Source organism: Lygodium microphyllum, chromosome 15, assembly GCF_053477565.2.
Source record: "Lygodium microphyllum isolate KBCC chromosome 15, Lygodium_microphyllum_v1.1.10, whole genome shotgun sequence".
In the NCBI taxonomy this organism is placed as follows: domain Eukaryota; kingdom Viridiplantae; phylum Streptophyta; class Polypodiopsida; order Schizaeales; family Lygodiaceae; genus Lygodium; species Lygodium microphyllum.
Window position 1 is genome coordinate 6,306,441 of NC_141149.1, and position 72,089 is coordinate 6,378,529.

The 72,089-nt window shown below is 39.1% G+C and overlaps 2 long non-coding RNA genes and 1 pseudogene across 2 annotated transcripts; all 3 read left to right on the plus strand.

Annotated features, from left to right (window-relative positions):
- Positions 1 to 17,842: 17,842 nt before the first annotated feature.
- LOC148024234 (trans-cinnamate 4-monooxygenase-like) lies at positions 17,843 to 21,749 on the plus strand (annotated as a pseudogene).
- Positions 21,750 to 22,283: 534 nt separating this feature from the next.
- LOC148024235 (uncharacterized) lies at positions 22,284 to 26,576 on the plus strand. The gene is made up of 4 exons (XR_015693238.1): positions 22,284 to 22,426; positions 23,173 to 23,406; positions 26,256 to 26,380; positions 26,483 to 26,576. It is a non-coding gene; the product is annotated as an uncharacterized LOC148024235 (long non-coding RNA).
- A 176-nt stretch (positions 26,577 to 26,752) lies between these two features.
- LOC148024236 (uncharacterized) lies at positions 26,753 to 27,597 on the plus strand. The gene is made up of 3 exons (XR_015693239.1): positions 26,753 to 26,852; positions 26,995 to 27,087; positions 27,176 to 27,597. It is a non-coding gene; the product is annotated as an uncharacterized LOC148024236 (long non-coding RNA).
- The last annotated feature ends 44,492 nt before the right edge of the window (positions 27,598 to 72,089 follow it).

Consider the following 72,089-nt stretch of genomic DNA (forward strand, 5'->3'; position numbering starts at 1 on the left):
TTAGATTCGCGTGTAAATTTACAGCAAAACTGCGCAGAACGCGTGTATGGGGTCGTGTATTCGCGCGACTGGCTTCACTGTACACGCGCTTTTACACGCATGTCTCTGGCCGCGATGATACACGCGCTATTACACGGGCCCGGCACTTTTTTTCCCAAGTCATTTTGTGCGGCTAGGAGCGCGGGTATGAGCCCGATCCCTTGTAGTGTTTGTTAATCGCTGGTCTTCGTTAATAATGTTGATTATGACAAGCGAACATCTTGCTATTTTTAGCGATGTTTTATTATCGTTCACGTTCTTTGCTCGACCGAAATAGCACTTTTCTTATATGCGTCAACTCGCCTTGCACGTTACGCCTCTCTATTTTGGGTTTTCTTTTTAGTCACTCAATACTTTTTGTCGTTCTTACGTGCATCTCCCTATTTTGATTGTCATGCGTCTCAACTACGCTGGTCTTGATCATGGTTTGCAGATTCTGCGATCTCATCTTATTTGTTTTCTCTCGACATACAGGCATGGCCAATTGCGTAATTGTTAGCAGATATCCGACTGGCCAACATTCGGTTTTCTTCTTCCAAGGAGAAGGCTTTCCTAGTTGGAAAGCAAAGATGATGCTTATTCTTGAAGCTGACAAATTATATTTGATATTTCATAGCTCTCGTCGTGCTCTCGAATCCTGTCAAAACAGCTTGTCAATCGGAGTTCTGGATCAAAAGTTATGATAGTTCAGGATTCAAGACAGCAATTCTGCTCGAATCTGCGATTTTTTAATTAAAACTGTAATTCTAATTGCAGTTCGTTACTCCCTAATTACAGTTTGTTAATCGCTCGTCTTCGTTAATGATGTTGATTACGACAAGCGAACATCTTGCTATTTTTAGCGATGTTTTATTATCGTTCACGTGCTTTGCTCGATCGAAATAGCACTTTTCTTATATGTGTCATCTCGCCTTGCATGTTACGCCTCTCTATTTTGGGCTTTCTTTTTAGTCACTCAATACTTTTCGTCGTTCTTACGTGCATCTCCCTATTTTGATTGTCATGCGTCTCAACTACGCTCGTCTTCATCATGGTTTGCAGATTCTGCGATCTCATCTTATTTGTTTTCTCTCGACATACAGGCATGGCCAATTGCGTAATTGTTAGCAGATATCCGTCTGGCCAACGTTCGGTTCCCTTCTTCCAAGGACAAGGCTTTCCTGGGTGGAAAGCAAGGATGATGCTAATTCTTGAAGGTGACGAATTATTTGATATTTCATATTTGATAGCTCTCGACGTGCTCTCCAATCCTGTCGAAACCCTTGTCAATCGGAGTTCTAGATCAAAAGTTATGACAGTTCAGGATTCAAGACAGCAATTCTGCTCGAATTTGCGATTTTTTTTTAAAACTGTAATTTGTCATTCTTACATGCATCTCTCTATTTTGATTGTCATGCGTCTCAACTACGCTCGTCTTGATCATGGTTTGCAGATTCTGCGATCTCATCTTATTTGTTTTCTCTCGACATACACGCATGGCCAATTGCGTAATTGTTAGCGGATATCCGTCTGGCCAACGTTCGGTTCCCTTCTTGCAAGGACAAGGCTTTCCTAGGTGGAAAGCAAAGATGATGGTAATCTTTAAGGTGACGAATTATTTGATATTTGATATTTGATAGCTCTCGTCGTGCTCTCGAATCGTGTCGAAACCGCTTGTCAATCGGAGTTCTGGATCAAAAGTTATGACAGTTCAGGATTAAAGATAGCAATTCTGCTCGAATCTGCGATTTTTTAATTAAAACTGTAATTCTAATTGTAGTTCGTTAATCCCTAATTACAGTTTATTAAGCGCTCATCTTCGTTAATGATGTTGATTATGACAAGCGAACATCTTGCTATTTTTAGCATTGTTTTATTATCGTTCACGTTCTTTGCTCCACCAAAATAGCACTTCTCTTATATGTGTCATCTCGCCTTGCACGTTACGCCTCTGTATTTTGGGCTTTCTTTTTAGTCACTCAATACTTTTCGTCGTTCTTACGTGCATCTCCCTATTTTGATTGTCATGCGTCTCAACTACGCTCGTCTTGATCATGGTTTGCAGATTCTGTGATCTCATCTTATTTGTTTTCTCTCGACATACAAGCATGCCCAATTGCGTAATTGTTAGCGGATATCCGTCTGGCCAACATTCGGTTCCCTTCTTCCAAGGACAAGGCTTTCCTAGGTGGAAAGCAAAGATGATGGTAATCTTGAAGGTGAGGAATTATTCGATATTTCATATTTGATAGCTCTCGTCGTGCTCTCGAATCCTGTCAAAACCGCTTGTCAATCGGAGTTCTGGATCAAAAGTTGTGACAGTTCAGGATTCAAGACACCAATTCTGCTCGAATCTGCGATTTATTTTTTAAAACTGTAATTCGTCATTCTTTCGTGCATCTCTCTATTTTGATTGTCATGCGTCTCAACTACGCTCGTCTTGATCATGGTTTGCAGATTCTGCGATCTCATCTTATTTGTTTTCTCTCGACATACAGGCATGGCCAATTGCGTAATTGTTAGCGGATATTTGTCTGCCCAACGTTCGGTTCCCTTCTTCCAAGGACAAGGCTTTCCTGGGTGGAAAGTAAAGATGATGCTAATTCTTGAAGGTGACAAATTATTTGATATTTGATATTTGATAGCTCTCGTCGTGCTCTGGAATCCTGTCGAAACCGCTTGTCAATCGGAGTTCTGGATCAAAAGTTATAACAGTTCAGGATTCAAGACAGCAATTCTGCTCGAATCTGCGATTTTCTCTTTAAAACTGTAATTCTAATTGCAGTTCATTTATCCCTAATTACAGTTTGTTAAACGCTCATCTTCGTTAATAATATTGATTACGACAAGCGAACATCTTGCTATTTTTAGCGATGTTTTATTATCGTTCACGTTCTTTGCTCGACCGAAATAGCACTTTTCTTATATACGTCATCTCGCCTTGCACGTTACGCCTCTCTATTTTGGGTTTTCTTTTTAGTCACTCAATACTTTTTGTCGTTCTTACGTGCATCTCCCTATTTTGATTGTCATGCGTCTCAACTACGCTCGTCTTGATCATGGTTTGCAGATTCTGCGATCTCATCTTATTTGTTTTCTCTCGACATACAGGCATGGCCAATTGCGTAATTGTTAGCAGATATCCGACAAGCCAAGGTTCGGTTCCCTTCTTCCAAGGAGAAGGCTTTCCTAGTTGGAAAGCAAAGATGATGCTTATTCTTGAAGCTGACAGATTATATTTGATATTTCATAGCTCTCGTCGTGCTCTCGAATCCTGTCAAAACCGCTTGTCAATCGCAGTTCTGGATCAAAAGTTATGATAGTTCAGGATTCAAGACAGCAATTCTGCTCGAATCTGCGATTTTTTAATTAAAACTGTAATTCTAATTGCAGTTCGTTACTCCCTAATTACAGTTTGTTAATCGCTCGTCTTCGTTAATGATGTTGATTACGACAAGCGAACATCTTGCTATTTTTAGCGATGTTTTATTATCGTTCACGTGCTTTGCTCGATCGAAATAGCACTTTTCTTATATGTGTCATCTCGCCTTGCACGTTACGCCTCTCTATTTTGGGCTTTCTTTTTAGTCACTCAATACTTTTCGTCGTTCTTACGTGCATCTCCCTATTTTGATTGTCATGCGTCTCAACTATGCTCGTCTTGATCATGGTTTGCAGATTCTGCGATCTCATCTAATTTGTTTTCTCTCGACATACAGGCATGGCCAATTGCGTAATTGTTAGCAGATATCCGTCTGGCCAACGTTCGGTTCCCTTCTTCCAAGGACAAGGCTTTCCTGGGTGGAAAGCAAAGATGATGCTAATTCTTGAAGGTGACGAATTATTTGATATTTCATATTTGATATCTCTCGTCGTGCTCTCCAATCCTGTCGAAACCGCTTGTCAATCGGAGTTCTAGATCAAAAGTTATGACAGTTCAGGATTCAAGACAGCAATTTTGCTCGAATCTGCGATTTTTTTTTAAAAACTGTAATTCGTCATTCTTACTTGCATCTCCCTATTTTGATTGTCATGCGTCTCAACTACGCTCGTCTTGATCATGGTTTGCAGATTCTGCGATCTCATCTTATTTGTTTTCTCTCGATATACACGCATGGCCAATTGCGTAATTGTTAGCGGATATCCGTCTGGCCAACGTTCGGTTCCCTTCTTCCAAGGACAAGGCTTTCCTGGGTGGAAAGCAAAGATGATGGTAATCTTTAAGGTGACGAATTATTTGGTATTTGATATTTGATAGCTCTCGTCGTGCTCTCGAATCGTGTCGAAACCGCTTGTCAATCGGAGGTCTGGATCAAAAGTTATGACAGTTCAGGATTAAAGACAGCAATTCTGCTCGAATCTACGATTTTTTAATTAAAACTGTAATTCTAATTGTAGTTCGTTAATCTCTAATTACAGTTTATTAATCGCTCATCTTCGTTAATGATGTTGATTATGACAAGCGAACATCTTACTATTTTTAGCGATGTTTTATTATCGTTCACGTTCTTTGCTTGACCGAAATAGCACTTTTCTTATATGTGTCATCTCGCCTTGCACGTTACGCCTCTCTATTTTGGGCTTTCTTTTTAGTCACTCAATACTTTTATCATTCTTACGTGCATCTCCCTATTTTGATTGTCATGCGTCTCAACTACGGTCGTCTTGATCATGATTTGCAGATTCTGCGATCTCATCTTACTTGTTTTCTCTCGACATACACGCATGGCCAATTGCGTAATTGTTAGCGGATATCCGTCTGGCCAACGTTCGGTTCCCTTCTTCCAAGTACAAGGCTTTCGTGGGTGGAAGGCAAAGATGATGCTAATTCTTGAAGGTGAGGAATTATTTGATATTTGATATTTGATAGCTCTCGTCGTGCTCTCGAATCCTGTCAAAACCGCTTGTCAATCGGAGTTCTGGATCAAAAGTTATGACAGTTCAGGATTCAAGTCAGCAATTCTGCTCAAATATCCGATTTTCTAATTAAAACTGTAATTCTAATTGCAGTTCGTTAATCCCTAAATACAGTTTGTTAATCGCTCGTCTTCGTTAATTATGTTGATTACGACAAGCGAACATCTTGCTATTTTTAGCGATGTTTTATTATCGTTCACGTTCTTTGCTCGACCGAAATAGCACTTTTCTTATATGCGTCATCTCGCCTTGCACGCTACGCCTCTCTATTTTGGACTTTCTTTTTAGTCACTCAATACTTTTCGTCGTTCTTACGTGCATCTCCCTATTTTCATTGTCATGCATCTCAACTACGCTCGTCTTGATCATGGTTTGCAGATTCTGTGATCTCATCTTATTTGTTTTCTCTCGACATACAGGCATGGCCAATTGCGTAGATGTTAGCAGATATCCGTCTGGCCAACGTTCGGTTCCCTTCTTCCAAGGACAAGGCTTTCCTGGGTTGAAAGCAAAGATGATGCTTGTTCTTGAAGGTGACAAATTATATTCGATATTTGATAGCTCTTGTCGTGCTCTCGAATCCTGTCAAAACCGCTTGTCAATCGGAGTTCTGGATCAAAAGTTATGATAGTTCAAGATTCAAGACAGCAATTCTGCTCGAATCTGCGATTTTTTAATTAAAACTATAATTCTAATTGCAGTTCCTTAGTCCCTAATTACAGTTTTGTTAATCGCTCGTCTTCGTTAATGATGTTGATTACGACAAGCGAACATCTTGCTATTTTTAGCGATGTTTTATTATCGTTCACGTTCTTTGCTCGACCGAAATAGCACTTTTCTTATATGCGTCCACTACAAGGGAATGGGGCAATAGCGACGGCCATTTGCAATGCAAAAAGGCGGTGTCGCTAAAAGCGTCGCTATATGCGTTGCTATATGTGTCGCTATTTGCGTCGCTAATATTAGCGACGCATATAGCGACGCAAATAGTGACGCTAATAGAGACGCATATAGAGACGCAAATAGCGGCGCATATAGCGACGCAAATAGAGATGCAAATAGCGATGCATATAGCGACGCTTTTAGCGACGCCGATCTGGGGAAAATTTTTTGAAAACCCGAGCGTAACATTCGTCGAGAGAACATTTGCGAGAAAGAATGAAAGAGAGAGCGAGAGAGCTTAAAGCTTTGCGAGCGAGAGAGAGAGAGAGAGAGAGAGAGAGAGAGAGCTCATCACCATGCCGCTGCCACTATATATGAAGAAGAAAGGGAAGTGTGCAATGGAGAAGGGAGGGAAGGTGCAAAGAGAAGGTACAAAGGGTTTCATCTTCAAGCCTTTGAGGTAGGTACATTGCCTCTTCTTGCTTTATTTTTGTGTTATCTTGTTTTCTTTTTTTGTTTTTCTTTGCAAAGAGATACATGGAAAGAGAGGGAGGGAGGAAAGAAGGGAGAAGAATGAAGGGAGAGAAAGAGAGAAAAAGGTAGAGAAAGGAAATAAAGAGAAAGAGGAAGAGAGAAATGAGAGATGAAGGGAGGGATAGAGGATGAGTGAGAGAAACAACGAGAGAGAAAAGGGGAAAAAACAAAGAGAGAGGAAACAAAGAAAGGGAAATAGAGAGAGGGGGAGAGAAATAGAGAGAGGGAGAGGGAAGGAAGAGAGGAGGAGAACGTAGAAAAGAAGGGTGAGGTAAAGAGAGGAAGGAGAGTGAAAAGAAGAGAGAAAGAGAGGGAGAAAGAGAGATAGAGAGAAAAAATAGAGAGCGAGAGAGAGGAAGAGAGAAATAGGAAAACAATGAGAGAATGAGAGAGAAGGTTAATAAAGAAAAGTAAAGGGAGAGAGGGGAGAGAGAGATAAAGATAGATGGGGTGACATTTCTTTCAATATCTTTGTTTCTTAAGCTTTTTATTTTCTATCTTTGATTGTCTTTGCAATGAGATGAGTTGAGTGAGAGTGGGGAGGGAAGGAGGGAGAGAAATAGAGAGAAGAAGGGAGGGGAAGGAAGAGAGAGATGGAGAGAAATAAAAAATAGGAGAGAGAGGGGCTTCATAAAAATTTGTCAAAACCCGAGCATGGCATTTTACAGGTTTGTAAACAAGCAAGAGAGAGAGAGAGAGAGGCCATTCCCATTGCCACCATCCATGAAGAGGGAGGAGACAAGTGTAAAGGAGAAGGAAGGAACTCCCGAATAAGAAAAAAATGAGAGAAGTACGAAGGGATTCTTCTTCAAGCTTTGAGGTAAGTGCATTATCTATCCTCTCTTTGTTTTTCTCTTTTCTTTACTTCTCTCTTTCTTTTTGTTGATGAGTGTATTGAGAGAAGAAGTGAGAGAGATCAACATGTACAAGGGAGATTGAGAGAGAGAGAGAGAGAGAGAGGTCGCTGCCACCGCCAATCCACCACAAAAAGAGAGGGGATAACTACAAAGAAGAAGGAGGGAGCCCGTGAAGGAGAAGAAGAAGAAGGAGAGAAGAGCGAAGGGATTCTTCTTCAAGCTTTGAGGTAAGTGCATTATCTATTCTCTCTTTGTTTTTCTCTTTGAGATAAGTGCATTATCTATTCTCTCTTTGTTTTTCTCTTTGTTCTTCAAGCTTTGAGGTAAGTGCATAATCTCTTCTCTCTTTGTTTTTCTCTTTTCTTTACTTCTCTCTTTCTTTTTGTTGATGAAGAGTGTATAGAGAGAAGCGGTTTTGACAGGATTCGAGAGCACGACGAGAGCTATCAAATGTCAAATATCAAATAGTTCGTCACCCTCAAGAATTAGCATCATCTTTGCTTTCCACCTAGGAAAGCCTTGTCCTTGGAAGAAGGGAACCGAATGTTGGCCAGACGGATATCCGTTAACAATTACCCAATTGGCCATACCTGTATGTTGAGAGAAAACAAATAAGATGAGATCGCAGAATCTGCAAACCATGATCAAGACGAGCATAGTTGAGACGCATGACAATCAAAATAGGGAGATGCACGTCAGAACGACGAAAAGTATTGACTGACTAAAAAGAAAGCCCAAAATAGAGAGGCGTAACGTGCAAGGCGAGATGACGCATATAAGAAAAGTGCTATTTCGGTCGAGCAAAGAACGTGAACGATAATAAAACATCGCTAAAAATAACAAGATGTTCGCTTGTCATAATCAACATCATTAACGAAGACGAGCTATTAACAAACTCTAATTAGGGATCAACGAACTGTAATTAGAATTACAGCTTTAAATAGAAAATCGTAGATTCGAGCAAAATTGTTGTCTTGAATCCTGAACTTTCATAACTTTTGATCCAGAACTCCGATTGACAAGCGGTTTTGGCAGGATTCGAGAGCACGACGAGAGCTATCAAATGTCAAATATCAAATAGCCTGTCACCCTCAAGAATTAGCATCATCTTTGCTTTCCACCCAGGAAAGCCTTGTCCTTGGAAGTTTGTCACCCTCAAGAATCAGCATCATCTTTGCTTTCCAGTCAGGAAAGCCTTGTCCTTGGAAGAAGGGAACCGAACGTTGGCCAGATAGATATCCGTTAACAATTGCGCAATTGGCCATGCCTATATGTCGAGAGAAAATAAATAAGATGAGATCGCAGAATCTGCAAACCATAATCAACACGAGCGTAGTTGAGACGCATGACAATCAAAATAGGGAGATGCACGTAAGAACGACGAAAAGTATTGAGTGACTAAAAGGAAAGCCCAAAATAGTGAGGCGTAACGTGCAAGGCGAGATAACGCATATAAGAAAAGTGCTATTTCGGTCGAGCAAAGAACGTGAACGATAATAAAACATTGCTAAAAATAACAAGATGTTCGCTTGTCATAATCAACATCATTAACAAAGACGAGCTATTAACAAACTCTAATTAGGGATCAACGAACTGTAATTAGAATTACAGCTTTAAATAGAAAATCGCAGATTCGAGCAGAATTGTTGTCTTGAATCCTGAACTGTCATAACTTTTGATCCAGAACTCCGATTGACAAGCCGTTTTGGCAGGATTCGAGAGCACGACGAGAGCTATCAAATGTCAAATATCAAATAGCCTGTCACCCTCAAGAATTAGCATCATCTTTGCTTTCCACCCAGGAAAGCCTTGTCCTTGGAAGAAGGGAACCGAACGTTGGCCAGACGGATATCCAATAACAATTACGCAATTGGCCATGCCTGTATGTCGAGAGAAAACAAATAAGATGAGATCGCAGAATCTGCAAACCATGATCAAGACGAGCGTAGTTGAGACGCATGACAATCAAAATAGGGAGATGCACGTAAGAACGACGAAAAGTATTGAGTGACTAAAAAGAAAGCCCAACATAGAGAGGCGTAACGTGCAAGGCGAGATGATGCATATAAGAAAACTACTATTTCGGTCGAGGAAAGAACGTGAATGATAATAAAACATCGCTAAAAATAGGAAATGTTCGCTTGTCGTAATCAACATCATTAACGAAGACGAGCGATTAACAAACTGTAATTAGGGATCAACGATCTGTAATTAGAATTACAGTTTTAAATAGAAAATCACAGATTCGAGCAGAATTGCTGTCTTGAATCCTGAACTGTCATAACTTTTGATCCAGAACTCCGATTGATAAGCGGTTTTGAGAGGATTCGAGAGCACGACGAGAGCTATCAAATGTCAATATCAAATAGTTCGTCACCCTCAAGAATGAGCATCATCTTTGCTTTCCACCCAGGAAAGCCTTGTCCTTGGAAGAAGGGAACCGAACGTTGGCCAGACGGATATCCGTTAACAATTACGCAATTGGCCATGCCTGTATGTCGAGAGAAAACAAATAAGATGAGATCGCAGAATCTGCAAACCATGATCAACACCCGAGCGTAGTTGAGACGCATGACAACCAAAATAGGGAGATGCACGTAAGAACGACAAAAAGTATTGAGTGACTAAAAAGAAAGCCCAAAATAGAGAGGCGTAACCTGCAAGGCGAGATCACGCATATAAGAAAAGTGCTATTTCAATCGAGCAAAGAACGTGAACGATCATAAAACATCGCTAAAAATAGCAAGATGTTCGCTTGTCGTAATCAACATCCTTAACGAAGACAAGCGATTAACAAACTGTAATTAGAATTACAGTTTTAAATAGAAAATCGCAGATTCGAGTAGAATTGCTGTCTTGAATCCTGAATTGTCATAACTTTTGATCCAGAACTCCGATTGACAAGCGGTTTTGACAGGATTCGAGAGCACGACGAGAGCTATCAAATGTCAAATATCAAATAGTTCGTCACCCTCAAGAATGAGTATCATCTTTGCTTTCCACCCAGGAAAGCCTTGTCCTTGGAAGAAGGGAACCGAACGTTGGCCAGACGGATATCCGTTAACAATTACGCCATTGGCCATGCCTGTATGTCGAGAGAAAACAAATAAGATGAGATCGCAGAATCTGCAAACCATGATCAAGACCCGAGCGTAGTTGAGACGCATGACTACCAAAATAGGGAGATGCACGTAAGAATGACGAAAATTATTGAGTGACTAAAAAGAAAGCCCAAAATAGAGAGGCGTAACCTGCAAGGAGAGATGACGCATATAAGAAAAGTGCTATTTCGGTCGAGCAAAGAACGTGAACGATAATAAAACATCGCTAAAAATAGCAAGATGTTCGCTTGTCGTAATCAACATCATTAACGAAGACAAGCGATTAACAAACTGTAATTAGGAATCAACGAACTGTAATTAGAATTACAGTTTTAAATAGAAAATCACAGATTCGAGCAGAATTGCTGTCTTGAATCCTGAACTGTCATAACTTTTGATCCAGAACTCCGATTGACAAGCGGTTTTGACAGGATTCGAGAGCACGACGAGAGCTATCAAATGTCAAATATCAAATAGTTCATCACCCTCAAGAATGAGTATCATCTTTGCTTTCCACCCAGGAAAGCCTTGTCCTTGGAAGAAGGGAACCGAACGTTGGCCAGACGGATATCCGTTAACAATTACGCCATTGGCCATGCCTGTATGTCGAGAGAAAACAAATAAGATGAGATCGCAGAATCTGCAAACCATGATCAAGACCCGAGCGTAGTTGAGACGCATGACAATCAAAATAGGGAGATGCACGTAAAAACGACGAAAAGTATTGAGTGACTAAAAAGAAAGCCCAACATAGAGAGGCGTAACGTGCAAGGCGAGATGACGCATATAAGAAAAGTGCTATTTCGGTCAAGCAAAGAACATGAACGATAATAAAACATCGCTAAAAATAGCAAGATGTTCGCTTGTCATAATCAACATCATTAACGAAGACCAGCGATTAACAAACTATAATTAGGGATTAACGAACTATAATTAGAATTACATTTTTAAATAGAAAACCATAGATTCGAGCAAAATTGTTGTCTTCAATCCTGAACTGTCATAACTTTTGATCGAGAACTCCGATTGACAAGCGGTTTTGACAGGATTCGAGAGCACGACGAGAGCTATCAAATGTCAAATATCAAATAGTTCGCCACCCTCAAGAATGAGTATCATCTTTGCTTTCCACCCAGGAAAGCCTTGTACTTGGAAGAAGGGAAGGGGACGTTGGCCAGACGGATATCCGTTAACAATTACGCAATTGGCCATGCCTGTATATCGAGAGAGAACAAATAAGATGAGATCGCAGAATCTGCAAACCATGATCAAGACCCGAGCGTAGTTGAGACGCATGACAATCAAAATAGGGAGATGCACGTAAGAACGACGAAAAGTATTGAGTGACTAAAAAGAAAGCCCAAAATAGAGAGGCGTAACCTGCAAGGCGAGATGACGCATATAAGAAAAGTGCTATTTCGGTCGAGCAAAAAACGTGAACGATAATAAAACATCGCTAAAAATAGCAAGATGTTCGCTTGTCGTAATCAACATCCTTAACGAAGACAAGCGATTAACAAACTGTAATTAGGGATCAACGAACTGTAATTAGAATTACTATTTTAAATAGAAAATCGCAGATTCGAGCAGAATTGCTATCTTGAATCCTATACTGTCATAACTTTTGATCCAGAACTCCGATTGACAAGCGGTTTTGACAAGATTCGAGAGCACGACGAGAGTTATCAAATGTCAAATATCAAATAGTTCGTCACCCTCAAGAATGAGTATCATCTTTCCTTTCCACCCAGGAAAGCCTTGTCCTTGGAAGAAGGGAACCCAACGTTGGCCAAACGGATATCCGTTAACAATTACGCCATTGGCCATGCCTGTATGTCGAGAGAAAACAAATAACATGAGATCGCAGAATCTGCAAACCATGATCAAGACCCGAGCGTAGTTGAGACGCATGACAATCAAAATAGGGAGATGCACGTAAGAACGACGAAAAGTATTGACTGACTAAAAAGAAAGCCCAAAATAGAGAGGCGTAACGTGCAAGGCGAGATGACGCATATAAGAAAAGTGCTATTTCGGTCGAGCAAAGAACGTGAACGATAATAAAACATCGCTAAAAATAGCAAGATGTTCGCTTGTCATAATCAACATCATTAACGAAGACGAGCGATTAACAAACTGTAGTTAGGGATTAACGAACTGTAATTAGAATTACAGTTTTAAATAGAAAACCGTAGATTCGAGCAAAATTGCTGTCTTCAATCCTGAACTGTCATAACTTTTGATCCAGAACTCCAATTGACAAGCGGTTTTGACAGGATTCGAGAGCACGACGAGAGCTATAAAATGTCAAATATCAAATAGTTCGTCACCCTCAAGAATTAGCATCATCTTTGCTTTCCACCCAGGAAAGCCTTGTCCTTGGAAGAAGAGAACCGAGACGGATATCCGTTAACAATTACGCAATTGGCCATGCCTGTATGTCGAGAGAAAACACATAAGATGAGATCGCAGAATCTGCAAACCATGATCAAGACGAGCGTAGTTGAGATGCATGACAATCAAAATAGGGAGATGCACGTAAGAACGAAGAAAAGTATTGAGTGACTAAAAAGAAAGCCCGAAATAGAGAGGCGTAACGTGCAAGGCGAGATGGCGTGTATAAGAAATGTGCTATTTTGGTCGAGCAAGGAACGCGAACGATAATAAAACATTGCTAAAAATAGCAAGATGTTCGCTTGTCGTAATCAACATCATTCACAAGGAACTTTCAATCGTTCCCCACATAGGCAATTTGGTGAAATATAGAAAATTCTCCAATATTTCCTATGTAGACAAGTACGTATTCCCCATCTATAACTAGGAAATTGCATTCCCTACATCTTATAATAGGGAATATAGAGCATTCCCTACATTCTTTTGAAAGTCCCTACATTCCCTACATCTTATAATAGGGAATATAGAGCATTCCCCACATTCCTTTGAAAATCCCTACATAAGGAATTATAAGGATGTGATTCCCTACTTTTATGTAATAGTGAATTAAAGGTACAATGAGGATAAGATAAAGATGATGTTTATCACAATTCTCTATTTCTCAATTCAAGTTGATACTGATGGTTTCGAGAAGGTAAGGACAAAGGTGATGATGACTATCACGGTGGTGATGAGGATAAGAAAAATGAAAACGACGAGGAACATATATTTCAATTGCAATTTTAGGCGGCTCTAGTTGACGAGAGAAAGGAAAGGCTTTTGTAAAGATTATTCAACCTTTGTTTTAATTTCATCCACAAGTCCCCCCCTTCAACCCAAAGAGACACATGCGTGGACAAAACACAAGATATTACAATTCCACAATGCTCCATGCCAACCATTATCCCCTCCATTCCCATGCAAGCATTCAAGCTTATTTTCTTATAATCACATTTACAACATATGTCATTTCTAGAAATGCCAAGTGATTAAGAGATTATTGTGCAACCATAGCATGTGCCTCTTGTGCTAGTACTCGAGCTTGTAGAAAGTGAATGTGCCTTTGCTACAGCTTATACAACACTAAAATTTCTAGCTTTGGGTATACAACACCTAGCCAAACTTGTTGGCCCCACACCTAGCCCACATACTCGACTAAGGTGACTAGATCAATCTTATTTTTACTTTACTAATATTTAGTATTTTATTTATTTTATTTATATGTTTAAATTTTATACAGGCCCCATTTCTAGACCACATGGGTAGCTATGATGGGTATACAAGAAAGGCTTGGTAAACTAAAATTAATCATGAGAATTTAAATATATTATAGTTGTATTTATAACATTAACATTAACTTCTAAGGGTAACAACTTTGTGCACGCTCTCTCTCTCTCTCTATGTATATATATATATATATATATATATATGGGGCTATAATGGAATAATGTCCTAGGTGGTTTGACTTAACATACACAAACAAAGATTTTGTTGTATTATATATCTGTACAACACATATTCCCAAATAAACCTAGGAAAAATGAAGTCTTAAGGGTAACAACTTTGTGCTCTCTCTCTCTCTCTCTCTCTCTCTCTCTCTATGGGGCTATAATGGAATAATGTACTAGGTGGTTTGATTTAACATACATAAGCAAAGATTTTGTTGTATTATATCTGCACAACACATATTCCCAAATAAACCTAGGAAAAATGAAGTCAAAGTGGCAAAATACCAAAAAATGCAACCTTTTTAGTTACTATTAGATTGTTTTTTACAGTATTGCAATGAAATGCCTTGTGTGTGTGTGTGTATGCATACCAATCTTGTAATGTATAACAACCTTTTGTGATGTGTTTTTGAAAGTATCTTCCAATATCATGTGACGTGCTTGAAAGGTGTATACCATGTGAGAGTGAAAAGACTGCAATGTGTGCAATGGAAAGTGATGGCACATGCTAGTGTCGAACACACTTGCACATTGAGGACATGTAAGTCTATAGAGATTCTGATGTTGAAGAAAGACAATCAAGCAGGAGAGAACAAGAACAAACAATGGAAGCAAATCATCAAGCAAGAGGATGAGAAATGAGAAAGTATTGATGATGTAGATGCATCCAACCACATTATCACACTACATGCATTGGGGGTTTTATTCTCAAATGAAACTACATGAATTAGCATTTAGGTTAGTAAAATGGGTTGGATGTTGTGGATTAGAACCAAAGGAAACATTGAATTTCATCCTTAAAGAGTATTAATGTTTTTGTTGTATTTAGTTATGCTAGAATTGCCATGAGGCTCTATTATCATTCATTGAAGAATACAATTCCTAAGAGCATCGAAGTACTAGCCAATCTACCAATGGCTCCCAAATGCAATAATGCACTGAAATAAAATATGAGTGTTAGCTACCTAAAATTTGTGCATGTATTTCCTAGAGGGCATCGACATCCTATTGAGGAGGTGGCGTGTGAATGATACGTGGTCTCTTGATAATGACCAACATGGTCCAAGTATAATGCCTAAGCATCATATTGTAGTCCATATCATGCCCTACATAATCCAAGGCACAACAAACTCTAGACCACTTACTATATAGAAAGTTCACACTATAACTAGAAAGAATAGCAACCAAACTAGGAAAAATGCAACAAACTCCAGTTAATTACATAAATTGAGATTTACAACATCATATGCTAGGTAGCCTTAGATCCGAACTCTTATTTGTTGTCATGAGTGGGTTACAGTAATTAATGTTGTCATCCAATTCCTCTACTAAAGATAATAACATGAACCCTCAGATAGCTTGGTGATAATTGGATAAGTGTCTAAGTAATAATTGTGACATAGATTAGATTACCCTATGTAATGCATTTTGTGTCAAGTTGAGTAATCTATAATATAAAGCATCATTAATTGGTGACTTGGTACATCAAGGTGTTTATGCTATCATGGAATTAATAAGACTAGCATGCAAAAATGCTAATGTAGAGATAGATGTGATTGTTGAGGAAGAGTTAAACATGCTCTAGTGGCAATTAGTTGTAAGTCTCAAGATCAAGTGGCTAACCTTAATAGAAATGTGGCTTAGCCTTGAACTAATCATTTGGTGCAAGAAGCAGGCATCACCTCAAAGGATTATCATTTCCCCCCCCCAAGCATTTTGATCTATTGTTTTGAAAGGCTCTAAAACTCTATGGGATATCAGCTACAAATGGGGACTCATAAATGGAGGAGCCTTATATTGCTACTATACAAAACTAGCATGCTTAGGTAATGATTTGCCTTACTTGTTCAAGCTTTAAAATTTTAACCCAAGTTAGTTGGCATCATAATTAATATTCTACATTTTGCTTTATCTTTACTAATCAGTAATCAAGAATGCATGGCTATGATTTCTCCCCCTTTTCCCATAACAAAATGACAATGGTCTAGCTAGAAAGCATGGCACACACTTGTCTCTTTTGTATTCTCTCTTAAAAATATGTATGTTTCTCTATTTCTATTTAGTTTCTTCTAAATTTATTTATTGTTATGTTGATTTTTTTATTGATCACATTGATTTAAAGGACTTCCTTTACTTGTTCAAAATAAATCAATTAGTTATATTGTAGATGATCTAGCATTGCAATTGGTGGAGATTTTAGTAGATGACACTAATAATGAGGTCCTCAAACATATACAAAATGTCATATATTGACAAAACTTGCTTCTACAATCCCTCTTCTCAATTCCTTTGAATTTTAAACTTGTAACCCTACTAGATGAAGTATTTATTAGATGAGATGTTAGCTCTTTGCAAGAAGACAACAAGTTGAGATACCAAGTACATGCTATTTCTATATTTGAAATTCAAGTTATCTTTATGTCATTGTAATAAATAGCACATCATTTCCTTTAAAAGGATCCAAATGGCTAATTATATTGCTACATCATTTTCTTTAAAAGGATCCAAAGGACTAAATTATATTGCTAGACTACACCCTATTTTATTGTAAATGTGGCATGAAGTCCCAAAAAAGGAAGACTTATTATCAACATTGTTCTAGTACTAGGCATGGTTAGCAAGGAATCCTCCCAAAGCATGAGAAATTTTCTTTGAATGAACAAATAATTGAGCATTTTTAATTAAAAAAGTCATTTGTATTCAATCCAGGGTATAAGGTGAACCTGCCATGATGGGAGATGCCATGAGTTCCATCCTGTTATTAAATCTCTTAGATTATTTAGTCTGGAACCTGAAGTGGTAGTCACATTGGACACTTCAGTTTTTAAGTCGATTTAGGCGTTTTGGGCTACAACAGGGCCAGTCCCAGTAGAGGCAGGAGCCACAACAGCAGATTTTAGTAAGCTACATGATTGAGAGGATTCAGTTAGATGCAGTTAGATTGTTGTAGGTTTAAGTTGGTTGGGCATTGGTACTGTATATCATTCTTTAATGATTCTTGTAGATTATTTAGTAAGGTAGCTGAAATGATGGTTTTTTTGCACGCAGTTTGTTTTGAATTTTTCACTCTGGACTCATATTGGACCTATGTTCTTGCAAAAACAGTTCTGCTTATTGAGCTATGTTAATATAAGTGTGCTTTTAGTGTGAACTCGATGGAGAAGGTAGGCATCTAGTGGGCAGCATCATATCATGACATGGGATACATTTTACTTCCATTTTTAATCTCCTTTGGTCATAGGAGAATTTGCATACTATGGACTTGGGTGTACTCTTGTTTGGCATAATGGAGTACCTAGATGGGTTGATTGTTCAGGATTGTTGGATTGCTATAGTTTGTATGGGTGCTGAGTTGGTGGGTTGGCACAGCATAGTCTGGAAGTGCAAGGACAATAGTTGAGCGCCCAAGCACAAGGGCCATCTAAAAGAACATCCCCAGGCGCAACAAGAGGCCAGGACACTCTGATGTCTGGCAAGCCCTTGGTCAACTCACATTTGGGGATATCCTGAAATACTTGTAAGCTTCTTCGATGCACTACTGTTGCATTTTATGATCAGCACTACTGTTGCATATATATGGGCTCTCCTTCCAATCAGTATAACATTGTAGAGCAAGTAGAAACAATGTTCAAATAGTTTATATGGAAGAGACATGATGGAAATGGTGGCCCAAATCTCTTGGGATACCCTGAAAATTGATAAGGAGTATGGGGGCTTTGGATTAGAGTCCCTCCCAAACAAGGCCAATAGATTGCTCTTTGGTCTACTTAAGAAGGTTCTTTCTGATCAACTATCGGTACACCTTTTAAGGGATTGGATTGATTCCTCTCAGACTACTACGAGGCGCCATTGGCCACAATCCAAATGGTTTGATATTCTTGGCAATAGACTGCCAATTAAAATCACACAATTTACCACAACCCAAGAATGTGATCCTGCAAGAGGGGAGCTTCCCCCCAATCACAAAAAACCTAAGGCTATCCAAGGCAATCCATATCAAGGGCTTGAAGACTTAGATGGATCTTAGGGATGGAGGAACCTAGAAAGAACTACATGTGATCAATTGCTCATCAATTGGCCTTATAGAGAGAGAGTCATTGGCTTTGTAAGGTCACATCCGGACACAAAACCCAATGGTCAACTTGACCAACCCCCAAAGTGGTGCAGCTAACTAAGCTTATAACATCCCCCATAGGCAACCCACTTTGGGTGTGCAAGAAAGAAAGGGATATTAAAGACCCGTAGTGACACATGACAATCAATAGGCTACTTATTAGAGCTAGGATCTCCAAGATAGTTAAGGTACCTTCGTGGTGTGTATCGTGTAGGAATAACAAGGAATGTACCAAGCACCTGTTCTAGGGTTTCCCCCAGTCCCAAGTAGTTTAGAACAAACATAGAGTGCCAATGACATGGTAAGAGTGCACATGGAAGTTTGTCTTATAAAGAAATAAAAATGGGAAATAGATTGAAAAATGGTTATAGAAAATACATTGGTGCCTATATCCATAGCCTATCTAGTTGTCCTTCATATTCTATAACACACGCAATTTACTTGCAATAATTTGCAAGTAGAAACCAATCATGTGACAATAGCTGTATGTTTCAAGGATAGAATCCATGATGATCCTAAAAGGTCAAAGTTTGAACCTGTTAGTGCAAAAAAAGTGGATTTAAGCAAGTTAGAACTCATTCTATTAGATAGTGTGGAAGGAAAATGGAACTAATATAGGTAATGCTTGTTCTAAGGGAAATATTTTGGTGAGATTTCTTAGATAGCTTTCACTCCATTGCCCAAATAAGTAATATCATAGCTTATTTTACATCATGCCATAATTAAAATATGTAGGTGTCCCAAAAGATGTCACCCAAAAAAAACAATGCATGATGATAAGAAGGGTGCCTAAAGTGTCTCTTTTGGAAGATGAGAGGAACTACATTGTCCAAATAAATAACATCATGGTTTATTGGACATAATCCCATCATTGTAATATGTAGGTGTCCCAAAATATTACCCACAAAAAAATGCATGATCATAAGAAGGGGACCTAAAGTGATTCTAATAAAAGGTGGTTTACAGGACAAGCATTACCAAGGTGGAGAGAGAACAAGATAAATCCATATACTTGGGAGTTTGTTGCTCATTTAAAGGTCCTACGTGAGCAAAAAGATAAGTGTTGTGTTAATGCTTTTGGGGGTGCATTTTGTGTTAATCCTTATAGGAAACAATGCCAAGCCAGACCATGTAGATTGGTTAGCAACATTGTGAGGTATAATGTTAAACTATGTCAATGTGAAAGATAGAAAACACCATTGTCAAAATTAGATGCCACCAACAAGTAGCCCAACAAGTAGTCCAAGAGATAGACCTTGCTGTCAAAGAGATCAGGGACATACCCAATGTGCTCGCCACAGGTATTGTCATCCGCGACCGTTTGCAGCTCATGGGCATGTGCTCGCCACAGGTATTGTCATCCGCGACCGTCCTGCAGCTCATGATGTACAACATTGTCTACAGGATGATGTTCAACACAAGGTTCAAAGGGTTTGATGACCTCCTCTATGTGCAGCTCATGACCCTTAACAGAGACAATATTGGCCTTCTCGTGTAGAGCTTCAAGTATTAACTATGGTGACTCTGTGCCTTCCTTCAAGCCCCTCATCTGCGGGTACCTCAAGCAGGTCTCGGACGCCAACCAGCGCAGGCTCGCATTCCTCCAGGACACGTTTCTTAACAAGCGCAAGAAGTAAGACTTACTCATCATTTGCTGCTTTGTCTGTAGATTCCGACCATCTATTGTACTATACCGAAGGAAACACTACTTAACCTAAATGCTATGTATTGAGGATTTTGAGACCCACAGTGCAATGCTTTAATCTACAAACAGGTTCCAATGTTGTATGGGTGCAATTCCTACCATTCTGCAAGACTTGTAATTTCTTATGTATTCTTTTAATTGGCTTTGCAAGTAGAAGGGGGAGAAGATTAGAGTGGACTTCTTTCTGGACGCCTTCCTCAAAGGAGAGATCAGTGAAAACAGTGTGCTGTATCTTATTCATCAAAACATGAATGTTGCAGGTAGGCTATTCGTATGTATCTTGCTGTAGCAAATTTAGTCTTTTCACTTGGAGCATTGAACAATCTTCACTACTTGTGGGGGCCTTTACAAACCTGATCTGTATATAGATAGGGAGTTCTCCTCATTCATGGTGGAAGAAAAATGTCTAATAATGGATGACACTCTACTCAGTATTATACACTTGCAGGTGCTACAAGGAATCACTTTAGGGAAAATTGATTCTATAAAGTGCTTAGATTCTTCACCTTGTCAAACATTCATAAATTCTGTTCTTATATGATTGTTTGGACTTATTTTCATGTGCAACAATTGATACCACATTGTGATCATCAAAATGGGGCGTTGCAGAGCTAGTGAACAATCCATACATCCAAAAGAAGATAAGGGATGAATTGAATACAGTGTTAGGAAAAGGTGTACCAATAACTGAGCCTGATGTCCCAAATCTACCCTACTTGAAGGCAGGCTTCCCAGATTTGTGCATAATTTTTGGACCCTTGAAAATATTCTGCATGTATATGTGGATGAAATGCAAGATGTGTGCAAAAGATTATTTGGAACTGTAGCACTTCATGTGTGCAAAATTCTCTTCAAGTCAATGAAGATGAAGAAAAATCGGTACCCAGCATTGGTGTTGTTTGTATCAGGCCACAGTGAAGGAAATCCTCCAAACACACATGCTCATTCCCTTGTTGGTACCCCATATGAACCTCCAAGCAGCCAAGCTATGAGGCTATGACATTCCAGCAAACACCATAGTTTTAGTAAATGCATGGGGCATAGCAAATGATCTCAGGTATTGGGACAAGCTAGAGAAGTTCATGCTGGAGTGGTTTTTGGAGTGGAAGATAGAGCTCAATGGGACTGACTTCAGGTTAATCCCATTTGGCTCAAGCAGGAGGAGCTGTCTAAGGAGTATTATAGCTTTGCCAATACTAGCACTAGTGTTGGGCAAGATGGTGCAGGCCTTTGAGCTTCTGCCTCCACCTGACATAGATAAAGTGGACCTGAGGTCTGTTGGAGGAGGGCAGTTGAGTCTTAGTATTGCAGTGAGGTCCACTGTGGTGGTCAAGCCAATGGAAGAGAGAGAGAGAGAGAGAGAGAGAGAGAGAGAGAGAGATTTGATGAACATTTGGGGTGTTGTGCTTCTATTGCCTAGAAGCCCCTACAGCATGTATACTTCCTCCATAAATTGGACAATGGTAGTCTAATTATAGATGCACCAACAAGTAGTCCACAGGTACCTATGATGCACCTCAATCAGAGCTAGCTCAAATTTGGCCAACTCAATTCATTAACGGAGGGTTAGTGCATTGCTAGAGTCTTTGTGGCACTATATGCTAGCCACATCTTGGCCTAGTGATACCTCAGTTCAAAATGTGTGCTAATATTTCAAGGACTAATATGGTGTGAGGTTTTCTCATCTAGCGTTCACTATGTGCTGATATTTGCTGTATATGCAGGTTTCTGTTTCAATAAGCAAAGCATCATCATCAAAGGATGTTTCAAAGAATAATAAAGGCTCCATGGAGGAACTAAAAAAAAAAGAGAGAAAGGTGTATAGTTTACCAGGGTAGAAGTATGATGCTCCAGAGAGTCAGCCTTGGAACAGCAGTGGGATTCCGCAGAAGGCAGGGGCATTTAACAAGTACTCCTGCAATCATTGTGTTTGTGGCTTCCAACTTATCTTGAGGTGAAGGAAGTTGTCTCTAAAACCCATGGCATGTAGTTTTATGGCCTCTAATTTTGTGATCAAGTTTAAGCAATAACTACCTAGATTGCCTGTACATGAGAAGCGTTATGATGTCAACTAAAGATCCACAGGTAAAATCAATGTAGTGGACTTCTTGCTTAACTTCATGGTCCCTTTTTTAGAGAAGTTTCCTTGCCTGGTTTTCCATGAGTAATGTGCAGGAGAAAAGTCCAGTTCTGTAAAAGTGCTGAATCATTATCTAAGTTGGCAAGCTGACACATAAATATTATAGTTATACCCATTTGGATGATTTCAGGGACCAGCTGGAGGCATATAGTGTGATGTTGATGTGGTAGAGTTCTCTTATTTTGGTATTCTAGCCGCAACCCCTAAGCAAGAGGTATACACAGAGCTGGCTGAAGGTTTAAGGGGCAATGACCCATCCATCGGTCCAGGATCTCAAGTAAAAAGCCAGTGAATAACTTCAAAGTTTGAATACAAACTGCTCGTCTTGAAATTTAGTCATTCTATAATTTTACGTTTGTTTTGGAGGTGTTCATCTTACAACCAAGTTTCTAAATTGTCTCAAGGATCAGTTGCATAGCCTTAGAGCATGGTCATAATCTGGATGTGTCTACTCTTTTGATGTCATGCTTGTGGTCTTAGTTCAATTTTCGGATCAACTGTAGGCCCTTTTATGTAATCAAGATTGATGTCTTATATTGATCTAACAAACTGTTTAGTATTTTTTATTTAATTGAGTTGTATAAACTAGCATATCAAATGAGGGCATTTGATGCATTATGATAGTGTACAATTTAGTGGCAGATTGATATTTCTACATTGACATTCGAGGGGCATCACTCTCGAATCTATCATTATTTTGTTTACCGATATACTCAATTGCAGCATGATGATGTCCATATTTGTGTATAGAAAATAGAAATGACCATCTCATGTTTTTCTGTGTTTTTGGTGTCATTAGATGTTTTCCGCACATTTTTCCCCTCCTTTCCATAAACTTTGAGAAATGTTGAGAGTGTGTACATGCTTCATCATATATCAATTAAACAACTGATGGTGTTTTTTACACTGTAGAGGTGAAGATTGGCAGATTTTTAGTTGCAATATATGTAAATAATTGTTGCATCATTACTAGTTTGACAATTCTGATACGTTTCTCTCTCTGGTGAATTTCACAGGTTGCAGATCAGGAGACATTTGGTACACTTGGAGCCATAGTACAGAGTAGGACAGGGACTCGTCAGGTTGGGTTTCTGACAAATTGACATGTTGCGGTTGATTTGGACTACCCCAACCATAAGATGTTCCATCCACTGCCTCCAAATGTTGGACCTGGTGTTTATTTGGGTGCAATGGAAAGGGCAACGTCTTTTATTACAGATGAGCGGTGGTATGGCATTTTTACAAGTGTGAATCCAGGTTTCCCTCTTTGCTACTTGTTTTTGAGCTGTCTGCTGTTAAGGCATTCTTTATTGTCCATTTTATAAACTTCTCTGTGAGTTGAAAGAAGAATTCTGGTTTCCGTTTCTTGATATGACAATATTGATACTTGATGATGTTTGCTCATGGGGCAGAGACATTTGTGCGATCTGATGGTGCTTTCATTCCATTCGGGGACAATTTTGATGTCTCCAAAGTCACAACTACTATCAAAGGGGTAGGTGAGATGGGAGATGTTATAACTATTGACTTGCAAGTAAGAGTCAACAACATCGTGGGGAGAAGGGTAATAAAAGTTGGCAGAAGCTCAGGGCTAACAGAAGGAAGCATCATGGCATATGCCTTTGAGTACGATGACGAGAAGGGCAATTACTTTTTCACTGTTTTCCTGATTATGGGCGAAAACCAGCAGGCTTTTGACATGTAGGGAGACAGTGGCAGCCTGGTACTGATGCTTGAGGAAGGCAAGAAAAAGCCTAGGCCTGTGGGAATAATATGGGGAGGCACAGCGAATCGTGGGTGCTTGAAACTTCAGAATGGAGATGCACTTGTGAATTGGACAAGTGCAGTGGACCCACAGTCACAACATCGTCAATGGATCATCAGACTGTGATGAGGAGGATAGATTGGATGAGGAATCAGATGCAGCAGCTATTAGGAAATGCGCTGAAATTCAGCAAGCCATATCCATAGGAGCCACATCGTTTTTGCTAACAGAGTACAAGTATTTGGTTTATTTCATGGGCATATTTGCTGCTGTCATTTTCTCGTTCTTGGGATCCGTGAAGAGATTCAGTACTAAGCCCCAGCCTTGCAGATATGATCCAAAGTAGAAATGTGCCCCAGCTCTCTTTACAATGATTTTCACTACAGTTGCATTTATATTGGGAGCTTTGACGTCCATAGTGTCGAGATTTTTGGGCATGATGATCGCAACATATACGAATGCTCGCACAACTTTGGAAGCCAGAAAAGGGATACGCAAAGTATTCAAAATTGCCTTCCAATCAGGTTCAGTGATGGGTTTCTTACTTGCCGCTAATGGCCTCATAGTTTTATACATCACTATAAAACTATTTCAGCTTTATTACAAGGATGATTGGGAGGGCCTTTTTCAGGCCATCACTGGCTATGGACTTGGATGCTCATCCGTGGCTCTATTTGAAAGGGTTGGAGGTGGAATCTATACCAAAACTGCGGATGTTGGAGCAGACCTTGTTGGAAAAGTAGAAAGGAATATCCCAGAGGACGATCCACAAAATCTAGCGATCATTGCTGACAATGTGGGTGATAATGTGGGACATATTGCTGGAATGGGTTTGGATTTGTTTGGCTCCTTTGCTGAAGCTTCTTGCGCAGCTATTGTTGTGGCTTCCATGTCATCATTTGGCACAAATCATGACTTCACTGCTATGTGCTTCCCTCTACTCATTAGCTCTATGGGCATTGTGGTGTGCCTCATCACAACCTTGTTCGCAACCTGATGTGTTCGAGATCTCAAATCTAAGGGATATTGAATCTACACTGAAGAGACAGTTGCTGATATCCACCATCTTAATGACATTCGATGCAGCTTTTGTTTGTTGGGTGGCACTACCATCCACGTTTTATATGTATGATCGTAACGGTGGTGCAAAGATGGTTCAATACCGGAAACTATTTTTTGCGTTGGAGTAGGGCTTTGGGCAGGGTTGGTAATTGGCTACGTTACAGAGTATTTCACCAGCAATATATAGAGACCAGTCCATGATGTTGCTGATTCTTGCAGGACAGGAGCTGTTACCAATGTCATCTTTGGTTTGGCACTTGGCTACAAGTTTGTAATCGTTCCAATATTTTCTATTGCTGTTGCCATCTATGTCAGCCATACCCTAGCAGCCATGTACAGGATCAAAGTTGCAGCTCTTGGAATGTTTTGTACCATTGCCACTTGTCTAGCCATAGATGCATATGGTCCCATAAGTGATAATGCTGGTATCGCAACCAGTCTCTGGATGACCATGATACTTCTTACACATCTCTCCACAAGAAGCGCAGCCGCAATATAGACTATGAGGCTGCGAAGGCTTTCAAGATGGATAGATTCCTCAACCATAGGACTTCTTCAAAGTCCAGCTTGCGACATCAACAACCCCTAGTTGACAGCACTCCGTTCTCCGAATTGGTCTCTGTGATCCGCACTTTGGGGGAGCGCTTTCTCAGATTAGAAGAGATGAAACTGCAGATGCAGAGAGTTTGAGCGATTTCGTGATGATCTGGAGGCCAGGCGTACAAAGATGTTCCTAGAGTCCCAGAAGCAGATTGCTAAGATGTTTTCTTGGGCTCTGAGCAGTAGTAAGAAAACTGATGAGCTCTTGCTGATGATTGTCGGTATTTTGTTCATCATTTGATTATTCTAAATGTTTCTTTCTTCCAGCTGATTTTTGGCTCTTCATGCTATGTTTCATATCATTTCATCTATATTACAGCTAATGCGTTGAAATTATTCCATGCTTTATTTATAAGAAATGTTTCGAGCTGATGGGATGATATTTCTTATTCCAGCTCTTGAAATGTTCCAGTTGATGTTTCATTATTATTCCAGTTGTTGAGTTGTTCTAGCTGATGTCTCATTGTTTCCAGTTGTTGTTTGTCTATTTTCAGTTGATTCTTCTGTTCAAGCTTATGTTTATTCTACTTGATGTTTTATCTATTCTAGCTAAGAAGCTGATGTTGCAGCTAATGTGTGCTCACTTGATGCACTTCTGGGGTTCCACTTCCGGTGTCTCGTGTCTCTCTTCTCTTCTCTCTTCCTCCGTTCCTCGTCTCCCTCACGCACTGTTCAACAGGAAGTCTGTAAGATGCTTCAAACCAGAAGGAGAAGGTGGTGAGCCCATAAAAGTATGAACAATGAATTCCTTGTTTTCACCTGCTCAATTTACTATCAGATGGTGTAAAGAACAGGGCAAAAAAGGTATGCGTGTTTTGATGTTTTGATGTTTTACAAATGCGTGTTTTGATTTTTTACAAATGTCTCTTATGTTTCTAAACTTTGGTTTATTATGCATACATAAAGGTAACAAAATCACAAATGATGGTACAAGAGATAATGGAACAATGAAAGCTAAGGAGGTCATTGGCCCTAATGTCTCTTCAAATCACGATACAGGTATATGTCTTTATTTCTACTAAACTTTGAAAATTAAAATTTGTACATATTTTACATCTTGCTTTATTAGGTGATTCATTTTGAGATTAACTAGCTTTAATTAGTATCTTTGTCTAATTTAAAATGTTCATAGTTATTCATATTTTTAAACTTTGAGTAATTGTGTGTATATATATAAATATAGATTAAAGAACAACAAAAGGTGGGAAAAGAGGTAATGTAAGAAAGGGAGATCAGGAGGTTACTTGCAATAATGTTTCTTCAAGTCAAGATGCAGGTATCAACTTTAAGGATAAAAAACTTGTACAAATTTGGTGACCCAAATTGATACAAAATATCTAATTACTTTCTTTTGTGTTATTGAAATTTTTCATAACCTTGTATTATCATGAGCTTTGGTTAACTCTATGTATATATAGGTAAACAAGTTACTAAAGATGACACAAGAGACAATGCAAGAAAGGAAGACATTGAGATTGCTTGCCTTAACACTTCTTCAAGCCAAGAACCAGGTATTACCAGCTTTCTTATGTTGATAATGAGTCATTTTTTGAAATGGTTATACTAACTAATGATATTTGATCACTTGAGTATCAATAGGAGTGATACGCATACCATCATATGATGATATCTATCGGCCACCCATGTTGAAATTTAGAGAAGAGGGTAGGCAAACATATTGAAATTTAGAGAAGAGGGTAGACAAACATTTATTACTTTGCAACATATTGGAGATTTAAGGGATAAAACAATCAAGACACACATGTTGCTTAATTAGCTTTTAGTTCTATGCTCCTTTACAATTATTTTCATTTTTCTTTTGGTTGCTAGAAGTAGATGTTGATGTCTTAATTTGTTTAATCTATTTTGATCATTAGATGTATGTTATTGATCCTTACTTAGAAATGATGACATTCTCTATATAATTTTCTAGTTAAAAATTTATTGTGCAATTTTCTTGTTTGATATTAGCATGTCTAAGAGGAAGGGCAAAGTAGATAAAATGATAAGGAAAAAAGAGAATTTCCATGGAATTCCCTAGTTGAAAGTACATATAAGTAGGGAATGTAAAAAATAGGAAAAATGAGAGATTTCCTAGTGAGAGTACCTACGGAATCACCTCTAGAAAATTTTTCCTATATATGAAATATTTCCTATATAGGAATTATTCCCTACATAGAAAATTTTGTATTTTCCTATGTAGGAAATATTTCCTACATAGGAAAGGTCTTATGTGATTCCCTACTTATTCTCACTATGAAATGTCCCATTTTCCCTAGTTTTTACTTTCCCCACTTATATGTATTTTCAACTAGGGATTTCCATGGGGAATTCTCTTTTTTTCCTATATGGGGATCGATTGAAAGTTCCTTGTGATTAACGAAGACGAGCGGTTAACAAACTATAATTAGGGATTAACGAACTTTAATTAGAATTACAGTTTTAACTAGAAAATCACAGATTCGAGCAGAATTGCTGTCTTGAATCCTGAACTGTCATAACTTTTGATCCATTACTCCGATTGACAAGCGATTTTGACAGGATTCGAGAGCACGACGAGAGCTATCAAATGCCAAGTATCAAATAGTTCGTCACCCTCAAGAATTAGCATCATCTTTGCTTTCCACCCAGGAAAGCCTTGTCCTTGGAAGAAGGGAACCCAACGTTGGCTAGACGGATATCCGTTAACAATTACGCAATTGGCCATGCCTGTATGTCGAGAGAAAACAAATAAGATGAGATCGCAGAATCTGCAAACCATGATCAAGACGAGCGTAGTTGAGACGCATGACAATCAAAATAGGGAGATGCACGTAAGAACGACGAAAAGTATTGAGTGACTAAAAAGAACGCCCAAAATAGAGAGGCGTAACGTGCAAGGCGAGATGACGCATATAAGAAAAGTGCTATTTCGGTAGAGCAAAGAACGTGAACCATAATAAAACATCGCTTAAAATAGCAAGATGTTCGCTTGTTGTAATCAACATCATTAACGAAGACCAGCGATTAACAAACAATAATTAAGGATCAACGAACTGTAATTAGAATTACAGTTTTAAATAGAAAATCGCAGATTCGAGCAAAATTGCTATCTTGAATCCTTAACTGTCATAACTTTTGATCCAGAACTCCGATTGACCAGCGGTTTTGGCAGGATTCGAGAGCACGACGAGAGCTATCAAATGTCAAATATCAAATAGTTCGTCACCCTCAAGAATTAGCATCATCTTTGCTTTCCAGCCAGGAAAGCCGTGTCCTTGGAAGAAGGGAACTGAACGTTGGCCAGACGGATATCCGTTAACAATTACGCAATTGGCCATGCCTGTATATCAAGAGAAAACAAATAAGATGAGATTGCAGAATCTGCAAACCATGATCATGACGAGCGTAGTTGAGATGCATGACAATCAAAATACGGAGATGCACGTAAGAACTACGAAAAGTATTGAGTGACTAAAAAGAAAGCCCAAAATAGAGAGGCGTAACATGCAAGGCGAGATGACGCATATAAGAAAAGTGCTATTTCGGTCGAGCAAAGAACGTGAACGATAATAAAAGATCGCTAAAAATAGCAAGATGTTCGCTTGTCGTAATCAACATCATTAACGAAGACAAGCGATTAACAAACTGTAATTAGGGATCAACGAACTGTAATCAGAATTACAGTTTTAAATAGCAAATCGCAGATTCGAGCAGAATTGCTGTCTTGAATCCTGAACTGTCATAACTTTTGATCCAGAACTCCGATTGAGAAGCAGTTTTGCCAGGATTCGAGAGCACGACGACACCTATCAAATGTCAAATATCAAATAGTTCGTCACCCTCAAGAATTAGCATCATCTTTGCTTTCCACCTAAGAAAGCCTTGTCCTTGGAAGAAGGGAACCGAACATTGGCCAGACGGATATCCATTAACAATTACCCAATTGGCCATGCATGTATGTCGAGAGAAAACAAATAAGATGAGATCGCAAAATCTTCAAACCATGATCAAGATGAGCGTAGTTGAGACGCATGAAAATCAAAATGGGGAGATGCACGTCAGAACAACGAAAAGTATTGACTGACTCAAAAGAAAGCCCAAAATAGAGAGGCGTAACGTGCAAGGCGAGATGACGCATATAAGAAAAGTGCTATTTCGGTCGAGCAAAGAACGTGAACGATAATAAAACATCGCTAAACATAGCAAGATGTTCGCTTGTCGTAATCAACATCATTAACGAAGACGAGCGACTAACAAACTGTAATTAAGGAACAACGAACTGTAACTAGAATTACAGTTTTAAATGGAAAACCGCATATTCGAGCAGAATTGCTGTCTTGAATCCTGAACTGTCATAACTTTTGATCAAATAGTCCGTCACCCTCAAGAATCAGCATCATCTTTGCTTTCCACCCAGGAAACGCTTGTCCTTGGAAGAAGGGAACCAACGTTGGCCAGATGGATATCCGTTAACGATTACGTAATTGGTCATGCCTGTATGTCGAGAGAAAACAAATAAGATGAGATTCCAGAATCTGCAAACCATGATCAAGACGAGCGTAGTTGAGACGCATGACAATCAAAATAGGGAGATGCACGTAAGAACGACGAAAAGTATTGAGTGACTAAAAAGAACGCCCAAAATAGAGAGGCATAACGTGCAAGGCGAGATGACGCATATAAGAAAAGTGCTATTTCGGTAGAGCAAAGAACGTGAATGATAATAAAACATCGCTAAAAATAGCAAGATGTTCGCTTGTTGTAATCAACATCATTAACGAAGACCAGCGATTAACAAACAATAATTAAGGATCAACGAACTGTAATTAGAATTACAGTTTTAAATAGAAAATCGCAGATTCGAGCAGAATTGCTATCTTCAATCCTGAACTGTCATAACTTTTGATCCAGAACTCGGATTGACCAGCGGTTTTGGCAGGATTCGAGAGCACGACGAGAGCTATCAAATGTCAAATATAAAATAGTTCGTCACCCTCAACAATTAGCATCATCTTTGCTTTCCAGCCAGGAAAGCCTTGTCCTTGGAAGAAGGGAACCGAACGTTGGCCAGACGGATATCCGTTAACAATTACGCAATTGGCCATGCCTGTATGTCGAGAGAAAACAAATAAGATGAGATCACATAATTTGCAAACCATGATCAAGACGAGCGTAGTTGAGATGCATGACAATCAAAATAGGGAGATGTACGTAAGAACGACGAAAAGTATTGAGTGACTAAAAAGAAAGCCCAAAATAGAGAGGCGTAACATGCAAGGCGAGATGACGCATATAAGAAAAGTGCTATTTCGATCGAGCAAAGAACGTGAACGATAATAAAAGATCGCTAAAAATAGCAAGATGTTCGCTTGTCGTAATCAACATCATTAACGAAGACGAGCGATTAACAAACTGTAATTAGGGATCAACGAACCATAATTAGAATTACAGTTTTAAATAGAAAATCGCATATTCGAGCAGAATTGCTGTCTTGAATCCTGAACTCTCATAACTTTTGATCCGGAACTCCGATTGAGAAGCGGTTTTGGCAGGATTCGAGAGCACGACCAGAGCTATCAAATGTCAAATATGAAAAAGTTCGTCACCCTCAAGAATTAGCATCATCTTTGCTTTCTACCCAGGAAAGCCTTGTCCTTGGAAGAACGGAACCGAACGTTAGCCAGACGGATATCCGTTAACAATTACGCAATTGGCCATGCCTGTATGTCGAGAGAAAACAAATAAGATGAGATCGCAGAATCTGCAAACCATGATCATGACGAGCGTAGTTGGGGTGCATGACAAACAAAATAGGGAGATGACGAGCGATTAACATCATTAACGAAGACGAGCGATTAACAAACTGTAATTAGGGATTAAGGAACTGTAATTAGAATTACAGTTTTAAATAGAAAATCGCAGATTCGAGCAGAATTGCTGTCTTGAATCCTGAATTGTCATAACTTTTGATCCAATTACACAATTGGCCATGCCTGTATGTCGAGAGAAAACAAATAAGATGAGATCGCAGAATCTGCAAACCAGTTCGGTCGAGCAAAGAACGTGAACGATAATAAAACATCGCTAAAAATAGCAAGATGTTCGCTTGTCGTAATCAACATCATTAACGAATACGAGCGATTAACAAACTATAATTAGGGATTAACGAACTGTAATTAGAATTACAGTTTTAAATAAAAAATCGCAGATTCGAGCAGAATTGTTGTCTTGAATCCTGAACTGTCATAAATTTTGATCCAGAACTCCGATTGACAAGCGGTTTTGACAGGATTCGAGAGCACGACGAGAGCTATCAAATGTCAAATATCAAATAATTCGTCACCTTCAAGAATTAGCATCATCTTTGCTTTCCACCCAAGAAAGCCTTGTCCTTGGAAGAAGGGAACCGAATGTTGGTCAGACCGATATTCGTTAACAATTACGCAATTGGCCATGCCTGTATGTTGAGAGAAAACAAATAGGATGAGATCGCAGAATCTGCAAACCATGATCAAGACGAGCGTAGTTGAGATGCATGACAATCAAAATACGGAGATGCACGTAAGAACGACGAAAAGTATTGAGTGACTAAAAAGAAAGCCCAAAATAGAGAGGCGTAACATGCAAGGCGAGATGACGCATATAAGAAAAGTGCTATTTCGGTCGAGCAAAGAACGTGAACGATAATAAAAGATCGCTAAAAATAGCAAGATGTTCGCTTGTCGTAATCAACATCATTAACGAAGACAAGCGATTAACAAACTGTAATTAGGGATCAACGAACTGTAATTAGAATTACAGTTTTAAATAGCAAATCGCAGATTCGAGCAGAATTGCTGTCTTGAATTCTGAACTGTCATAACTTTTGATCCAGAACTCCGATTGAGAAGCAGTTTTGCCAGGATTCGAGAGCACGATGACACCTATCAAATGTCAAATATCAAATAGTTCGTCACCCTCAAGAATTAGCATCATCTTTGCTTTCCACCTAAGAAAGCCTTGTCCTTGGAAGAAGGGAACCGAACATTGGCCAGACGGATATCCATTAACAATTACCCAATTGGCCATGCATGTATGTCGAGAGAAAAAAAATAAGATGAGATCGCAAAATCTTCAAACCATGATCAAGATGAGCGTAGTTGAGACGCATGAAAATCAAAATGGGGAGATGCACGTCAGAACAACGAAAAGTATTGACTGACTCAAAAGAAAGCCCAAAATAGAGAGGCGTAACGTGCAAGGCGAGATGACGCATATAAGAACAGTGCTATTTCGGTCGAGCAAAGAACGTGAACGATAATAAAACATCGCTAAACATAGCAAGATGTTCGCTTGTCATAATCAACATCATTAACGAAGACGAGCGACTAACAAACTGTAATTAAGGAACAACGAACTGTAATTAGAATTACAGTTTTAAATGGAAAACCGCAGATTCGAGTAGATTTGCTGTCTTGAATCCTGAACTGTCATAACTTTTGATCAAATAGTCCGTCACCCTCAAGAATCAGCATCATCTTTGCTTTCCACCCAGGAAACGCTTGTCCTTGGAAGAAGGGAACCGAACGTTGGCTAGACGGATATCCGTTAACAATTACATAATTGGTCATGCCTGTATGTCGAGAGAAAACAAATAAGATGAGATTCCAGAATCTGCAAACCATGATCAAGAGGAGCGTAGTTGAGAAGCATGACAATCAAAATAGGGAGATGCACGTAAGAACGACGAAAAGTATTGAGTGACTAAAAAGAACGCCCAAAATAGAGAGGCATAACGTGCAAGGCGAGATGACGCATATAAGAAAAGTGCTATTTCGGTAGAGCAAAGAACGTGAATGATAATAAAACATCACTAAAAATAGCAAGATGTTCGCTTGTTGTAATCAACATCATTAACGAAGACCAGCGATTAACAAACAATAATTAAGGATCAACGAACTGTAATTAGAATTACAGTTTTAAATAGAAAATCGCAGATTCGAGCAAAATTGCTATCTTGAATCCTGAACTGTCATAACTTTTGATCCAGAACTCGGATTGACCAGCGGTTTTGGCAAGATTCGAGAGCACGACGAGAGCTATCAAATGTCAAATATAAAATAGTTCGTCACCCTCAAGAATTAACATCATCTTTGCTTTCCAGCCAGGAAAGCGTTGTCCTTGGAAGAAGGGAACCGAACGTTGGCCAGACGGATATCCGTTAACAATTATGCAATTGGCTATGCCTGTATGTCGAGAGAAAACAAATAAGATGAGATCACATAATTTGCAAACCATGATCAAGACGAGCGTAGTTGAGATGCATGACAATCAAAATAGGGAGATGTACGTAAGAACGACGAAAAGTATTGAGTGACTAAAAAGAAAGCCCAAAATAGAGAGGCGTAACATGCAAGGCGAGATGACGCATATAAGAAAAGTGCTATTTCGATCGAGCAAAGAACGTGAACGATAATAAAAGATCGCTAAAAATAGCAAGATGTTCGCTTGTCGTAATCAACATCATTAACGAAGACGAGCGATTAACAAACTGTAATTAGGGATCAACGAACCATAATTAGAATTACAGTTTTAAATAGAAAATCGCAGATTCGAGCAGAATTGCTGTCTTGAATCCTGAACTCTCATAACTTTTGATCCGGAACTCCGATTGAGAAGCGGTTTTGGCAGGATTCGAGAGCACGACCAGAGCTATCAAATGTCAAATATGAAAAAGTTCGTCACCCTCAAGAATTAGCATCATCTTTGCTTTCTACCCAGGAAAGCCTTGTCCTTGGAAGAACGGAACCGAACGTTAGCCAGACGGATATCCGTTAACAATTACGCAATTGGCCATGCCTGTATGTCGAGAGAAAACAAATAAGATGAGATCGCAGAATCTGCAAACCATGATCATGACGAGCGTGGTTGGGGTGCATGACAAAAAAAATAGGGAGATGACGAGCGATTAACATCATTAACGAAGACGAGCGATTAACAAACTGTAATTAGGGATTAAGGAACTGTAATTAGAATTACAGTTTTAAATAGAAAATCGCAGATTCGAGCAGAATTGCTGTCTTGAATCCTGAATTGTCATAACTTTTGATCCAATTACACAATTGGCCATGCCTGTATGTCGAGAGAAAACAAATAAGATGAGATCGCAGAATCTGCAAACCAGTTCGGTTGAGCAAAGAACGTGAACGATAATAAAACATCGCTAAAAATAGCAAGATGTTTGCTTGTCGTAATCAACATCATTAACGAATACGAGCGATTAACAAACTATAATTAGGGATTAACGAACTGTAATTAGAATTACAGTTTTAAATAAAAAATCGCAGATTCGAGCAGAATTGCTGTCTTGAATCCTGGAATGTCATAAATTTTGATCCAGAACTCCGATTGACAAGCGGTTTTGACAGGATTCGAGAGCACGACGAGAGCTATCAAATGTCAGATATCAAATAATTCGTCACCTTCAAGAATTAGCATCATCTTTGCTTTCCACCCAGGAAAGCCTTGTCCTTGGAAGAAGGGAACCGAATGTTGGTCAGACCGATATCCATTAACAATTACGCAATTGGCCATGCATGTATGTCAAGAGAAAACAAATAAGATGAGATCGCAGAATCTGCAAACCATAATCAAGACGAGCGTAGTTGAGACGATTGACAATCAAAATAGGGAGATGCACGTAAGAACGACGAAAAGTATTGAGTGACTAAAAAGAAAGCCCAGAATAGAGAGGCGTAACGTGCAAGGCAAGATGACGCATACAAGAAAAGTGCTATTTCGGTCGAGCAAAGAACGTGAACCATAATAAAACATCGCTAAAAATAGCAAGATGTTCGCTTGTCGTAATCAACATCATTAACGAAGACGAGCGATTAACAAACTGTAATTAGGGATTAACAAACTGTAATTAGAATTACAGTTTTAAATAGAAAATCGCAGATTCGAGCAGAATTGCTGTCTTGAATCCTGAACTGTCATAACTTTTGATCCAGAACTCCGATTGACAAGCGGTTTTGACAGGATTCGAGAGCACGACGAGAGCTATCAAATGTCAAATATCAAATAATTCGTCACCTTCAAGAATTAGCATCATCTTTGCTTTCCACCCAAGAAAGCCTTGTCCTTGGAATAAGGGAACCGAACGTTGGCCAGACGGATATCCGTTAACAATTACGCAATTCGCCATGCCTGTATGTCGAGAGAAAACAAATAAGATGATATCGCAGAATCTGCAAACCATGATCAAGACGAGCGTAGTTGAGACGCATGACAATCAAAATAGGTAGATGCACGTAAGAACGACGAAAAGTATTGAGTGACTAAAAAGAAAGCCCAAAATAGAGAGGCGTAACGTGCAAGGCGACATGACGCATATAAGAACAGTGCTATTTCGGTCGAGCAAAGAACGTGAACGATAATAAAACATCGCTAAAAATAGCAAGATGTTCGCTTGTCGTAATCAACATGATTAACGAAGACGAGCAATTAACAAACTGTAATTAGGGATTAAGGAACTGTAATTTGAATTACAGTTTTAAATAGAAAATCGCAGATTCGAGCAGAATTGCTGTCTTGAATCCTGAACTCTCATAACTTTTGATCCAAAACTCCGATTGACAAGCGGTTTTGACAGGATTCGAGAGCACGACGAGAGCTATCAAATGTCAAATATCAAATAATTCGTCACCTTCAAGAATTAGCATTATCTTTGCTTTTCACCCAGGAAAGCCTTGTCCTTGGAAGAAGGGAACCGAACGTTGGCCAGACGGATATCCGTTAACAATTATGCAATTGGCCATGCTTGTATGTCGAGAGAAAACAAATAAGATGAGATCGCAGAATCTGCAAACCATGATCAAGACGAGTGTAGTTGAGACGCATGACAATCAAAATAGGGAGATGTACGCAAGAAGGACGAAAAGTATTGAGGGACTAAAAAGAAAGCCCAGAATAGAGAGGCATAACGTGCAAGGCGAGATCACGCATACAAGAAAAGTGCTATTTCGGTCGAGCAAAGAATGTGAACAATAATAAAACATCGCTAAAAATAGCAAGATGTTCGCTTGTCATAATCAGCATCATTAACGAAGACGAGCGATTAACAAACTATAATTAGGGATTAACGAACTGTAATTAGAATTACAACTTTAAATAGAAAATCGCAGATTCGAGCAGAATTGCTGTCTTGAATCCTGAACTCTCATTACTTTTGATCTAGAACTCCGATTGACAAGCGGTTTTGACAGGATTCGAGAGCACGACGAGAGCTATCGAATGTCAACTATCAAATAATTCGTCACCTTCAAGAATTAGCATCATCTTTGCTCTCCACCCAGAATAGCCTTGTCCTTTGAAGAAGGAAACCGAACGTTAGCCAGACGGATATCCGTTAACAATTACGCAATTCGCCATGCCTGTATGTCGAGAGAAAACAAATAAGATGAGATCGCAGAATTTGCAAACCATGATCAAGACGAGCGTAGTTGAGACGATTGACAATCAAAATAGGGAGATGCACGTAAGAACGCCGAAAAGTATTGAGTGACTAAAAAGAAAGCCCAAAATAGAGAGGCGTAACGTGCAAGGCGAGATGATGCATATAAGAAAAGTGCTATTTCGGTCGAGCAAAGAACATGAGCGATGATAAAACATCGCGAAAAATAGCAAGATGTTCACTTGCCGTAATCAACATCATTAACGAAGACGAGCGATTAACAAACTGTAATTAGGGATTAATGAACTGTAATTAGAATTACAGTTTTAAATAGAAAATCGCATATTTGAGCAGAATTGCTATCTTGAATCCTGAACTGTCATAAATTTTGATCCAGAACTCCGATTGACAAGCGGTCTTGACAGGATTCGAGAGCACGACGAGAGCTATCAAGTGTCAAATATCAAATAGATCATCACCTTCAAGAATAAGCATCATCGTTGCTTTCCACCCAGGAAAGCCTTGTCCTTGGAATACGGGAAACAAACGTTGGCCAGACGGATATCCGTTAACAATTACGCAATTCGCCATGCCTGTATGTCGAGAGAAAACAAATAAGATGAGATCACAGAATCTGCAAACCATGATCAAGACGAGCGTAGTTGAGACGCATGACAATCAAAATAGGTAGATGCACGTAAGAACGACGAAAAGTATTGAGTGACTAAAAAGAAAGCCCAAAATAGAGAGGCGTAACGTGCAAGGCGAGATGACGCATATAAGAAAAGTGCTATTTCGGTCGAGCAAAGAACGTGAACGATAATAAAACATCGCTAAAAATAGCAAGATGTTCGCTTGTCGTAATCAACATCATTAACGAAGACGAGCGATTAACAAACTATAATTAGGAATTAACGAACTGTAATTAGAATTATAGTTTTAAATAAAAAATCGCATATTGGAGCAGAATCGTTGTCTTGAATCCTGAACTGTCATAACTTTTGATCCAGAACTTTGATTGACAAGCGGTTTTGACAGCATTCGAGAGCGTGAGGAGAGCTATCAAATGTCAAATATCAAATAATTCGTCACCTTCAAGAATTAGCATCATCTTTTCTTTTCACCCAGGAAAGCCTTGTCCTTGGAAGAAAAGGGAACCGAACGTTGGCCAGACGGATATCCGTTAACAATTACGCAATTGGCCATGCCTCTATGTCGAGAGAAAACGAATAAAATGAGATCCAAGGATCTGCAAACCATGATCAAGACGAGCGTAGTTGAGACGTATGACAATCAAAATATGGAGATGTACGCAAGAAGGACGAAAAATATTGAGTGACTAAAAAGAAAACCCAAAATAAAGAGGCGTAACGTGCAAGGCGAGTTGACGCATATAAGAAAAGTACTATTTCGGTCGAGCAAAGAACGTGAACGATAATAAAACATCGCTAAAAATAGCAACATGTTCGCTTGTCGTAATCAACATCATTAACGAATACGAGCGATTAACAAACTGTAATTAGGGATTAATGAACTGTAATTAGAATTATAATTTTAAATAGAAAATCACAGATTCGAGCAGAATTGCTGTCTTGAATCCTGAACTGTCATAACTTTTGATCCAGAACTCCGATTGACAAGCGGTTTTGACAGGATTCGAGAGCACGACGAGAACTATCAAATGTCAAATATCAAATAATTTGTCACCTTCAAGAATTAGCATCATCTTTGCTTTCCACCCAGGAAAGCCTTGTCCTTGGAAGAAGGGAACCGAACGTTGGCCAGACCGATATCCGTTAACAATTACGCAATTGGCCATGCCTGTATGTCGAGAGAAAACAAATAAGATGAGATCGCAGAATCTGCAAACCATGATCAAGACGAGCGTAGTTGAGACGCATGACAATCAAAATAGGGAGATGTACGCAAGAAGGACGAAAAGTATTGAGGGACTAAAAAGAAAACCCAAAATAGAGAGGCGTAACGTGCAAGGCGAGTTGACGCATATAAGAAAAGTGCTATTTCGGTCGAGCAAAGAATATGAACGATAATAAAACATTGCTAAAAATAGCAAGATGTTCCCTTGTCGTAATCAACATCATTAACGAATACGAGCGATTAACAAACTGTAATTAGGGATTAACGAACTGTAATTAGAATTACAGTTTTAATTAAAAAATCGCAGTATCGAGTAGAATTGCTGTCTTGAATCCTGAACTGTCATAACTTTTGATCCAGAACTCCGATTGACAAGCGGTTTTGACAGGATTCGAGAGCACGACGAGAGGTATCAAATGTCAAATATCAAATAATTCATCACCTTCAAGAATTAGCATTATCTTTGCTTTCCACCCAGGAAAACGTTGTCCTTTGAAGAAGGGAACCGAGCATTGGCCAGAGACGGATATCCGTTAACAATTACGCAATTCGCCATGCCTGTATGTCGAGAGAAAACAAATAAGATGAGATCGCAGAATCTGCAAACCATGATTAAGACGAGCGTAGTTGAGACGCATGACAATCAAAATAGGTAGATCCACGTAAGAACGACGAAAAGTATTGAGTGACTAAAAAGAAAGCCCAAAATAGAGAGGCGTAACTTGCAAGGCGAGATGACGCATATAAGAAAAGTGCTATTTCGGTCGAGCAAAGAACGTGAAGGATAATAAAACATCGCTAAAAATAACAAGATATTCGCTTGTCGTAATCAACATCACTAACGAAGACGAGCGATTAACAAACTGTAATTAGGAATTAACGAATTGTTATTAGAATTACAGTTTTAAATAAAAAATCGCAGATTGGAGCAGAATCGCTGTCTTGAATCCTGAACTGTCATAACTTTTCATCCACAACTCCGATTGACAAGCGGTTTTGACAAGATTCGAGAGCACGACGAGAGCTATCAAATGTCAAATATCAAATAATTCGTCACCTTCAAGAATTAGCATCATCTTTTCTTTCCACCCAGGAAAGCCTTGTCCTTGGAAGAAGGGAACCGAACGTTGGCGAGACGGATATCAATTAACAATTACGCAATTGGCCATGCCTGTATGTCGAGAGAAAACCAATAAGATGAGATCGCAGAATCTGGAAACCATGATCAAGACGAGCGTAGTTGAGACGCATGACAATCAAAATAGGGAGATGTACGCAAGAAGGACGAAAAGTATTGAGGGACTAAAAAGAAAACCCAAAATAGAGAAGCGTAACGTGCAAGGCGAGTTGACGCATATAAGAAAAGTGCTATTTCGGTCGAGCAAAGAACGTGAATGATAATAAAACATCGCTAAAAGTAGCAAGATGTTCCCTTGTCGTAATCAACATCATTAACGAATACGAGTGATTAACAAATTGTAATTAGGGATTAACGAACTGTAATTAGAATTACAGTTTTAAATAGAAATTCGCAGATTCGAGCGGAATTGCTGTCTTGAATCATGAACTGTCATAACTTTTGATCCAGAACTCCGATTGACAAGCGGTTTTGACAGGATTCAGGAGCACGATGAGAACTATCGAATGTCAAATATCAAATAATTCGTCACCTTCAAGAATTAGCATCATCTTTGCTTTCCACCCAGGAAAGCCTTGTCCTTGGAAGAAGGGAACCGAACGTTGGCCAGACGGATATCCGTTAACAATTACGCAATTCGCCATGCCTGTATGTCGAGAGAAAACAAATAAGATGAGATCGCAGAATTTGCAAACCATAATCAAGACGAGCGTAGTTGAGACGATTGACAATCAAAATCGGGAGATGCACGTAAGAACGACGAAAAGTATTGAGTGACTAAAAAGAAAGCCCAAAATAGAGAGGCGTAACGTGCAAGGCGAGATGACGCATATAAGAAAAGTGCTATTTCGGTCGAGCAAAGAACGTGAATGAAAATAAAACATCGCTAAAAATAGCAAGATGTTCACTTGCCGTAATCAACATCATTAACAAAGACGAGCGATTAACAAACTGTAATTAGGGATTAATGAACTAGAATTAGAATTACAGTTTTAAATAGAAAATCGCAGATTCGAGCAGAATTGATGTCTTGAATCCTGAACTATCATATTTTTTGATCGAGAACTCCGATTGACAAGCGGTTTTGACAGGATTTGAGAGCACGATGAGAGCTATCAAATGTCAAATATCAAATAATTCGTCACCTTAAAGAATTAGAATTATCTTTGCTTTCCACCCAGGAAAGCCTTGTCCTTGGAAGAAGGGAATCGAACGTTGGCCAGACGGATATCCGTTAACAATTACGCAATTCGCCATGCCTATATGTTGAGAGAAAACAAATAAGATGAGATCGCAGAATTTGCAAACCATGATCAAGACGAGCGTAGTTGAGACGATTGACAATCAAAATAGGGAGATGAACGTAAGAACGATGGAATGTATTGAGTGACTAAAAAGAAAGCCCAAAATAGAGAGGCGTAACGTGCAAGGCGAGATGACGCATATAAGAAAAGTGCTATTTCGGTCGAGCAAAGAACGTGAACGATAATAAAACATCGCTAAAAATAGCAAGATGTTCCCTTGCCGTAATCAACATCATTAACGAAGACGAGCGATTAACAAACTGTAATTAGGGATTAATGAACTGTAATTAGAATTACAGTTTTAAATAGAAAATCGCAGATTCGAGCAGAATTGCTGTCTCGAATCTTGAACTGTCATAACTTTTGATCCAGAACTCCGATTGACAAGCGGTTTTGACAAGATTCGAGAGCAGGACGAGAGCTATCAAATGTCAAATATCAAATAACTCGTCACCTTCAAGAATTAGCATCATCTTTTCTTTTTACCCAGGAAAGCCTTGTCCTTGGAAGAAGCGAACCAAACGTTGGCCAGACAGATATCAGTTAACAATTACGCAATTGGCCATGCCTGTATGTCGAGAGAAAACCAATAAGATGAGATCGCAGAATCTGGAAACCATGATCAAGACGAGCGTAGTTGAGACGCATGACAATCAAAATAGGGAGATGTACGCAAGAAGGACGAAAAGTATTGAGGGACTAAAAAGTAAACCCAAAATAGAGAGGCGTAACGTGCAAGGCGAGTTGACGCATATAAGAAAAGTGCTATTTCGGTCGAGCAAAGAACGTGAACGATAATAAAACATCGCTAAAAGTAGCAAGATGTTCCCTTGTCGTAATCAACATCATTAACGAATACGAGTGATTAACAAATTGTAATTAGGGATTAACGAACTGTAATTAGAATTACAGTTTTAAATAGAAATTCGCAGATTCGAGCAGAATGGCTGTCTTGAATCATGAACTGTCATAACTTTTGATCCAGAACTCCGATTGACAAGCGGTTTTGACAGGATTCAGGAGCACGATGAGAACTATCGAATGTCAAATATCAAATAATTCGTCACCTTCAAGAATTAGCATCATCTTTTCTTTCCACCCAGGAAAGCCTTGTCCTTGGAAGAAGGAAACCGAACGTTGGCCAGATGGATATCCGTTAACAATTACGCAATTCGCCATGCCTGTATGTCGAGAGAAAACAAATAAGATGAGATCGCAGAATTTGCAAACCATGATCAAGAGGAGCGTAGTTGAGACGATTGACAATCAAAATAGGGAGATGCACGTAAGAACGACGAAAAGTATTGAGTGACTAAAAAGAAAGCCCAAAATAGAGAGGTGTAACGTGCAAGGTGAGATGACGCATATAAGAAAAGTGCTATTTCGGTTGAGCAAAGAACGTGAACGATAATAAAACATCGCTAAAAATAGCAAGATGTTCACTTGCCGTAATCAACATCATTAACAAAGACGAGCGATTAACAAACTGTAATTAGGGATTAATGAACTGTAATTAGAATTACAGTTTTAAATAGAAAATCGCATATTCGAGCAGAATTGCTGTCTTGAATCCTGAACTGTCATATTTTTTGATCCAGAACTCCGATTGACAAGCGGTTTTGACAGGATTTGAGAGCACGATGAGAGCTATCAAATGTCAAATATCAAATCATTCGTCACCTTCAAGAATTAGCATCATCTTTGCTTTCCACCCAGGAAAGCCTTGTCCTTGGAAGAAGGGAATCGAATGTTGGCCAGACCGATATCCGTTAACAATTACGCAATCGGCCATGCCTGTATGTCGAGAGAAAACAAATAAGATGAGATCGCAGAACCTGCAAACCATGATCAAGACGACTGTAGTTGAGACGCATGACAATCATAATAGGGAGATACACGTAAGAACGACGAAAAGTATTGAGTGACAAAAAAGAAAGCCCAAGATAGAGAGGCGTAATGTGCAAGGCGAGATGACGCATATAAGAAAAGTGCTATTTAGGTCGAGCAAAAAACGTGAACGATAATAAAACATCGCTAAAAATAGCAAGATGTTCCCTTGTCATAATCAACATCATTAACGAATACGAGCGATTAACAAACTGTAATTAGGGATTAACGAACTGTAATTAGAATTACACTTTTAAATAAAAAATCGCAGATTCGAGCAGAATTGTTGTCTTGAATCCTGAAATGTCATAACTTTTGATCCAGAACTCCGATTGACAAGCGGTTTTGACAAGATTCGAGAGCACGACGAGAGCTATCAAATGTCAAATATCAAATAACTCGTCACCTTCAAGAATTAGATTTCTCTTTGCTTTCCACCCAGGAAAGCCTTGTCCTCATCTTTGCTTTCCATCCAGGAAAGCCTTGTCCTTGGAAGAAGGGAACCGAACGTTGGCCAGACGGATATCCGTTAACAATTACGCAATTGGCCATGCCTGTATGTCGAAAGAAAACAAATAAGATGGGATCGCAGAATCTGCAAACCATGATCAAGACGAGCGTAGTTGAGACGCATGACAATCAAAATAGGGAGATGCACGTAAGAACGACGAAAAGTATTGAGTGACCAAAAAGAAAGCCCAAAATAGAGAGGCGTAACGTGCAAGACGAGATGACGCATATAAGGAAAGTGCTATTTCGGTCAAGCAAAGAACGTGAACGATTATAAAACATCGCTAAAAATAGCAAGATGTCAAAAATTATGACAGTTCAGGATTCGAGACAGCAATTCTGCTCGAATCTGTAATTTTTTATTTAAAACTGTAATTCTAATTACAGTTCGGTAATCCCTAATTACAGTTTGTTAATCTCTCGTCTTCGTTAATGATGTTGATTACGTGAAGCGGACATCTTGCTATTTTTAGCGATGTTTTATTATCGTTCACGTCCTTTGCTCGATCGAAATAGCACTCTTCTTATTTGCGTCATCTCCCCTTGCACGTTACGCCTCTCTATTTTGGGCTTTCTTTTTAGTCACTCAATACTTTTCGTCGTTCTTACGTGCATCTCCCTATTTTGATTGTCATATGTCTCAACTACGCTCGTCTTGATAATGGTTTGCAGATTCTACGATCTCATCTTATTTGTTTTCTCCCGACATACAGGGATGGCCAATTGCGTAATTGTTAACGGATATCCGTCTGGCCAACGTTCGGTTCCCTTCTTCCAAGGACAAGGCTTTCCTGGGTGGAAAGAAAAGATGATGCTAATTATTGAAGGTGACGAATTATTTGATATCTGATATTTGATACCTCTCATCGTGCTCTCGAATCCTGTCAAAACCGCTTGTCAATCGGAGTTCTGGATCAAAAGTTATGACATTTCGGGATTCAAGACAGCAATTCTGCTCGAATCTGCGATTTTTTATTTAAAACTGTAATTCTAATTACAGTTCGTTAATCCCTAATTACAGTTTGTTAATCCCTCGTCCTCGTTAATGATGTTGATTACGACAAGCGGACATCTTGCTATTTTTAGCGATGTTTTTATTATCATTCACGTTCTTTGCTCGACCGAAATAGCACTTTTCTTATATGCGTCATCTCGTCTTGCACGTTACGCCTCTCTATTTTGGGCTTTTTTTTTAGTCACTCAATACTTTTCGTCGTTCTTACGTGCATCTCCCTATTCTGATTGTCATGCGTCTCAACTACGCTCGTCTTGATCATGATTTGCAGATTCTGCGATCTCATCTTATTTGTTTTCTCTCGACATACAGGCATGGCCAATTGCGTAATTGTTAACGGATATCCGTCTGGCCAACGTTCGGTTCCCTCTTCCAAGGACAAGGCTTTCCTGGGTGGAAAGCAAAGATGATGCTAATTCTTGAAGGTGACGAATTATTTAATATCTAATATATGATAGTTCTTGTCGTGCTCTCGAATCCTGTCAAAACTGCTTGTCAATCGGAGTTCTGGATCAAAAGTTATGACAGTTCAGGATTCAAGATAGCAATTCTGCTCGAATCTGCGATTTTTTATTTAAAACTGTAATTCTAACTAAAGTTTGTTAATCCCTAATTACAGTTTGTTAATCGCTCGTCTTCGTTAATGATGTTGATATGGCAAGCGGACATCTTGCTATTTTTAGCGATGTTTTATTATCGTTCACGTTCTTTGCTCGACCGAAATAGCACTTTTCTTATATGCGTCATCTCGTCTTGCACGTTACGCCTCTCTATCTTGGGCTTTCTGTTTAGTCACTCAATACTTTTCGTCGTTCTTACGTGTATCTCCCTATTTTGATTGTCATGCGTCTCAACTACAGTCGTCTTGATCATGGTTTGCAGATTCTGCGATCTCATCTGATTTGTTTTCTCTCGACATACAGGGATGGCCAATTGCGTAATTGTTAACGGATATCCATCTTGCCAACATTCGGTTCCCTTCTTCCAAGGACAAGGCTTTCCTGGGTGGAAAGCAAAGATGATGCTAATTCTTGAAGGTGTCGAATTATTTGATATCTGATATTTGATAGCTCTCGTCGTGCTCTCGAATCCTGTCAAAACCGCTTGTCAATCGGAGTTCTGGATCAAAAGTTATGACATTTCGGGATTCAAGACAACAATTCTGCTCGAATCTGCGATTTTTTATTTAAAACTGTAATTCTAATTACAGTTCGTTAATCCCTAATTACAGTTTGTTAATCGCTCGTCTTCGTTAATGATGTTGATTACGACAAGCGGACATCTTGCTATTTTTAGCGATAATTTATTATCGTTCACGTTCTTTGCTCGATCGAAATAGCAGTTCTCTTATATGCGTCATCTCGTCTTGCACGTTACGCCTCTCTATTTTGGGCTTTCTTTTTAGTCACTCAATACTTTTCGTCGTTATTACGTGCATCTCCCTATTTTGATTGTCATGTGTCTCAACTACGCTCGTCTTCATCATGGTTTGCGGATTCTGCGATCTCATCTTATTTGTTTTCTCCCAACATACAGGGATGGCCAATTGCGTAATTGTTAACGGATATCCGTCTGGCCAACGTTCGGTTCCCTTCTTCCAAGGACAAGGCTTTCCTGGGTGGAAAGAAAAGATGATGCTAATTATTGAAGGTGACGAATTATTTGATATCTGATATTTGATACCTCTCATCGTGCTCTCGAATCCTGTCAAAACCGCTTGTCAATCGGAGTTCTGGATCAAAAGTTATGACATTTCGGGATTCAAGACAGCAATTCTGCTCGAATCTGCGATTTTTTATTTAAAACTGTAATTCTAATTACAGTTCGTTAATCCCTAATTACAGTTTGTTAATCCCTCGTCCTCGTTAATGATGTTGATTACGACAAGCGGACATCTTGCTATTTTTAGCGATGTTTTTATTATCGTTCACGTTCTTTGCTCGACCGAAATAGCACTTTTCTTATATGCGTCATCTCGTCTTGCACGTTACGCCTCTCTATTTTGGGCTTTTTTTTTAGTCACTCAATACTTTTCGTCGTTCTTACGTGCATCTCCCTATTTTGATTGTCATGTGTCTCAACTACGCTCGTCTTGATCATGATTTGCAGATTCTGCGATCTCATCTTATTTGTTTTCTCTCGACATACAGGCATGGCCAATTGTGTAATTGTTAACGGATATCCGTCTGGCCAACGTTCGGTTCCCTCTTCCAAGGACAAGGCTTTCCTGGGTGGAAAGCAAAGATGATGCTAATTCTTGAAGGTGACGAATTATTTAATATCTAATATATGATAGTTCTTGTCGTGCTCTCGAATCCTGTCAAAACTGCTTGTCAATCGGAGTTCTGGATCAAAAGTTATGACAGTTCAGGATTCAAGACAGCAATTCTGCTCGAATCTGCGATTTTTTATTTAAAACTGTAATTCTAACTACAATTCGTTAATCCCTAATTACAGTTTGTTAATCGCTCGTCTTCGTTAATGATGTTGATATGGCAAGCGGACATCTTGCTATTTTTAGCGATGTTTTATTATTGTTCACGTTCTTTGCTCGACCGAAATAGCACTTTTCTTATATGCGTCATCTCGTCTTGCACGTTACGCCTCTCTATCTTGGGCTTTCTTTTTTGTCACTCAATACTTTTCGTCGTTCTTACGTGTATCTCCCTATTTTGATTGTCATGCGTCTCAACTACAGTCGTCTTGATCATGGTTTGCAGATTCTGCGATCTCATCTGATTTGTTTTCTCTCGACATACAGGGATGGCCAATTGCGTAATTGTTAACGGATATCCATCTTGCCAACATTCGGTTCCCTTCTTCCAAGGACAAGGCTTTCCTGGGTGGAAAGCAAAGATGATGCTAATTCTTGAAGGTGTAGAATTATTTGATATCTGATATTTGATAGCTCTCGTCGTGTTCTGGAATCCTGTCAAAACCGCTTGTCAATTGGAGTTTTGGATCAAAAGTTATGACAGTTCGGGATTCAAGACAGCAATTGTGCTCGAATCTGCGATTTTTTATTTAAAACTGTAATTCTAATTACAGTTCGTTAATCCCTAATTACAGTTTGTTAATCGCTCGTCTTCGTTAATGATGTTGATTACGACAAGCGGACATCTTGCTATTTTTAGCAATGTTTTATTATCGTTCACGTTCTTTGCTCGATCGAAATAGCAGTTTTCTTATATGCGTCATCTCGTCTTGCATGTTACGCCTCTCTATTTTGGGCTTTCTTTTTAGTCACTCAATACTTTTCGTCGTTATTAAGTGCATCTCCCTATTTTGATTGTCATGCGTCTCAACTACGCTCGTCTTCATCATGGTTTGCGGATTCTGCGATCTCATCTTATTTGTTTTCTCCCAACATACAGGGATGGCCAATTGCGTAATTGTTAAGGGATATCCGTCTGGCCAACGTTCGGTTCCCTTCTTCCAAGGACAAGGCTTTCCTGGGTGGAAAGCAAAGATGATGCTAATTCTTGAAGGTGATGAATTATTTGATATCTGATATTTGATAGCTCTCGTCGTGCTCTCGAATCCTGTCAAAACCGCTTGTCAATCGGAGTTCTGGATCAAAAGTTATGACATTTCGGGATTCAAGACAGCTATTCTGCTCGAATCTGCGATTTTTTATTTAAAACTATAATTCTAATTACAGTTTGTTAATCCCTAATTACAGTTTGTTAATCGCTCGTCTTCGTTAATGATGTTGATTACGACAAGCGGACATCTTGCTATTTTTAGCGATGTTTTATTATCGTTCACGTTCTTTGCTCGATTGAAATAGCAGTTTTCTTATATGCGTCATCTCGTCTTGCACGTTACACCTCTCTATTTTGGGCTTTCTTTTTAGTCACTCAATACTTTTCGTCGTTCTTACGTGCATCTCCCTATTTTGATTGTCATGCGTCTCAACTACGCTCGTCTTCATCATGGTTTGCGGATTCTGCGATCTCATCTTATTTGTTTTCTCCCGACATACAGGGATGGCCAATTGCGTAATTGTTAACGGATATCCGTCTGGCCAACGTTCGGTTCCCTTCTTCCAAGGACAAGGCTTTCCTGGGTGGAAAGCAAAGATGATGCTAATTCTTGAAGGTGATGAATTATTTGATATCTGATATTTGATAGCTCTCGTCGTGCTCTCGAATCCTGTCAAAACCGCTTGTCAATCGGAGTTCTGGATCAAAAGTTATGACATTTCGGGATTCAAGACAGCTATTCTGCTCGAATCTGCGATTTTTTATTTAAAACTGTAATTCTAATTACAGTTTGTTAATCCCTAATTACAGTTTGTTAATCGCTCGTCTTCGTTAATGATGTTGATTACGACAAGCGGACATCTTGCTATTTTTAGCGATGTTTTATTATCGTTCACGTTCTTTGCTCGACCGAAATAGCACTTTTCTTATATGCGTCATCTCGTCTTGCACGTTACGCCTCTCTATTTTGGGCTTTCTTTTTAGTCACTCAATACTTTTCGTCGTTCTTACGTGCATCTCCCTATTTTGATTGTCATGCTTCTCAACTATGCTCGTCTTGATCATGGCTTGCAAATTCCGCGATCTCATCTTATTTGTTTTCTCTCGACATACAGGCATGGCCAATTGCGTAATTGTTAACTGATATCGTCATCTCGTCTTATATGCGTCATCTCGTCTTGCACGTTACGCCTCTCTATCTTGGGCTTTCTTTTTTGTCACTCAATACTTTTCGTCGTTCTTACGTGTATCTCCCTATTTTGATTGTCATGCGTCTCAACTACAGTCGTCTTGATCATGGTTTGCAGATTCTGCGATCTCATCTGATTTGTTTTCTCCCGACATACAGGGATGGCCAATTGCGTAATTGTTAACGGATATCCGTCTTGCCAACGTTCGGTTCCCTTCTTCCAAGGACAAGGCTTTACTGGGTGGAAATCAAAGATGATGCTAATTCTTGAAGGTGTCGAATTATTTGATATCTGATATTTGATAGCTCTCGTCGTGTTCTGGAATCCTGTCAAAACCGCTTGTCAATCGGAGTTTTGGATCAAAAGTTATGACAGTTCGGGATTCAAGACAGCAATTGTGCTCGAATCTGCGATTTTTTATTTAAAACTGTAATTCTAATTACAGTTCGTTAATCCCTAATTACAGTTTGTTAATCGCTCATCTTCGTTAATGATGTTGATTACGACAAGCTGACATCTTGCTATTTTTAGCGATGTTTTATTATCGTTCACGTTCTTTGCTCGACCGAAATAACAGTTTTCTTATATGCGTCATCTCGCCTTGCACGTTGTGCCTCTCTATTTTGGGCTTTCTTTTTAGTCACTCAATACTTTTCGTCGTTCTTATGTGCATCTCCCTATTTTGATTGTCATGCGTCTCAACTACGCTCGTCTTCATCATGGTTTGCAGATTCTGCGATCTCATCTTATTTGTTTTCTCCCGACATACAGGGATGGCCAATTGCGTAATTGTTAACGGATATTCGTCTGGCCAACGTTCGGTTCCCTTCTTCCAAGGACAAGGCTTTCCTGGGTGGAAAGCAAAGATGATGCTAATTCTTGAAGGTGATGAATTATTTGATATCTGATATTTGATAGCTCTTGTCGTGCTCTCGAATCCTGTCAAAACCGCTTGTCAATCGGAGTTCTGGATCAAAAGTTATGACATTTCGGGATTCAAGACAGCAATTCTGCTCGAATCTGCGATTTTTTATTTAAAACTGTAATTCTAATTACAGTTCGTTAATCCCTAATTACAGTTTGTTAATCGCTCGTCTTCGTTAATGATGTTGATATGGCAAGCGGACATCTTGCTATTTTTAGCGATGTTTTATTATCGTTCACGTTCTTTGCTCGACCGAAATAGCACTTTTCTTATATGCGTCATCTCGTCTTTGCACGTTACGCCTCTCTATTTTGGGCTTTCTTTTTAGTCACTCAATACTTTTCGTCGTTCTTACGTGCATCTCCCTATTTTGATTGTCATGCGTCTCAACTACGCTCGTCTTCATCATGGTTTGCAGATTCTGCGATCTCATCTTATTTGTTTTCTCCCGACATACAGGGATGGCCAATTGCGTAATTGTTAACGGATATCCGTCTGGCCAATGTTCGGTTCCCTTCTTCCAAGGACAAGGCTTTCCTGGGTGGAAAGCAAAGATGATGCTAATTCTTGAAGGTGACGAATTATTTGATATCTGATATTTGATAGCTCTCGTCGTGCTCTCGAATCCTGTCAAAACCGCTTGTCAATCGGAGTTCTGGATCAAAAGTTATGACAGTTTAGGATTCAAGACAGCAATTCTGCTCGAATCTGCGATTTTTTATTTAAAACTATAATTCTAACTACAGTTTGTTAATCCCTAATTACAGTTTGTTAATCGCTCGTCTTCGTTAATGATGTTGATTATGGCAAGCGGACATCTTGCTATTTTTAGCGATGTTTTATTATCGTTTACGTTCTTTGCTCGATCGAAATAGCACTTTTCTTATATGCGTCATCTCGTCTTGCACGTTACGCCTCTCTATCTTGGGCTTTCTTGTTTGTCACTCAATACTTTTCGTCGTTCTTACGTGCATCTCGTCGTTCTTACGTGCATCTCCCTATTTTGATTGTCATGCTTCTCAACTATGCTCGTCTTGATCATGGCTTGCAGATTCTGCGATCTCATCTTATTTGTTTTCTCTCGACATATAGGCATGGCTAATTGTGAAATTGTTAACGGATATCCGTCTTGCCAACATTCGGTTCCCTTCTTCCAAGGACAAGGCTTTCTTGGGTGGAAAGCAAAGATGATGCTAATTCTTGAAGGTGACAAATTATTTGATATGGTATATTTGATAACTCTCGTCGTGCTCTCGAATCCTGTCAAAACCGCTTGTCAATCGGAGTTCTGGATCAGAAGTTATGACAGTTTAGGATTCAAGACAGCAATTTTGCTCGAATCTGCGATTTTATATTTAAAACTATAATTCTAAGTACAGTTCCTTAATCCCTAATTAGAGTTTATTAATCGCTCGTCTTCGTTATGCTTTGTTCTAGCATGATAGACTGGGTTATTTGCCAAGTGTATACTACTCATATTGTCACAATAAATGACAACTGGCCCATCTGTAGACTGATGCATATCATAAAGTAGCTTATGCAACCAAGCTACCTCACATGCAGCCATTGCTGCACCTCTGTACTCAGCCTCTGTGCTGGACAAGGCAACTGTAGGCTATTTCTTTCTTGCTGCTCCAAGTGACTGCAGCACTCCCAAAAGAGAACACATATCCACTGGTAGATCGTCTATCAGAAATGCTACCAGCCCAATCAGCATGAGTGTATCCATGCAACTGTATCTGAACCCCAGTCTCATAAAATAGTCCATACTGCAATGTGGACTTCACATACCTGAGTATGCGTCTAGCCGCATCCAAATGCGGTTTCCTTGGAGCCTGCATAAACTGACTTACCAATCCAATAGCATAGCTCAAATCTGGCCTGGTAATAGTCATATAAATCAAGCTTTCTACTATGCATCTGTACATAGTAGGGTCTTTCAGAAGCTCACCTGCATCTGTGCTCAGCTTCACATTCTGCTCCAAAGGAACTGAAATAGGCTTACAGCCTGTCATCCCATATTTGGACAGCATGTCCAATCCATACTGCCTGTGCAAGAGCTGTATCCCACTTGGTGATCTAATCACCTCAATGCCCAAGAAATAACGTAGCTCTCCCAAATCCTTTATCTCAAACTTCTGCTTCAATAGCATTTTCACATGAAGGATATCTTCATCACTGTCACCTGTCATAATCAAATCATCAACATAAATGACAAGTAGCATAATACCTTTCTCTATTTTTCTCACATAAAGTGAGAAATCTGCCTTGGAAATCTGAAAGCCAATAGTGACAAGATACTGTCCTATCTTGTCAGACCATGCTCTAGGTGCTTGCTTCAAGCCATACAAGGCTTTCTTCAACCTGTAAACAAACTCAGGATGAACAACATGCACATAACCTGGTGGCTGCTCCATATAGACCTCTTCTTGCAAATCACCATGCAAGAAGGCATTCTTTGCATCCATCTGATGTAAAGACCATCCCTTTGATGCAGCCATAGCAATGACTACTCTTATGGTTGGCATCCTTGCAACCGGACTGAATGTTTCTTCATAGTCAATGCCATATGTTTGTGCATACCCCTTGACTACTAATCTTGCCTTGTATCTGTTCATAGAACCATCTGCATTGTGCTTCACCTTATAAACCCACTTACAGCCAATTGTATTCTTACCTTTAGGCAAAGGTACTAACTCCCATGTAGCATTTGCTTCCAAGGCATCCATTTCTTCATCCATGGCTTTCTCCCATTTTTCTTTTCCCATGGCTTGTTCAAAAGAAGTGGGTTCTGGTTCTTGTATCACTTTGACCATATATGCATAGTGAATGGCTGTAAATCCATCATATTTCAGCCTATCCACAGGATACCTAGCTCTCGTAGACCTGCGCAAAATAGGTTCACTCCCAGGTGCTCTAAAAAAATCCCTAGTCTTCCTTACTCCAGGTGTAACAATAGAAGGAATACCCAACTCATCATCAATGCTCTGTTCTGAGCCACTGGATTCACCATCCACATAAGAGTGACCTGCATTCACATCAAACATAGGCTGATCTATCTTCTCTTTTCCTTTTCGTGATACCTGCATACCACTATCTGCATTGCCTTGAGAAGATTCTCCTGATCTCAATCTGCCTGTCCATGGCGAAGAATGTGAACCACTGCTAGAGGCTCCAGGTCCACTAATATTTTGTGACTGCTACTGTGAATTCTGTGCAGCATTACCATTTTGTGCATCTACATCATCAATCACATTTACTGGTTTATACCAGCTACTCATCTCATCAAAAACAACATCTCTGCTCACTGTAAACTTATGAGTAGAAGGGTTATAGCATCTATACCCTTTCTGCTACAGAGAGTAACCAATAAAGATGCACTTCTCAGCTTTTGGATCCAACTTGGATCTCAACTCATCTGGCACATGTACATATGCAATGCAACAAAAAATTTTCAAATGATAAATATCTGGTTTCCTACCAGTATACCTCTCCTCTGGAGTCATCCCATGTATTGCTGCAGTGGGAGTCCTGTTCATTATGTAGACTGCTGTAGCAACTGCTTCAGCCCAGTAAAAATGTGGCAAGTCTTTTTCGTTGAGCATGGCACAAGATACCTCTCCAATATGCCTGTTTTTCCTTTCTGTAATTCCATTTTGTTGTGGGGTATGACTACATGAATATTGCTGCTTTATGCCATGCTCTTGTAAGAACCTTGCAAACTCATTTGAGAGGTACTCTCCCCCTCCATCTGACCTTAGGCATTTTATTTGCAGACCTGTTTCTTTTTCAACCATAGCTTTAAGAGTTTTGAAATGCCCAAACACTTCACTTTTCTTATTCATAAAATACACCCAAACTTTTTTGCTATAGTCATCAATAAAAGTGACAAAATAATGACAGTCTCCAAGAGATGCAGCTTTAGTAGTCCACACATCAGAGTGGATTAATTCCAATGGCTTCTTACTCTCTTGAACATGTCTAGGAAATGGTTTCCTTGCCTGTTTTCCAAACTGACAGGCTTCACATATCTTATGCATTTCTGCAACCTTGAATTTAGGCAATCCTGCAACAATATTTTGGGCCTGCATTGATTTAAGTCGTTGTACATTAACATGACCAATGCGTTTATGCCAGATATCAATATCTGCAACTACACCGGTCCCATGTGCAAACATTGCTGCACTCAATTCAGGCATGTCTGCATCCAACGTAAACATTCTGCCCTTCTTCTTTCCTTTTGCTATCAAGCGACCTTTATTTTTCATATCCTCAACAAAGCATCCATGAGGATTAAATCTGACCTGCAAGCCCTGCTCAACCATTTGACCAATAGAAACCAGATTCTTGGTGATATTCGGGACATGAAATACATCGGACATGTATTTCTTTTTCCCATCCTGCATAGACAAAGGAATTTTTCCAATCTGCATAATAGGATGTGCAGTATCATCACCAGTCTCCACAAATCCTGGTTTTTCCATTTTCCTTGCATCCTCCATCCATTCTGCATGACCTGTCATGTGGTTTGATGCACCTGAGTCAACATACCACACATCGTTGCTTTCTTCTGCACTTGTCACAGAATTGTTCATGTGCTGTACCATAAACAAATGCTCATTTCTGTCATCACCCTGTCTACTAGAAGATGCATAATTTCCTTGTTGCAGTTTTCCATTCATGATGTCATTCTGCTTTTTATAGCAGTCTTTAGCCATATGAACCATTTTACCACAGTAGTAGCATTCAACATTACTGTTTGCATTTTGGCCTCTTTGCCATCCACCACGACCTCTTTGGCTCCCCCTGCCTCTAGAGTTACCACGTCCTCCTCCATAGGACTGGTTTTCTTGAGTTTGCTGCATATTCTGGGGCAGTATGGATTGGACATGCTGTCCAAATATGGGATGACAAGCTGTAAGCCTATTTCAGTTCCTTTGAAGCAGAATGTGAAGCTGAGCGTAGATGCAGGTGAGCTTCTGGAAGACCCTACTATGTATAGACGCATAGTAGGAAGTTTGATTTATATGACTATTACCAAGCCAGATTTGAGCTATGATGTTGGATTGGTAAGTCAGTTTATGCAGGCTCCAAGGAAACCGCATTTGGATGCGGCTAGATGCATACTCAGGTATGTGAAGTCCACATTGTAGTATGGACTACTTTATGAGACTGGGGTTTAGATACAGTTGTATGGATACACTAATGCTGATTGGGCTGGTACTATTTCTGATAGATGATCTACCAATGGATATGTGTTCTCTTTTGGGAGCGGATATAGGGTTCTTCTATTTCTTTGTACAAGAGTTCTTTTTGGCTTACACAAGTAAGAAGAGGAAAACTGTTTTTAGCCTCCACCTATGTGTGTATTCCCCCATTGTGCAAGCAAGAAAGCTACAAGTGAGACTCCTTCCTTCTCTCCCACAATCTTGACACTCATTGTCTCAAGGACAATCCAAAGTTGGGGTTCATGATCTTCTTCCTGTTTATAATATACTAAAGTGTCATTGAAGAAGACGAGTACAAAGTCATCAAGATATGGCCTAAAGATATCCTGCCTTAACCTGTTAAAGGTGGCAAGTGCATTCGTGAGTTCAAATGACATAACTAGAAACTCAAAGTGTCCATATCTTGTGTTGAAGGCCGTCTTTGGGATATCTTCTTCCTTGATCCTTATCTGATAGTAACTAGACCTGAGATCGATCTTGGAGAAGATCTTTGCATCCTGAAGTCGATCAAGAAGCTCATCTATTCTAGGAATAGGGTACTTGTTCTTTACAGTTCATTGATTTAACCCTCTGTAATCAAACACAGTCGAAGCGTTCCATCTTTCTTTTTCTGGAACAGTACTGGAGCTCCCCATGGTGAACTACTAGGACGGATATAGCCCTAATCTAGCAGTTGCTTGAGTTGTTCTTTCAGCTCAATTTCTTTCGGGATGGACATTCTATAAGGTCTCTTTGCAATTGGCGCAGCTCCTGGCACTAGCTTGATCTCATTATCTACTTCTCTTTGAGGCGGGAGTTCTGTCAGCTCTTCAGGAAATACGTCTGCGTACTCCTTTAGCCATGAAGGTTCTTCATTAGACTCCTGCTTCTGATCTAACTTATTGAGCTTAATCAAGTAGACAGGTAATCCCTTTCTAGCTCCCTTTATAATCCGAGATACTTTGGCCAATTGAATTTTCGGCTTTTCAGCCTCACCTTGAGTTGTGACCAATTCCCCTTCAGAGTTTCGAAAGGAAACTTGGCACTAGCTCTCGTCGTGCTCTCGAATCCTGTCAAAACCGCTTGTCAATCGGAGTTTTGGATCAGAAGTTATGACAGTTCAGGATTCAAGACAGCAATTCTGCTCGAATCTGTGATTTTTTATTTAAAACTGTAATTCTAATTACAGTTTGTTTACCCTAATTACACTTTCTTAATGGCTCGTCTTGGTTAATGATATTGATTAGGACAAGCAAACATCTTGCTATTTTTAGCGATGTTTTATTATCATTCACGTTCTTTGCTCCACCGAAATAGCACTTTTCTTATATGCGTCATCTCGTCTTGCACGTTACGCCTCTCTATTTTGGGCTTTCTTTCTAATCACTCAATACTTTTCGTCGTTCTTACGTGCAACTCCCTATTTTGATTGTCGTGCGTCTCAACTACGCTCGTCTTGATCATGGTCTGCAGATTCTGCGATCTCATCTTATTTGTTTTCTCTCGACATACAGGCATGGTCAATTGCGTAATTGTTAACGGATATCCGTCTGGCCAACGTTCGGTCCCCTTCTTCCAAGGACAAGGCTTTCTTGGGTGGAAAGCAAAGATGATGCTAGTTCTTGAAGGTGACGAATTATTTGATATTTGATATTTGATAGCTCTCGTCTTGCTCTCGAATCCTGTCAAAACCGCTTGTCAATCGGAGTTCTGGATCAAAAGTTATGACAGTTCAGGATTCAAGACAGCAATTCTGCTCGAATCTGCGATTTTTTATTTAAAACTGTAATTCTAACTACAGTTTGTTAATCCCTAATTACAGTTTGTTAATCGCTCGTCTTCGTTAATGATATTGATTACGACAAGCGGACATCTTGCTATTTCTAGCGATGTTTTATTATCGTTCACGTTCTTTGCTCCACCGAAATAGCACTTTTCTTATATGCGTCATCTCGTCTTGCACGTTACGCCTCTCTACTTTGGGCTTTCTTTTTAGTCACTCAATACTTTTCGTCGTTCTTACATGCATCTCCCTATTTTGATTATCATGGGTCTCAACTACGCTCGTCTTGATCATGGTTTGCAGATTCTGCGATCTCATCTTATTTGTTTTCTCTTGACATACAGGCATGGCCAATTGCGTAATTGTTAACGGATATCCGTCTGGCCAACGTTCGGTTCTCTTCTTCCAAGGACAAGGCTTTCCTGGGTGGAAAGCAAAGATGATGCTACTTCTTGAAGGTGACGAATTATTTGATATTGTATATTTGATAGCTCTCCTCGTGCTGAATCTTGTGAAAACCGCTTGTCAATCGGAGTTCTGGATCAGAAGTTATGACAGTTCAGGATTCAAGACAGCAATTCTGCTCGAATCTGTGATTTTTTATTTAAAACTGTAATTCTAATTACAGTTTGTTAATCCCTAATTACAGTTTGTTAATCGCTCGTCTTTGTTAATGATATTGATTACGACAAGCGGACATCTTGCTATTTCTAGCGATGTTTTATTATCGTTCACGTTCTTTGCTCCACCGAAATAGCACTTTTCTTATATGCATCATCTCGTCTTACACGTTATGCCTCTCTACTTTGGGCTTTCTTTTTAGTCACTCAATACTTTTCGTCGTTCTTACATGCATCTCCCTATTTTGATTATCATGGGTCTCAACTACGCTCGTCTTGATCATGGTTTGCAGATTCTGCGATCTCATCTTATTTGTTTTCTCTTGACATACAGGCATGGCCAATTGCGTAATTGTAAACGGATATCCGTCTGGCCAACGTTCGGTTCTCTTCTTCCAAGGACAAGGCTTTCCTGGGTGGAAAGCAAAGATGATGCTACTTCTTGAAGGTGACGAATTATTTGATATTGTATATTTGATAGCTCTCCTTGTGCTGAATCTTGTGAAAACCGCTTGTCAATCGGAGTTCTGGATCAGAAGTTATGACAGTTCAGGATTCAAGACAGCAATTCTGCTCGAATCTGTGATTTTTTATTTAAAACTGTAATTCTAATTACAGTTTGTTAATCCCTAATTACAGTTTGTTAATCGCTCGTCTTCGTTAATGATATTGATTACGACAAGCGGACATCTTGCTATTTCTAGCGATGTTTTATTATCGTTCACGTTCTCTGCTCGACCAAAATAGCACTTTTCTTATATGCATCATCTCGTCTTGCACGTTACGATTCTCTATTTTGGGCTTTCTTTTTAGTCACTGAATACTTTTCGTCGTTCTTACGTGCATCTCCCTATTTTGATTGTCATGCGTCTCAACTACGCTCGTCTTGATCATGGTTTGCAGATTCTGCGATCTCATCTTATTTGTTCTCTCTCGACATACAGGCATGACCAATTGCGTAATTGTTAACGGATATCCGTCTTGCCAACGTTCGGTTCCCTTCTTCCAAGGACAAGGCTTTCCTGGGTGGAAAGCAAAGATGATGCTAATTCTTGAAGGTGACGAATTATTTGATATTTGATATTTGATATCTCTCGTTGTGCTCTCGAATCCTGTCCAAACCGCTTGGCAATCGGAGTTCTGGATCAAAAGTTATGACAGTTCAGGATTCAAGACAGCAATTCTGCTCGAATCTGCGATTTTTTATTTAAAACTGTAATTCTAATTACAGTTCGTTAATCCCTAATTACAGTTTGTTAATCTCTTGTCTTCGTTAATGATGTTGATTACGACAAGCAAACAACTTGCTATTTTTAGCGATGTTTTATTATCGTTCACGTTCTTTGCTCGACCGAAATAGCACTTTTCTTATATGCGTCATCTCGTCTTGCACGTTACGCCTCTCTATTTTGGGCTTTCTTTTTAATCACTCAATACTTTTCGTCATTCTTACGTGCATCTCCCTATTTTGATTGTCATGCGTCTCAACTACGCTCGTTTTGCTTATGGTTGGCAGATTCTGCGATCTCATCTTATTTGTTTTCTCTCGACATACAGGCATGGCCAATTGCGTAATTGTTAACGGATATCCGTCTTGCCAACGTTCGGTTCCCTTCTTCCATGGATAAGGCTTTCCTGGGTGGAAAGCAAAGATGATGCTAATTCTTGAAGGTGACGAATTATTTGATATTGTTTTGGGCGAACTGTCTTGCCCAGTTCAACCTATTGATGTGATGAATAACAATTTTGTGATTACTGATGGTCCATTATTTGAACAATGGAAAATTGATCGTACTGATTGGATTCGTCGTGACAAAGCGGCTCGTCGTTATATATTGTCTGCACTTCCTGACTCACTTATGTTGGATGTCTTTCATCTTGAAACCTATCATGCTTTTTGGGAGTATCTTATCTCAACGTTTGAGAAGAAATCGGTCACCGAAATTTTTTATCTCCAAACTTGTTTGAAGAATCTTCAATATAAGGTTGGTATTTCTATGCACTCTCATATCGAGGCTTTTAAAGACATTGTCAATCAGCTTGGTGCTGTCGGCGCTCCTGTTGGTAAAAATCAGATTGTTACTCAACTTCTTCATACCATCAAAGATCCTTTATATGACAATATCATCACTATTTTGTCTAACAAGGATGATATCCACTTTGACAAAGCATGTATATCTCTTATTGAATATTCTCAACGTCATGAGCATGATTTGGAAAAATCTGATGCTGTTTTGGTCACTCGCGAATAAAGGGATTTTGATGCTGCTTTTGTTGCTCGCAAGCGTCCCGCTTCACGTTTTCAGCAGGGTGGACGCCCTAATCAAGGTAGTAAATCTTCTGGTCTTGGTTATCCTAACAAACATTGTTCTTATTGTGATAAGAAAGGCCATGTGGCTTCTAATTGCTGGGCACGTCAATATGATGAGGAGCATGGAGTTACTACAAAGCAACCTCTCTCGTCCAAAAGTTTTCCTCCTTGTGATTATTGTGCACATACGGATCATCCATCTCGTTGTTGTTATAAACGCAGATATGATGAAGAACGTTCTCGAGCTTATATTGTTCAACAAACTACAACTGATGATGATCATACTCATCAGAGCTCAATTTCGTCCATCATGATATCTCTCCAGAAAAGGTACTTCATATTCATGATGGTTCTCTATTCATCGTTGATTCAGGTGCCACTAGAAACATGACATACCAATCGCAGTGGCTTCACAATTATCATTCTCTTCCTGTCAAGAAGTTTATTAACCTTGCGGATGATACAACTTGTCAAGTCAAAGGAGTGGGTGATTTATATCTGGGGACTGTTTCATCCACTAGAATATTAAGAGGAGTTCTTCATGTTCCAGATTTGCAAAGAAATCTTCTTTCTGTTGCTCGTCTAGTTGATCTTGGTTTGTTTGTTGGCTTTGATCATAATCAATGTCGTATAGAGAACGATGGGCATACTATAGCAGTGGCTCCTCGACATGGTAATCTATTTGAGCTATCATTGAACGATACAGTTGCAAATGTTGTTACTGCCCCTGGAGATGCAGATTGCAAATTATGGCATCAACGATTTGCACACTCCGATTTTGCCAAAATTCTTGATCTTCATCGTCATGGTCTTGTGCAAGGTATGGATCTTAAATCTCATCCACATATGGGAATATGTGAGTACTGTGCACTTGGAAAACACCATTGTTCTCCTTTCCACACTTCTACTTCATCACATTCCTGTGCTCTCTTGGATTTGGTTCATACCGATATTTGCGGTCCTTTTCCTGCCTCAGTCTCAATATCGATATTTTATAACTTTCATTGATGATTTCTCACGGTACACACATGTCTATCTTCTTCAACATAAGTCTAAGGCTTTATCTATATTTAAACAATACAAGATAAGTGTGGAGCGTCATACTGGATTCTCTATAAAGACGCTTCGCAGTGACAATGGAGGTGAATATGTATCCAATCTATTTGATGACTTCTGTAAAAATCAAGGTATTCATCATGAGTTTACAGTTCCTTATTCTCCTCAGCAAAATGGTGTTGCTGAGCGCAAAAATCGCACTATTCTTAATGCTATACGTTGCATGCTTATACACTCTGGTTTGTCTCGAAAGTTTTGGACTGAAGCACTTCTAATAGCTGTTTTTATTCAAAATCATCTTCCAACTACTGCACCTCTGCTAGTAAAATTCCTATAACAATCTGGACAGGGAAGACGCTTTCTATCTCTCACTTTCACACATTTGGCTGCATTGCTTATATTCATGTGCCCAAGGACACTCGACATAAGTTGGATCCTCCAAGTTTGAAGGTTATTTTTCTTGGTTATTCAGATCATTCCAAAGGTTACAAATTTTATGATCCTTCTACTCAAAAGGTTATCATTAGTCGTGATGCTATATTTGATGAGAAGACTATGGGTGGCACATGGTCGTCAGATGTTTCAGATGATACACAGTCTTTGCTTAGTGCATTTCCTTACTTGCTTTGTGATTCTACTAATTCTGATGATCATAAACCTCCTTCACCTCCAAAGAAGATTGATGAAAATTTGGAGATCTATGTCAATTTTCCTATTGAGATAGAGCATGGATTCTATTCTATTGAATATGATGTCTTTGATGATGCTATGTCTGTCCAAGAGGATCCAATATCGTATATGGAAGCTATCAATTCGTCTCAAAGGGATCAATGGCAAGAAGCTATGCAAGCTGAGTACGATTCTTTAATCTCCAAAGGTACATGGATTCTTACTGAACTCCCCCCAAATCGTGTTCCTGTCAAATGTAAATGGGTTTATAAAACTAAGACCAAAGCTGATGGGTCGTTTGATAAGTTCAAAGCACGACTTGTTGCAAAAGGTAACTCACAGATTGCAGGAGTAGATTATCAAGAAACATTTTCTCCCGTTGTGCGCTCCACAACTGTTCGTATGATTTTGGCTTTTGCAACACTACTTGATCTAGAAATTCACGAAATGGATGCTAAAACGGCTTTTCTCAATGGAGATCTTGAAGAAGAAATCTATATGGAGCAACCTGAAGGTTTTATGATTGTAGGAAAGGAGCATCTTGTATGTCAGCTTCATCATGCATTATATGGATTGAAGAAAGCCTCTCATGCTTGGTATATTAAGATTGATTAGTTCCTCACATCTAAAGGTTTTGTTGCATGTTTTGCTGACCCAAATCTTTACATCAAAAGGGAGGACAAATATTTTATTATTCTTGCTTTATATGTTGATGATACTATTCTTGTGTCAAATAATATTGCTTTCTTGGATGCTATGAAGAAGCTTTTATCGACGGCATTTGAAATTGTGGATCTTGGTGAGATACATTCTTGTTTGGGTATTCAAGTTCAACGACACCGAAAACAAGGCATTCTTCGGGTTGACAAATGCGCACTCTGCCAATACTCCCATTCTTTCAAGCTCTACCAAGGGTACATCTACAACACGCAATGAAGAATCATCCATTCATCAACCTTTTGCTAATCTTGTTGGTTGTCTTCAATTTATTGGTTTAAACACAAGACCAGATATTTTATTTGCAGCTAGCTTTTTGGGATAGTATCTTTCTTCCCCTTCCACTATTCATTGGAGTGCTGCAAAGTGTATTCTTAAGTACCTCAAGGGTACTAAGGAATTTGGTCTTATTTATCGTCGTCGAGAGGATTCTTCTTTATCTTCTTCAACTTCTCTTGACCTTATTGGATATACAGATGTTGATTGGGCAAGTTCACACTTATCCATGCGATCTACAAGTGGGAATTGTTTCTTTGTAAATGGATGTTTGGTTTCTTGGTCTAGCAAGAAACAAGGATGTGTTGCGGTTTCTACAACTGAGGCCGAATATGTTACTGCATCATTAGTAGCTCGCGAGCTAGTTTGGCCTCGACAACTACTTGCAGACTTGGGACATCCTTCATCATCTAGTACACCTCTTCGATGCGATAACCAAAGTGCTATTAGTCTTACCAAAGACTATATACAACATAGTAAATCAAAGCATATTGCTATTTATTATCATTATGTTCGACATGAAGTCAAGAAAGGTTCCATTATGGTGGAGCATTGTCGCAGTGATCAAATGGTTGCAGACATCTTCACAAAAGCTCTTAGTGAAGCTCGCTTTAGTTCATTAAGACATGCACTTGGTATTGTTCCAAGTTCTTGTCTTACTGATTGAGGCATGTATCATTGTATTCAAGAAAACTTTATAGTAAATCATTTTTGTATCGTAGGTATGTGTAGGGGCTCGGGTTTTTCCCTTGTTCTCCCCAAGGGTTTTTTCACTCGCAGCCAGAGACCTTTGTTTGAGTGGGGATGTTACAACTATATATATCATCTCTCACTTGACTTGGGTCTCACCTATATATACTAACTCTACATCAATATGAATCATTCTTTGGGAGCATGTCTTGTGTATCTCTCTTGTACTCTCTCTCTCTCTCTCAACACTTACAGCATGTTGTTTTCGCATTTCACCGGACAACACATAAATAGAAAAAGAATCAACAAAACGAAGAAAAACAAAACATTAATCTAAGGAATGCTATTACAATTACCTAAAATCTCCACAACATTACAATTACCTAAAATCTCCACAACATTAAGGAATGCTCACACTAGAGAAAAAGTTCATTTATAGCACTCATAAGCTCATAATAATATAAAACATTAAGGAAAAGTATCAAAAAAATGCATTGAATGGATGCCTGGGCATTGAGAAGGACGGATGCAGAAAACCATACCTTCTTTGGCACTTTGTTGGGAAAAATCCGTTTAGAACCAATTTTGTCAATAGCTCTAGTGAAACACAAATACGTTCTTCACAACCACAGCTCAAAGACCCTACTGCATGACCACGAAAATGTGCTCCATGACCATAAAAATATGAAACAAATTTAGCCGTTGTTTCCCTTTATTGGAGGATTTTTTTAAAATCGATGGTACATGTATTACTTGGCGAAGTGTTAAGTAAAACACGTGCGATGTATTCTCGAAAAAAGGGAGTGTGCACGTCTTCTGAGAAATTTGATACGGTGTGTTAAGTGAGACACGTGCGCACGTATTCTGAGGTATTTTGTGCGTGCAAAAATATTGGAAATTTTGTCTAAATTTGTGGTCGCGTTTATTTTTCCATCATTATGCAAACCTTTTTCGTTGAAACTATCAACACATGTTTGACAATCAATATAAAAGCTTTTCGAAGTCATCCTCTCTGTTATTGTCTTTCTTTCTCCCGAAATTTTGTTTTGATTTCCCTTCAAGGTCCCTGCTTCCTGTTTGAAGAGCAGTTCAACAATTTCTGATAGGTAACAAAATTTTGTTATTACAAGTATTTGAACAAAATCTCGTTGATTAGTATAGAAAGAATTTTTAATAACACTTGAAAAATTATAGATGTCATGTGCTTTGTGTCTTTTAAAATGAGCACGGCACTTTCAGAAAGGATTTTATCATAAATTTCTGTGTTTTGATAGAATTAATTCATAGTTCATGTTTCTCTTCTTGTTCTCCATCTTTTGACTGGTGAAACGTGAAATAATGTCTCTGGTTAGTGATATTTTGCTAACTATCGCGTTTTACCGGTGAAATAATGTCTCTGGTTAGTGGTATTTTGCTAACTATCGCGTTTCACTGGTGAAATTTTCAAATAAATTTCGTTTTCAAGTAGTGTCCGGTGAAACACAATTTCTTCACCGGCTTTTGCCTTTGGACACCTTGTTTTCGCATTTCACCGGTCAGTTAAAAAAATTTCTCCTTTTTTGATTTTTTGTCTTGAAAAATGCAAATTTGGGGCCTCTTTCCATGGTTCCATCTTGTTTTATTGGACATTGTTGCCATTCTACTTTGTTTTCAGGGATAAATCTTTTGTTTGTCAAGATGACAAAGAGAAAGCTATCTCTCGAAGGAATGGATGAGGAGGAGCTAATGGAGACTTCTGATGATAGGCTCTTTAATTTCTTACACACAACTGGAAATTCTTCCAAGTTTAGCTATATCATGGAAGTTTTCAATGTTCCTTTTGATTTGAAGGAGTTATTGGAGGATCTTGAAGATAAACTTAAGGAGTACATATATTTTTATGATAGACATGTGCAAGGTTTAGAAGTCAATGGATTTGTTCATTATAGTGATGCCATGAGAGTCATCAGTACATCTAGGTCAACTTTACTAGGCAGGTTCAACCTCATTGATGAGGAATTCAGGAAGAGAGAAACATGTTGCCCTTCCACAGGTATCAACATCAATGCCTTCTGATCCATAAGGATGTTGGATTTATTGTGTATCTTCAGTACATGGAAAATTCTTCTCTAGATATAGACCAGCAGGGAAAGCTAGAGGATATTGCAAGTATGGATAAGGAGGTCGAAGAGAAGGAGGAGATGTTCCAAGAAGATATTGAGAATCAACTTGTCCAAGGTTTTGATGTAGGTTTGTTCAAGAGTGACAATATCACAATGGTGGAAGAAAAGGAGATCGAGCCAAGTGCACAGGTTGATGAAGAAGGTCCTCTTGCATGTGTTCCAACATTTCTCACTTATCTTATCAACAAGAAGAGATATGTGTTGCTAAATGATATTCAACATCTTTTTGATCTTAGAGAAGATTATTGCTTAGGAATCCTTGCAGGTTGGGGCCAAAATGACATGAATTTTATAGGTTATGAACAAGAACCACTAGCAAGTCTTGATGTTGAGGGAGAGAATTTCCAAGACAGCTCTATAGCCTTACATACATGTATTAATCAGATCGTAGAATACGAAAAGGGGGGGCTACCTACAGAAGAAGAGTTCTTGCAGGTCCAGAAGAAACTTCGTATTGATGCTGTAGGATATGAAGAGAGACTGAAGTCTCCATCAGATGAGAAACCCAAGAGTTCAGTAAATCTTTATGATGATAGTCTTCTGGAAGAAGACGAACACCCTAAGGTATGAAATATAATTCAAAGTTGCCCATTGAGTTTATGTTAGACTTTATTATGCATTATAGATAAATATCTTATATCTTATACTATTGTTGTTTGTTGTGTAGATTGAGATTGAAGATCTGGACAACTTTCTTGGAAGAGCCAAGGGCTCTAGGCCAATGAAGCTTGGGAAAAATCAAAGCCTTGGCCATTATATTGGAAACTTAAACAATTAAACAATTGTAATATATCATAGTAGATTATCAAGCTCTCCAAGTCTACCGATGATGGCTTTGAGAGCTATCTCAAAGGTAATTGGACCTCAAGCTTTCAGCAGAGGTTTGGACAATATCATTTTAGTGGAGAAGGAAGAAGCCATAAGAGTTTTTGGCTTCATGCCTGGATACAATGGATCTAGAGCTGGATATTTTGGAGTTCTTGGCTCCTATTCGCTCTCTTATGTAGGAGATAATAAGAATTTGAAGCTTCTTCCAGGCTATCGGAAACAGCAGTTTTTGAAATACAGAAGTCTTATTGAGTGGGATGAAACAAAAGATTCCTCTAGAGGCCCTGTCGAGCTACCTGAAACCAAGGATTCCTCTGAAGGCCCTGTTGAGGTGCCTGAAACTAAGGACTCCTCTAGAGGCCCTGTTGAGGTGCCTGAAACTAAGGACTCTTTTGCAACACAATCAGACTAGAAGATGCCAAAGATCAAGGGTTTCTTGAAATCCATCTTTTCCCAACTCTTTGTTTGGTTTGTAACTATTCTGTAAATTTTTGCTTTGCGTAAGAATTTAAATATCTATCTTTTCTTCTTTGGGTAACAATTTGTATAGTCCTTGCTAAAGATGATGTATTTCTTGATGTGGTTGTATCTTTAAGCTTGAATTTATGCCAGATTTTTCGATAGAACCATTGAAAGACCTCTAATAAACTGTTGGCTTTGTGTCTTCCACCTCCATGTCTTGTGTGTCTGAAATATTTTGTTCTTGCTTGATAAGGTGATTTTTCCATACCTTGGGTTGACTAGATAGATAGAGATCCATATTGTTTAATAAAGTATGGAGCATGGTTGTATAGAATATGCTGCATAGTCAACAAATAAAGAAAGTTATTAAATAACATTATATGAGTTCGACAATGAAGAAACAAACATATACAAACTTCTTACCATATAGTGAGTAAAGTGTTGATCACCCCAAGCTTCTCTCATCGCCTTTTTGAAAAGGTTCAATTGGTTTTTAAAGTCTTTGAGATCATCATCATTCCATTCAGTCTTATCACAATAAAAAAACACTTTGTCTAGTGTTTCCCAAACTTTAGCTTTTCTATTTCGAGCTTGTCCATTATTAGTGTGATCCTTAACTGCATTATGTAGGGATTCCCACTGATTAAATTTAATAGTTGAGCCAACATTTCTCAAGTTTATCTTGCCAAGTCTCCCATGAAAGCCTAGAAACCTTCTATCCTTCACTCCACCAATAGATGGTTTTTTTGGGACACAATTACTATCCTTAGACTTCTGAAGATCTGGTTCAATAACAACATTGCCACCATGCAAACCAATTGCAGAGAGAACTTTTTCAACCGTTGTTATAGCATCTGTTCTAGTTAATAATGGCTTCAGCTTCCATGCAAATCCTATATAGAGATGAACAAGCTTTTCAATTATCCTGCAAAGTGCATGAAGTGTACAAATATGGGCTTTCGCTAAAGGAATGTCCAAGACTGGTTTAAACTGTGGATCCTTATTGTGCCTAGAGGGAGCTCTATTCCAATTGCTTGAGTTTAACTCTATAGCTGGTGACATGCAGTATAAGCAAGGAGATCTCGAGTTGGCTCTCTTTGATACATTATACATACATTTGAGTGTCTTTAGGTCACCAGCTATGTGCCACTCAATCCTGTAGTTCCCAAATCCTTCAACAACTAGCTCTTCTCCTGCTTGTTGCCTTTGAATAACATTAGGTATTGATGTTTGATGAAAAACCTAATATAATATATCAAAATTCTCAATATCTACCTCAAATGCTCCTAGCCACCAGATGTTATATTCAGATTGAACACTAAATGATGTTGAGTGATTGCAATGACCTAAGGAAAGTGCTCTATTCATCAAGGTGATAGAGATTCTCTCCAATTTTTTACATTTCAGAATATCACTTTCATCAAGTTTAATCACAAATCTAGCCACTCCCTCTGCCTCTACTACTGAAAAGTCATAAAATTTGATCAATAAGTATTGTAGGGTGGGCAAGTCAAGGAAAATATTGTTAAATTCATTGAATGTAACCTCCTTTTTATTGCCCTTGAAGGTAGCTTTGATATGAAAAGGCTCACCTAGAATCCCCATCACTTTGTTATTAACTCTCTATCTGATAGTCCTAACCACAAATGGCTTCAGAAGTATGCAATTGCATACCTGTCCTTCCTTCATATTTGATTATAAAAGCTAGAAAAGTTGCATATAAGCATCTTGATTGATACCAATACTGTCCAGCGTCTTCTGTACTAACTCAAAATCCAAAGAGTTATCCTTTACAAATGACTCTAAGCATTGTTTCTTTGCCTTTTTAAATTTCTTCTTCTCCAAAATATCCTTTGAAACTACTAAAGGAAGAAGATGATAATAAAACTGAGCTGCTTTTAAAGAATCTCTCACTTGCATTTGGTTGTAGAAGAGATCTAAGCAAAATTAACATCACAAATCAATGCAAGTAATTTAAATAAAGCCATATTTAAGATTTTTCAAGTGAAAAAAAAATACCTTGCTACTTGGATTCTTTTACCACAGCCTCCTCCTCCTCGTTTGAGATTCTCAATATTTTTAAGAGCTCTTTGTCGATTTCGAAGGCTTAATAAACTTTGCTTTCATTGATAAGCTTTGATACGCTTTTCCAATGAATGAATTTTTTGTTGACAATCCTCTAGCTTCTGCAACAACTCTATATTGTGTTTCATCAAAAGATGATTCTCTAGTCCAAGGATATCCTTTTCTGCAAAACAAGGTTCAGTGTATAACCTAAAAATCCATTGTAGCCATCACCAATAAACCTTATTAATGATGAGCTATTATAGAAAGGAGGAGTGCTATTTCTACTAGGATCTTTGCGATATAGCTTTTCATCTAACCAAAGATCAATATTCTTCTTTCCTTCAAACCTCAGTATATGTTTCACAGACTCTGTAACCATGATAGATTTTGTTCTCTTTCTTATTGGTTCATACTCACTATCCAACTCAATAGGAAGATGATAGAGAGGTCTTTTATGAGAGCTACAGAGATCATTGGATGATTGATCCATAGCTGAGTTACAGAGATCATTGGGTGATTGATCCATAGCTAAGGATATGATTAGAAGCAAGAACAAAAACAAAGAAGAGACTACTAAGGAGGAGAAAAAAAGAAGAGAGAAACGATGGAGGGAAGCAATCGAGTATCCACCAACATTCAAATTGAATATTACTTTTCACTTTAATGAGGAGAGGTAAGATCTTCATTATGACAACCTTGCTAGCTTTATGGCGACCTAGATTTCTAGGTTTGATGTGACCACGAGAATATCACGACAATGACTTATTGACGAATTTTGATATTTTAACTTACCAAAATATAAACCTTTTAAAAATTCTATAAAATGATTTTATTTCTTAAATTGTTTTCTCTCTCTAGGATCTATTACAGGGCATTTTCAAGACCTCAAAACTCCCCTAATGCTTTTCGTGAGACAATTAGATCAATTAGGTAAATTGCTTGTAATTGTGTAACTCACATGCGATTCATAAAGGCATAAATAGTTAGTACGACGAACACCTCAATGTGCTAGATAGGGTTAAGCTATGTTAAAATTCGGCCTAGTATCGCACTTAGGATACCAACCTAATATTTCCAATCTCAAAGGTCCTACCCACATTCACAGAATGTTAGGGTTAGCTAAACGCCCAGGCAAGAATGATCTAGGGTTCTCACCCTAAGGATCAATTGACCAAATACTAGACTTCCGTACGAATTTAGGAACCCTAGGGCGAAAGCATTATTGGCCTGGTAGGGTTAAGGTTGGGTTGGGTCAAGAGGACTCCTAAGCCCTTATCTTGATCAAAGGTATTCTTGATCAAGAAAGACCGTACGAAGAAAGTTATAATTCCACAAGTCAGATACTAACACAAGCTGCAATGCCGTTCGATCTTGTGTCTAAATCACAAAATAGTATTGCTACTCCTTAGACTAAGTTTGGCGAGTCCTAAGTACAAGTCAAATGTTTCTAGAAGTTGAGTAGTTATCCTTCTACTACACTCTTCCTTGGGACTATTTTACCAAGCTAGGGGGAAATTATGAATTGCCTAGTAAGCAATTGACCAATGAAGTGAGGACAACGGGGTTGCCCACGATTTATTGTCTATAATTTAAGGATACCTAAGGTAGTGACAATTTGGATCAACAGGGTATAAACCCTAACCCAAGGAAAAAGGGGTAAATAAGCAACTCAGCTTACGAAACCCTTGGGATCTTGCCAAGTCGCAATTGATCCAGGATCGAATGCTGGAAGTATTTCGAGGAGAAGGAATTACACCTTAGCAGTTGGCCGTATAAACGACCAATGGTGTGCTTGTGTTTGTATACTTAGGAACACTATTTTTACTTCTTTGCTCAAGAAAATAATACTAGAAAAATAACTAATGCTTCAGGTTGAAAGCCTGGAGGGAGAGGCAGCATCAATTACCTCCGACTGTCTGACTGACCCTATCCAAGGGGGTTGTTAGCTGCGCCGGGTACGTGGACCGAACCTACCACGAGAGGTCTCTCTGTGGGTGCTACTTGGAGCAGGAGGACGCTTGGGTGCCAGGGGAGGCTCTGGCCGTAAATCCCTTGCCTTCGGATCCTACACAAGAGGCCGAGGTGACTCTAGATGGGATCTCGAGGCCCGCATACTAGTCAACGGGCAGAACTTGGAATAGCAATCCCTGAGGATTGTTGGAATAGCCCTCGGGTGGATTATATGATGTATTCCAAAGTCTGATAAATAAAGATCAAATTGTTGAAAAGTAACTTGCTTGAAATTATTTTTCTATGTCAGTTCCTAAGTTGCGTGAAGGAACCAGTGATTAATTGGCTAATTAAAGAAGCTGTTTTTGCTTGTCAAACTAAATGTGGTAGGTAATTAGATAACTAAAGCAACCCGAGGAAAGTGCAGTGGATGTGACCCTGGGTCCATCCTATGGAAGGGTGGTCCCGATTGGCCGGGAACTTTTCTCAAAGGAAATTGACAGCGAGGTAACAATGACCTAGAATCTAGAGAGCTAGAGTCCTGATTTATGCTGTTTCAGGGGAATGGAATGAGACTATACCTTACGGGCAGAGAGGTCGAGCTTCGCATCCCTCTCGTTTCCCATTCTCCTTGAACCAAGTGCAGTATAAATCCACTTTGACGCTGATGTTTCTACACAAGTAGTTCGTCTGGGGCTTGACGCTAGCTACCTTGTAGGAACTTGACTATTAGGAAAACCCTAATTCAGGTCGGTCCTAAGTGGGAACGGTGGGAATGCTTCTGCTTCGTTACAGACTACTTGGGAAGACCTAGATCGCAAACCCCATGACATTCCCTGGGAGTGCCAGGCGATGCTTTCTAGACTCTCTTCTCGATGGGCTGCTAAGATGTGTCCTACAAGTGGACAGGGGGACACGTTACAGTTGGTATCAGAGCGAACCAATGGGATCTAATATTTACAAGGGA